Genomic DNA, 68,188 nt, shown 5'->3' on the forward strand with positions numbered 1-68,188 from the left:
ATGACTTAAGAAAGTGAAAAAAATCATTTTTATTACACTTTAAAATGGTAAGAATTTCTGAAAGGCTTACTAATTGATTGGGACACATTGGGACCGACTTAAGTTCATTGTAATAAAAATATGACTTTGGCTCAGGATAAAAAAATACGTCCTACGTGTTAATAATATTTTTGGAATAATATAAAAGGGTATATATTATTACTTAATTACTTTGTACATCGAATTTTTCTCGAAAACGAGCTCAGTGGATTATACTCGTAAATTATTATTGCATGTCGGTCACGTAAAAGGGTTGATTAGGCCGGGTTTTTTGAAAACTTATTTTATTTATTATTTCCAATAGAATTTTACAGAAAAATATGTATGATAATGGTCAGTTTATGAAGTATTTATTTTCTGGGGCCCGTCGATATGTGTGTACTTCTATTACGTACAGAAATTATAATTTATCATTTTTATTAGATACACGTAGCCGTTACTTACAATATATGATTATTTAATTGTATTAGAATAGTATACGAAATCATTATTTTATTCAAGAAAGTATTTTCATACAAGCGAGATATTATAAATTTTTCACAGTCAAATCTCTTCCGATGAGTGTCTCGCTTACTCATATGAACTTATTTATTGAAGAGGTCTCTCCCTCTGGCTCTTGGCGCCTCACGCCCTCGTTTTTAAATACGATTTCAAAACATCGCGTCAAAACAAAATACTTTTATATAATGCAAAAAGCTTATGGTTATAAATTTACTTCGATTTACAACATTTAGATAATAATGATAACGTATACATTGTTTACTTAGAATTACTTATTTAACCTAACACTCTATACCGTTAGTACTCACATTTTACTTATATAATGACCGTTTGGTCAATCAGATTAAACTATTGGACTCATAACATATGTCTTTTAGCTTCGTTGTGAGGTAGACGTTCGCATTTCGATGTAGGAATTGACTTCAAAGATATGACCAAAATAGTTGTGACGTCATAAAAACGTTAAGAAAATGCTGGCAGCAGGCCAGTATTTTATGGCCTTGTCAGTAGGTTATTAACAACACCCCCTCAACGATACGCCACTGCGCACTTCGTTGATGAATTTTTTTTTCTAGCTCAGTCGGTGAGGGGTTATTAATAATAACGCTGTTTCCTTTTGAAAAAGTCGGTAATGACTTGGTTTTATTTTCTTGTATGTAGCGTCTAGTAAATAATATTTTTTTACAGGCCAAATGTAGGTGAAGGCGGCAGACAGGAATACGTGACGACCGATGACTGCGAACGCGAGAGATGTTTCCCACCCGTAGGTAAACGGGATGTGAAACTCTCCCCGGGGAGTACTTCGGCGTTCAAGAAGCGAAGAGATGCGCGGCGAAAACTGGTGAGACTGGTCCAGAGTGTTTGAAGAGAGGCTGCTAGTAGAGATGAGACTTGTTCCCGAGGGAGGATCCGGTAGACTGATAAAAATCTCTCGGATGCGCCCTCTTTTATAGCAGCCTCCCTTATTCTAATTGGTCCAAAGAGTTTGAGAAGGGGTGACCAAAGATTTTACTATGTCCGTTAATTTCGTACTACGTAATATCTCTTGTTTATTTAATAGGAATTTACTGGAGTGTCAGAAGGACCAAGTATCAAGAGATAATATATTCTGTGCACGTGGATGGTTATATTGACGTTATAAAATATCGTCTATCTAATTCTACGGATTTTATATGAATTTATTTAGAGCATTTAAATAGCTATCTCCGGCATAAACTCGCGGTTTTAGTCTTATGCCAGGAGAAAACACATGATTTGATTAGCGTTTAAATTACATGCATTTACAACTATTTACTAGGTACCTATTGACATAATAATAGGCCCTGTAATTATTATCCATCGACCTACACATAAACATTTGTGATTTTATGACGTAGAACCTGTCTGTTGCCTTGACCTTTAACAATCATACATTTATTATAATAACAGTTTAATCTTAAAACTACGTCTTATATAGTAATACGAAATAATATTTTACTATTTCCGAAAAATAGCAAAATACTACTTCTTCATAGAGGTAATTCGCAATTCAATGTCTAAGAGTATATCGATCGGCGATATTTCCCCCGCATTGCCTTATTTTTAGCCGCTGTCTTTACACCGCACAGCTGCATAAAGGCCGTGATTTTAATTTATTTTATTAGAAATCGGCGAAGCTCCCGTCTGTTGCTATCAAGAATTTACTCTTTCTTAAATATGCGAATTTCCTCATGCTTTATATTACAGACGATAAATACCCTAATTAGGAACACAATAATGAAATAATATTTCCGAAAAGTTGAATTCTAGAGACTTTAAGGCGTTATTTTCTGAGTTAATCTGTGCGCCGGATACTTTTTAGCCGGTAACATTTTCGTATACACGCACAGAGGCACACCCATACCAACGCGTTGGTAGGTGTTGCTGCGTTATAATTTTAAGTGTTGCCACTCGTAATATTCTCACACCGACGCGCACACACACCCACGCGCCGGCTGGTGTTGCCATGTTATGAATTTAGGTGTTGCCACTCGCGGATAATTGATTCTATAATTATTAGTTTGCTATTAATGAGTTTACGGATCGAAATACTATTCGATTAGTGTGTTCCACATGACATATTAATTAATTTACATACACTTTTAATACTAATCACTCGCTACCGCGTTCTTCTTCTTTATATCAGCAGTTATTCTTCTTCTTTCATACTATTACATAATATATTCTATATTTTACACTCTTATAATAATCTCTCGCTACTGCATTCGTCTCTTTATATTTAACAATCATTCTTCCCCTTTTATACTAATATACAGTTACATAATACATTTATATCTAACACTTTATAATAACATAGTCACAGGTTTTTATTGTACAGAACAAGGCAATTTTACATCCATCATTCTTTCACACTGCATTACCCTGCTCGTAGCAATCGATGCCCTGTTCGATACGTTTACATACCGAACGGGTAGCGTAAAAACCTGTGAACAGATAAACAATTTATATGTGATTCGACAAGGAAGCGTTTTTAGGCGTTTTACTAAGCTGTATAGTTAGAGATCAGGTTTACATGTCGGCTTATTACTAATCAATTTATTGTGCGAAGGCACCTACCTACAGGTAGGTGGTGACATTATGTTAGGTACTAGAACTTTGGAATTTGGACTTTGGAATTCTAAAAAAAGTTCTAAAACATTGGAACTTGAACTTTGGAATTCTAGAAAAGTTCTAGAACTTTGAAACTTGGTTAGGTTAGGTTAGGTTAGGTTAGGTTAGGTTAGGTTTTTTTTTTTTTTTATATGGGAGTTGCATTTATTATTGACCTTGCTTATTATGTACAAGGTTTGTAGATCTTCAATTGGAGTTTTCTTTATTTATTAGTCTATAGTGTTAACTATATAGTGTTGGGATCAGGAGGGATATACTACTGTGGGTCTTAACAGGAACTTCTCCGCATTTGCTCTTGTGAAGAGGAAACCACAGAAAACTCTTCAGGAGAAGACGGACTGTTGACAGAAATCACCAGGCCTTCCGTTTCACTTGAAGAGTGTTCGGCATTTTGTGTCCTGGCTTCGTTTATTTTGCCAATATCCTGCACTATTTTAATCATGTATGATACTACCTTTCGTGATAGTTCCTTGTGAACTATCACGGATCCGATGTCGCATAGGTCCTCATCTAGACTCCTGCATCGCGCCTCCAGCTGCTGTCTTTGGAAGCTGAAAATGGGGCAATGCATAAAAAGATGAGGGACATCTTGAGGGGTCATATCATCACACGGGCAGCTGTCGATCTCGGAGAGCTTAAATCGATGCAGGTAGCTCATGAACCCACCGTGACCCGTGAGGAATTGTGTGAGTTCAAAGCCAACTTCCTGCATTCTCCTGAAATCAAAGGCATGGAAAATTGTTGGGAAAAACATTTTAGTAATATTTCCTGTCGTTTCTTTCAAATATCGATCATTCCAGAGTTGAAGATTCCTGCTTTTTATTTTCCTTTTGGCAAATTTGAGCGGAAACTTGGCAAAATCTGGGGCCATCTTTTTAAGAGTAGCCTCTTGAGCCTTTTCGTCCGCTTTTTCATTTCCTAGGATTCCGCAGTGACTCCTTATCCAGCCGATGTGCACGTTCTGTTTTCTGCATCGTAGTTCCTGGATATCAGTTTTAATGTCCATGACAATAGGATTGACCGAATTTCGGTCCGTTATTGCATGGACGCCTGATTTGCAGTCTGTCAAGATCGTTATTTGTTTCCATCTGTTTGGTGATTTCTTCAGAACGTAGCTCAAAGCTTCTCGGATCGCCAGGAGTTCCGCCTGAAACACTGAGCAGATGTCGTCGAGTTTGATCTTTCTCGACGGCAACTCTCTCACGCCATCGTAAAGTACAAATGCTGCACCCACTTTGCCGTTCAAGAGACTGCCATCAGTGAAGATTCTCAGCTCATTCTGCGTTGCCTTAGGCAGAGTCTGATCATAGTATCCATGGTCAATCCGGTTGCGTTCCGAGGGATGAGGGAGTGAGAAAAAGTCTCCGGTTCCCTGGTAGACTCTGTCTTGCGGCAAGTCCTGCAGGGTGAGAGTCTTCTTTACCTCATATGATTCTGCAAGCTGCTTGATCCTCAGGTCAAGTGGCATGAAGCCGCTCAAGACCTGAGCAGAAACTAGAGAGATCGTTCTGTATCCTTTGCAAGATCTGATGGCAATTTGTCTTTGAATGGAGTTCAGTTTCTTACAGTTGACTTTTTTCTTTACCGCGTCCGCCCACACGCTGGAAGCGTACGTTATCAGAGGCTCGACAGCACCTAGATATATTTGCTGCATAACCCCCGGCGACGCACCCCATGTGGGTTTGGCGGCTCTGATCAATTTGTTCGTGATGCTTGCGGCCTTTTTACAAATGTTGTCGACGTGTTAGGACCAGTTAAGGTGGCGATCTATGGTGAGACCGAGAACCTTAAAGTGATCCACGTATTTTAATTGAACTCCGTTCATGTAAATGTTTGGTTGTCGGTCCTTTTTTCTGGTAATGAACATCGCGTTGGTTTTGTCTTCTGCAAAGTGTAGTTTGGCTTTTGAGCCCCATGATGTGATGAATTTCAACGCCTTGTCAGTCATATTTTCAAGCTCTGTCGTATTGTTGGCTGTAGCAATCAATAGCAGGTCATCCGCAAATGCTCTCAGTTCAGCTCCAGGGCCCAAGTTCTCCTGAAGTACATCATCTAAGATGTAATTCCAAAAGCTCGGTCCGCAAGATGATCCCTGAACGCATCCTTTGGTCGTAACCTTCTGGAGCGTGGCATCAAAATGTGACAGTATGACTTTCCTTTGTTGATGATAGCTCTTCACTAGCGTAAACAAGTTCCGAGGGCACTTCTTGCTTCTCAGCTGGCACATTAGAAATGGCCACCAAGCATAATCAAAGGCTCCTCTGATGTCGAGCGAGATTGCTATGATCATCTTTTTGTCTTGCAGCGCAGTCTTGATTTCGTTGACTGAAGCGTTCAGAGCGTCTTCTGTTGATTTCTGGGGCGTAAAACCATATTGCTTGTGACTCAACTTACCTGTTCGATGAAAATGCCAGTTTATCCGATTTATCATCAGCTTTTCCAGTACTTTTCCAAATACTGAAATGAGGCCGATCGGTCTGTAGGACTGGATGTCTTGAAGGTCGTCTTTTCCCGGCTTGGGAATGACAACAACCCTCGCTATTTTCCATTGAGCTGGATAGTGGCTCACACTGAGACATGCGTTATACATACCCAATACTAATGACCTATCCACGTTGAAGAAATGAAGGCAAATGTCGGCGGTGAAGTGATCTTCTCCGGGTGCCTTATGCGGACTTATGTTTGATACTATATCCTCGATCTCTTCTTCAGTGAATATCGGGTCGTTTGGGGTGTAGGGTAGAATTTCCGCCATACGTCTGATGTTAATCTGTTCGTTGGTTTCATTTTGTATGGTGTCGTCCGGGAAAAACTTCTCCAATAGGCGCTGAGCGGATTCTTTAGCCGAAGCTAAATACTCGTCGCCATCTTTAAGCGTCGCTGGTGGAGTAGTCTTTCTTCGGTTTACCAGAACTCTGTGAATTGCAGACCAAGCGGTTTCTCTTGTCTGTGATGCGCAGTAATTTTTCCAAGACTCGATTTTGGTTTTCGCAATTGCATCTTTATAAGTTTGTTTCGCTTCAAAATATTCCGGAAGCGTTATGGTCTCTCTTCGGAGTCTTCCTGAATTCTGAAGTCTGTGCTTACATTTGATTGCTTCTTTCTTGAGCTTATCGAGTTCAGCGTTCCACCAAGGACAGGGCTGTCTTTTGAAAGGTTTCCTGATTGGTATACTTGCTTTGCACGATTCTCCCAAGATGTCCATCAATGTGTTTATTTTCTTTTCCAACACAAGCGAGTTGCTCACTTCAGAAAAATAGTTTTCAGAAGCGTTAATATCCGTCAGTTTATTTTTAATATCTTTCGAAAACTTTTCCCAGTTCGCTTTTTTTGTATTATAAAGGGCAGTTTTCGGATCTGTGGGATTCCAAATTTTTGTGGAAATTTCGAAAGAAATAGGATTATGGTCGCTGAGTTGGTTATCATTTGATTCTACTCTCCACCTGTGAACGGTGTCCAGAAAACTTGAAGAGCAGAATGTCATGTCTATAACGCTTGTGATGTGACGGTTGTCACGATAGGTTTCGAAGGTGGGTCGATTTCCTTCATTGAGAATGTTCAGATTGAGTTCTGAAAGGAAATCTGCGACTTATTCGCCCCTTCTATCGGTCTTCGCGCTCCCCCACCACACATTTTTTGCGTTTAGGTCACTCCCTATGAGGATTGGAACATCTCCAAGCAGTGTGAGTTTTCCCAATGTTGGGGCAATGTCAGCGTTTGGCTCCACGTACATAGATCCAATAAAAAGAGGTCCAGCTTCTGTGGTAATTCTTACAAGTGTGGTATTTGAGTCACTGAATTTGCTCAGCATTATGCCATTTATCGTGGATTTGCAGATAATTATTGCCGCTTTGCAGACCCGCTCCTTGGAAGTCACTGATTGATAAACAGTGACCCCCGGAGCATTAATTCTGCCGGTATTGCCAGTGTAAGGTTCCTGTAGCAGCAATATATCCGCGCCCCTCTTATTGGCTAGTGCTTCTTCTTGTGCCGCTTTGCAGCGGCCCAAATTCCACTGAATTACTTTTGTGGTGCCTGTAGTATTTAATTGGGTCCCGGTGGTATTTGGAACGATGGAGTTAGCCATAATTGACTCTTTCCATGGTTCGCATCATCATTTTAATCCGATAAGGACAATTCTTGTCGTTGGCTCTGTGTTTTGGCACCTCGGTCTTACCTTTGGCCATTTTAATGCAGTTCCAGCAGTGGTGTTCGTCTTCCTGATCCTTCTTCGTGCAAGACATGGATTTGTGCTCGCCAGCGCAGTGTAAACAACGATCTTTGCTCTCCATGCACCTGGCTAATGAATGTCCAAATCCCATGCACTTGTAACATTGCATAATGGGGCAGCTGTCCTCTACCTGCACTCGCTGGTATCCGATGCTTATCCTTCCCTGGCTGATCATGGCTTCTCGGACGTCGCTGTTGACGGTTAAGACGGCATTTCGTAGGCGGTCGCTGTTTCTGTTCCGGAAAGTCCTCTGTAGTTTAATGGCTTCTTTGTCCTGGCCGACGGCTTCAAAAATTGAATCATTCTGCTGGAGAATATATTCTACGATCTCATTATCTTTGGTTTCTTTTTCAATTCCTTTGAGAACGACGGTTGGCGCTAGCCGTTTGCCTTCCTTAGCGACCAAGTTTCCTTTGGTCAGCCTTGGAAGAGCGGCTCTGATTCTGTCGGCGTCGTTGGAGGTCGGGCATTTGATGATTACTTTGTTGTCCTTGGCGGCTATGAGTCCGCTGACTCCAACTTTCAGTTCAGAGGGCCTCAAATCTTGCCTTAAGGCTGCTTTAATATCGGAGGTAGTTTTGGTTTTATCAGCTGCACTGACGATTACAGCATGGGAAGAACCCGACGCTGCCACCAAAGCATAGCTGAATGAGGTAGGTCCGGCTGTTGAGGGAGGGTTGATCATAGCGCTCTTTTGGATTAGCGCTATTTTCTCCTTCAGGAACGTCGTTTCCTGTGATTGGTATTTTTTTGTTAACTCGGCGGCCAGGTCGATGATATCCGTGAATATGGACATCAATCCTTCTCTGGTCTCTTTCGTGATATTCCCCTTTAAGGGGTCTACCATGCGCAGGCCTTTAGTTGATAAATTAATAACCTGTAAAGAAAGAGAGTCTACAGTGTTAGTTTTTAACGACGCGGATTCAGGCTGGGAAACAAGCTGTGTCGGGGTAACGTCCTGGATCGGTTGTGTCGTCTGGGTGTGAGCGGTCTTCTTAGCAGCCATCTCAGGAGATGCCGAAGTGAAATCCTTCTCCACCGCCTTCCTTGTCTGCCTGGTAGTGATCTTTGTTGTAGACTTGGCTGGTTTTGTTGTTCCAGTTGAGGTGGGAATAGTGACGGGCTTGGATGGTGGCTTGGGTTGGACGTCTAAAGTTCCGGTCTTCTTCTCCGTTCCCACGATCGCTGCGCGCAAAGTTCTCCCAGACTCAGTCAGGTTCGGGCTCGATCGTGATCTCTCTGAGGGCCTGGCATCGTCGCCAGACGGCGTCGACGGCGGCGATCTCAGCACATTGGGCATGTCTAAGGAAGGGGAATTGATGGAAGTTCAACTCCCCTTCGTGAAAGTGAACGTCGTCAACGAACTTCGGTCAACCGAGTGCGTGAGACTGTTGAACTGAGTCTGTCTGACTCCGGATGATCCGCACCAGTCTTAAACTGTAGCGGACAACCAGACTCAGAAGAAAGGTCGTGCGCAGCGGAGCCGGTATGCACCAACGCCGAATCACCGAACAAGGGACTGGTTACCCTTCGGACGGGACCCAACTGCTAGTGCTGTCACTCCCTTTTGCAGCCCACTAAGCCGTGTCAGCGACCAGTTGACCGCACTCGGGGTAAGACCTCTCCAGTCGCGCGGGTGATATGGATTGACACCCGAGTCGCTGCCCTGGGTAAGGAATACTCAGAGAGCGGAAGGGATAGAATATGAATCGTCTCCAAATCAAAGGGACGACGATTAAGGATAACGTGCACTCAATGACAAGCTTCGAGACTCAATGCGAATCAATCCGACCCGAGAAACAGGATCGATATCCTGCCGAAGTTGAATAATGCTCTACGGTCTACACAGTCGTAGCCTGAGATATCAACGCTCGGTCAAGCGTCAAGCTCGAAGGAGATCTCAACGCGCGGGAGGAATCCGAAAGCAACCCGAAGGAAGTTATCCAAGAGTTTTCCGGATTTCACTGGATTTTTCAGAGCTTTTCCGACATTGTAGGTGCTTGGACTTCGGAAAGAATTTTTCCGGAATTTTCCGCCTACTCAATCTGCTGGGACCAATCCGAGAGGAGGAGATTGAGAATCCGGCAAGAGACTTCAACGCACGGACAAGTTTTCGAAAGAAAACTTAATCTTGAAGGCCAAAGGATTTTCCGGGAGTTTTCCGGATTTCACTGGATTTTTTCCGAGCTTTTCCGACATTGTAGGTGTTCGAACTTTGAAACGAGTTTTCAGGAGTTTTCCAGCACACAATCGCCGGGAGCACGTCCGTTCACTGTCAATGTTAAACTAAGATTAAAAGTAGGTATTTATAAAAAAAAAAAATTGGTATGTAAATAAGTCGATAGGTAATAGTAAAAAACAGATTAAACAAATTGTCACAAAAATATTTACACTTTAAAATGTACACATAACCTCACTTTCGGCAATGCCGAACACGTGGTTAACACACAAAACTTAATATCCTAGGAATCCCTCAGGATATTTTAGAGATAACACTCACACATATATATTACACTTGTATTTTCACTTAACAGTAAATTAAATTGTAAAAACAACGTATTTTTCGAGATATGGATTTTTTAATGAAGAGAAGGCAAACATGCGTGGGTTCCCTGCAAGATAAAAAAAAAGCAACTAGGTTAGGTTAGGTTAGGTTAGGTTAGGTTAGGTTAGTGTCACCACCTACCTGTAGGTAGGTGTCTTCGCCTAATAAATTGATTAGTAATAAGCCGACATGTAAACCTGATCTCTAACTATACGGCTTAGTAAAACGCCTAAAACGCTTCCTTGGCTAATCATATATAATTGTTTTATTTGTTCACAGGTTTACGTCACCGTTCGGTATGTAAATATATCGGACGGGACACAATTTGAAACGGACAAGGTAATACCGAATGACAGATGATGTATGTTAATTGCCTTGTTCCATAAGATAAAACCTGTGATTATGTAATATAAAATGTTAGATATAAGTTTATTATGTAATTGTATATTAGTATAAATGGGCCAGAATGATTGAGCTGTTGCCCGGAATAATGTTGTATCCAACAAAACTGTCAATGTTGAGTTATTGATGGAATAATGTTGGGTATGTTATTATGCATCTTTTAAGGTAAGTATTATAGTCGGGAAACAATATTTAAGCTTGTGGCAGCATTTTAAAGTTATTGGTTTATGGAAGAACGTTGTCTATGCAGTTGTCAAAATGGCGTCGCCGTCCGTCAATATCACGGAGCGTGGCTTAATTCATGTAAATAAAGGAAGAAAACGGACATCCAATGTTTTAAACTGGAGAGATAATAAAGCCAAGAAGTTGAAGGATGCAGGAAAAGAATATTTATCCAGAAAAAATATTATTAAACCTGCAATTGAGCCACCGAAACAGGTTTGTGGAATAATGTTGTATACGATTTGACAGTTCTATTGATGTCACGAATAAAATTACTATGTTCGACATATTATTCCTCGTCGAACGTTAATCGATTGTATTCAAATGATTTATCCATATTGTTATTTGATAATAATGCTTGCATTATATTACTCTTTATATTGTTACTTAATATAATACCTTTTCAAATTTTTTAATCGTTTCTTTCTATTTTTCGCAGGGTCGCGTTTGTGCCGAAAAATGTTTGAATCGCGGATGTGTTCTCGATTTTAACATTAAGACAGAAATACAATCAGCATTCAGGTTGCTAAATCATAATGGACAGAGTCATTATCTCGTCTCATGTATCGAGAAATTGAATGTCGGACGCCGTATTCAGAGAGCAGACGAAGATAGTGCTAATTATGATAATCACTCACCGATTGACTTATGCTTTGTGACCGTGAATTTGCTTTAATAGAGCAAAGGAAACGGGTTTCGAAGGTAATGGTGCCGGATCAGTGGAATCAGGTTATTAAAGAAAGCCGTCCAAACAACCCATTTCATATACAGAATATGGATCGCATTGACTTTAAAAATTTCACAGATGTTGAAAATGCAATGCAGAGACCAACAAAAATGAAGATCACTGGTGCCATTTGGCTTCAGCTCTCTGCTGATGATCCCACGACAATCAGAGCTCGAACCTCCCACAATGAACTGGAATCATGGACATCATACAGTCTTCTACCACCTCTTCGTGGAGGACGGGGAAGATTGGCTAACGTACGGAGAAATTTCATGCAGTAAGGGAGCTTGGAACTCACTCCAATGTACTCCAATCCGCTGCCAATCAAGGCTGCTAAGCTCAAAGACCTCAATGATATGTGTGAATTCATGCTAGATGAGCACGCTGCTTTCTATAAGGCACTATTGAGTGAAGTAGAATAAATAAAAAGCATTTTGTGGAATAATGTTGTATGTGAAGTTTTCATATACAACATTATTCCATTAATTCACTATATTTTTTTGTAATAAATTCAAATTTAATTGTCTTTCTTCACACTTTATATTTTAAAACTCTTAATAATTGTTTGTTTATTGTATTTCAAATATAAAATGTAAAAAAACATAACTGATTTAGTTTTTTCCATTTTTCTCAAAACAAGAATATTGTTGGATACAACGTTATTCCGGGCAACGGCTCGATTGTCAAAATAAAGAGACGAATGCAGTAGCGAGAGGTTATAATAAGATGTATAAAATGTTATGTGGAACACACTAATCGAATGATATTTCCATCTATAAACTCGTTAATAATAAACTAATAATTATAGAATCAATGTATAACATGGCAACACCAGCCAACGCGCGGGTATGTGTGAGCGTCGGTGTAAGTATGTAAGAATGCTGCAAATGGCCATACTTAATTTATAACATGGCAACACCAGCCAACGCGTTGGTGTGTGTGTGCGTCGGTGTGTGTACGCAAAAATGTCTCGCGCACGAAAAGAAAAACTTATAACTTCACTAGAGTCCTTTAAATTTAATTTTTATGAAATATTATTCGATTTTTGTGTTCATAATTAGTATAGTTATCGTCTGTAATATAAAGCATGAGGAAATTCGCATATTTAAGAACGAATAAATTCTTGATTGCAACCAGCGCGGGCTTCGCCAATTTCTGATCAAATAAATTAAAATCATGTCCTTATATAGCTGCGCGGGAAAGAGACAGCGATATAAATCGGGCAAGGTGGGGGCATATCGCCGATCGATATACCCTGGGACATTGAAACCGAATTTCCTTTGCGAGAAGTAGTATTTTGCTATTTGTTGGAAATAGTAAAATATTATTTCATATTACTATATAAGACGTAGTTTTAAGAATAAATTGTTATTATTATAAATGTAAATTTGTAAAAGGTAAAGGCAACAGACAGGTTTACGTCGTAAAATCACAAATATTTATGTGAGGGTTGATGGAGGATAATTACAGGGCCTATTATTATGTCAATAGGTACCTAGTAAGTAGTTGTAAATGCATGTAATTTAAACGCTAATCAAATCGTGTGTTTACTCATGGCATAAGACTAAAACCGCGAGTTTATGCCGGAGATAGCTATTTAAATGCTCTAAATAAATTAATATAAAATCCATAGAATTAGATAGACGATATTTTATAACGTCAATATATCCATCCACGTGCACAGAATATATTATCTCTTGATACTTGGTCCTTATGACAATCCAGTAAATTCCTATTAAATAAACAAGAGATATTACGCAGTACGAATTAACGGACACATTAGAATCTTTGGTCACCCCTTTTATCTCTTTGGACCAATTAGAATAAGGGAGGCTGCTATAAAAGAGGGCGCATCCGAGAGACTTTTATGTCTACCGGATCATCTCTCGGGAACAACATCTTCTCTACTAGCAGCCTCTCTTCAAACACTCTGGACCAGTCTCACCAGTTTCGCCGCTCATCTCTTCGCTTCTTGAATGCCGAAGTACTCCCCGGTGAGAGTTTCGCATCCCGTTTACTTACGGGTGGGAAATATCTCTCGCGTTCGCTGTAATCGGTCGTCACGTTTACTTGTCTGCCGCCTTCACCTACATTGGCTTGTAAAAATATTATCTACTGGACGATACATAGTGAAAATAAACCGAGTCATTACCGACTTTTTTAAAAGGAAACATCGTTATTATTAATAACCCCTCACCGACTGAGCTAGGAAAATTCATCAACGAAGTGCGCAGTGGCGTATCGTTGAGGGGGTGTTGTTTATAGGTTAGGTTAGGTTAGGTTAGGTTAGGTTAGGTTAGGTTAGGTTAGGTTAGGTTAGGTTAGGTTAGGTTAGGTTAGGTTAGGTTAGGTTAGGTTAGGTTAGGTTAGGTTAGGTTAGGTTAGGTTAGGTTAGGTTAGGTTAGGTTAGGTTAGGTTAGGTTAGGTTAGGTTAGGTTAGGTTAGGTTAGGTTAGGTTAGGTTAGGTTAGGTTAGGTTAGGTTAGGTTAGGTTAGGTTAGGTTAGGTTAGGTTAGGTTAGGTTAGGTTAGGTTAGGTTAGGTTAGGTTAGGTTAGGTTAGGTTAGGTTAGGTTAGGTTAGGTTAGGTTAGGTTAGGTTAGGTTAGGTTAGGTTAGGTTAGGTTAGGTTAGGTTAGGTTAGGTTAGGTTAGGTTAGGTTAGGTTAGGTTAGGTTAGGTTAGGTTAGGTTAGGTTAGGTTAGGTTAGGTTAGGTTAGGTTAGGTTAGGTTAGGTTAGGTTAGGTTAGGTTAGGTTAGGTTAGGTTAGGTTAGGTTAGGTTAGGTTAGGTTAGGTTAGGTTAGGTTAGGTTAGGTTAGGTTAGGTTAGGTTAGGTTAGGTTAGGTTAGGTTAGGTTAGGTTAGGTTAGGTTGGGCTGTAGGTACGTGATAATTGTTATGTTACATTGGTTGGTTACATTATATCTTATCCCGTTGTATTATATTGTTTTAAAGACATGTTATAAATTATATTATCTTGTAAAACTTGTAAGAAGTTATAATTAATATATATGAAATTATAATTAACTTGTTAGAAATTATAATTTACTTGTTAGAAATTATAATTAACTAGTTAGAAAATTTATATAACTTGTTAGAAGTTTTATCTTTAGAAATTATTATAAATATATTATAAATTATATATAACTTGTTAGAAATATTAATTAATACATTAGAGTTTATAATTAACTTCTTAGAAATTTTAATTTACTTGTTTGAAGTTATAATTAATATATTATAAATTATAATTAACTTGTTAGATATAATAATAAATATATTTGAATTTATGTCAACTATTTTTACATATAAACATGTGAGAAATTTTGTTAAATTTACAAGAGATTTTATTAAACTTGTTAGAATTTATACCTACTATATAAACATATAGACATCATAGAAATTACATTAATCTTCATAGAAATTATATTTATTTATTGGAAATTTCATTAAAATTGTTTGTAATTATATTATATTTATTGGATTTTTCATTAAACTTGTAGAAACTCAAAGAAATTACTCATAGAAATTATAATAAATATACTTAAAATTTATCAACATATAAACATCTCAGATATTACATTAAAATTATTGGAACTTTCATTAAGCTTGTAGAAATTCAAAGATATTACTCACAGAAATTTATCAACTACATTTACATATAAACATGTGTTAGAAATTGTATTAACTATGTCGGAAATTATATAATGACATATGTTATATTGTCATAATAATCATGTCATAAATTATAATATCATTTAATATGTTATGAAAATCAGTCAAAAACCTTGAGTCAATCATATAGAATATATACAAGTTGAAATGTTTAATTTCCAACACTTGATGATATTATTTCTAATTAATATAGTAATTAATATGAATTTAAATGTGTTATTATTTATTTTATCTAAATAAAATAACAACATTTATCATTAACATGTTAGAGTATCCCTGTCGGCAGTAAGGGTTACTCGATCCATTTTTTTTATCTATATCGCAATACTTGCAACGATGTCGAACTGTCATTTTGACGTTTCGACGCTATGAAATGTATAAAACATTAATTAATGCTCTCGTAAACCTTTAGAATGCCATTTGAGTGATCATTTAATGTACAATGGTATCAAGCGATATATAATTATATCACATAAGGTAAAACAAAATGAAATCGAGGAACATTATGCGGTTACGATGATTTTCACCTGTCAAAAATTGTACGCGATGTCTCGCGGAGTTAATAATTATCGAAGTTGCCGATGGATAGTTATGAGATAGCATGATCACGAGGCGGCTCTATCCTAATAATGTATATCTATCTTATAAACAAGGTTATTAATCTTAAGTTAGGTATGCGTGTGAATGAATGAATGACAGTCGATGTTTTCGGAGCACACCGAGGCTTAGTATGGATAGTAATGTACCATATGGGAACACAATAGCATATAATATGTGGTAATTGTTGATTTTGTAGTGCATCGATCGAATGTCAAACGCAATAGCTAGATTAGGTATAGCATCCATCCACACGTAATACATAGGTACAATAGCAATTAATGTCGACACAATCTGACGTCTACGAACATTGAAATGAACAAGTAGGCAGGTGCTAGAGGGCGGGTAATGTATAAATTATCATATTATACGCAATAAGGTCTACCTATATTATATTCTCATACGATAATTTCATTGTTGAATCGATTGTCAAATGCAATTTTATAGTTAGGTTATGATGTGTCAAATTAGTGCTGCCATCTGTGAGTACTCATTGGAATTAATTTAAGAAAAAAGAACAAACTGTTTCAAGTATTTCTCAAGAGATGTCGTCGTATCGTAAGTATTGCGGAAACGGAAAACGGTCAATACGGTCTTAACGGTCTTATCGGTCATGTATTTTTATGTAATCTCAAAATTCAGCGTATCATTTAATATGATATGAAAATCAGTCAAAAACCTTGAGGCAATCATATAGAATATATACATGTTGAAATGTTTAATTTCCAACACTTGATAGTAATATTTCTAATTAATATAATAATTAATGTGAATTTAAATGTGTTGTTATTTTATTTTATCTAAATAATATAACAACATTTATCATTAACATGTTAGAGTATCCCTGTAGGCAGTCAGGGTTACTCGATCCATTTTTTTTATGTAAATACTCGCTACCTCACGATATGTCACTTTGACGTTTCAACGCTATGATATTCATCTAACTTTAATGCTCTCGTAAACCTTTAGAATGCTATTTGAGTGATCATTTAATGTTCAATGGTATCAAGCGATATCTAATTATATCACATAAGGTAAAACAAAATGAAATCGAGGAACATTATGCGCTTATGATTTTCACCTGTCAAAAATTGTACGCGATATCTCGCGGAGTTAATGTGATTGACGAAAGCGAGTATCTATTGAAATTGCCGATGGACAGTTATGAGATAGCACGATCACGAAGCGGCTTTAACCTAATAATGTATATCTATCTTATAAACAAGGTTAATATAATCATAAGTTAGGTATGCGTGCGAATGACAGTCGATGTTTTCGGAGAGCATCGAGGAGGCTCAGTATGGATAATGCATCATATAGGAACACAATAGCATATATTATGTGTGTGGTCTTCCGATCATTACGTATGTCTTTTTATACAGTGATTGTTGATTTAATAGTGCATCAATCGAATGTCAAATGCAAAAGCTAGATTAGGAATAGCATCTACACATAATGCACACAATAGCAATCGAGACGGGTGGTGAATGCAATAATAAGGTGTCTACCTATATTATATTCTCTCATACGATAATAATTATTGTTGAATCGATTGTCAAATGCAATTTTATAGTTAGGTTATGATGTGTCAAATGAGTTCGATCAGAGACCCGAGAGAGATGTCCCGCCATCTGTGCGCGCTTACTTGAATTAATTTAAGACACGTGAACAAGCCGTTTCAAGTATTTCTCAAGAGATGTCGTCAGTATTGCGGATACGGAAATACTTAACAGTCAATATAAAACTAATCGGTTATGTATTCTCAAAATTCAGCCTGCCATTAATTATTGTTTAATAGTTAATAATAATAATATAATTAAACTTTAATAATTGTATCTAAATATGCTTTGATAAATTTATTTATTTATTTATTTATTTACAGGGCAATAATAATTTATTATGTATAGGTCAACATCGATCGCAAATGTCAGTTTGACATATTCATTTACGCGAGGCAGATTAGAATGAATAATTTTATTATTTAAAGCAAGCATCTATCGATATGGGGGACGTAACCAAATATAAGGATATTATAATTATAAGATAGGTAGGTAGGTAGGTATGAAGATGAGAGTCGAAGTATTCGACCGACACGACAATGACAATCGTCGACATAATCTGACGTCTACGAACATTGAAATGAATAAGCAGGTACTATAAGATGGGTAACGTATAATAAATATCATCTATGCAATTCTCTCATATAGGTACATATAGGTACAATAATTTATTGTTGAATCGTAATGCATGAGATAATGCATCATAATGATATTTTAGGTTAGTATGCAAATGACAGCTGTGATGTCCGATGTAAATTGAAATGAATAAGTATTTAAAGCAATCGTATGACAATCATACAGTAATAATTTTATTGTCGATCGGATTGTCAAATAATGCAATCGACGACGGATACAATGTCAATGTGTCAAGTCATCTCGTTTAGCGACACACAGATGTCGCCGTCGCTCACAATTTGAATAAGCACGGCGAGCGCTGACCATAAATATAGAGAGAAGGGGCGCGGTCACACCTCTAGTGTCTATGCTTTCGGGGAGGTATCTCAAAATAGCCAGCGAATGACGAGGCGAAGTGGCGATGCGCGCGTCGCATATATATTCGAAAACTCGGCGCCTCCAGGAAGATCGGCGATATGTTATTGTTGAAATTTGAAAAATAAATGCCGCGAGCACCGTTCGCGATTGTGTCATTTTGCCCACACGATAGCATATCTCGCTTTAATTAACCTCTTCTTTTACGGTCTCTTTTTGACCGACCTTGACTCGCGTTGTATTCGTTTGATAAATATCGAAATACGGCGGACGCGTAAGCTGACGTGTCAAAATTTTGTATGGCCGATCGATCGCCGGTTAAGTCAAGAGTCACATGTTAAAGGTCGATCCGTCACCGAGTTCATGCGCCCGCGGGCATATAACGCCCCACAGAAGGGTTTCACACGATATTCTGGAAGTTAGGGCGAAAACTGGAAAAGTTGGAAACATTCTCGCGTATGCGAGGCCGTATCCCACCATTCATACCGCTGGTCCCCGGGTCCATCGGTGAGGAGGGCGGGCGGTAAAAAAAACCTCCGCAGAGATCGGACGTCTGCTCGGCCTATTATTTTTCATGTATTTTTGATTTTTCATAGGTTCATCGACTGAATGCGGTATGACGTTATTGCGTCTTCGTACATGTCTTATTATACTGGGAGGTTGCGTTTTCAAGGCTGTTCTGATGTAATGTCTTGATATTTTGTCTGTCGACAATGAACAATATAGGTAGGTAGGTAGGTAGGTATTTCGTATCCATCAAACACCTCGAAACATTGCTGTATTTATGCATCACTCCAGCGGTCATGGGCATGATTACCCGCATATAATATAATATTAATATTAATATTAATCTTAATCTAGATCTATCATAATGACATCGGAATATATATCTAGGAAGATAATATGGTGACATCATAGCTATATTTATGCATTATTCCCGCCGCCTTAGGTATAATTACCTGTAAATTATATTATTAATCTATCGAACGGGCGGGCGGGTATAATTAATAGTCATGAGGGAAACGGAGCATTAGGCGGTATCCTTCATCAGGCAGGCGCCAGCCAGACGGATCAGGCCGTCGGTCGTCTGGTGATAATTAAATTTATTATGGCATATTTTGCGAAGTAACCGTTCAATCCGCCAGGTGACAGCGGCGGCGGTGGCGCGAACGGAGGCTAAATTCAAATTTTCCTAGATGATTTTCGCAAAAACGCCGAGAATATTGATTTTTCCGGCTCGATATTGACATTACGGCTTCAGTATGACCGTTCGCCGTGTAATCTATCATTTTAAATGCGCTCGATTCGCTTCGATCCGAAGTTTATTTCATTTCTCTCATTCTCCCGTCCGAGAGCGCTATGACTCGGTATAGCGCAAAGGCGAGAGGAACAAGACACTTTTGCAATCCAATTTAACTATCTTATTAGAGGACGGAAAACGTTTAAACTCTGGATTATGTCAATGCGTATCGTCATAAGCGTTCACGCACCACGGTCGCACGCATCGTCGGCCGCAGTCGACGACAATTAATATTATAAGATCCTAGAATAGCCGATTACTGCAGATCCGACTTAAGTTTAGTAAACGGGCCGTTAAAAATCGGAAATCGCTGTCAGGGTTCCGCATATTATGACGCGGTGAATTATCAAATTGTACGAGATACATTTTGCATTAATCTTGTCAAAATCTTTCGTCAATTCAGAAGACCGGTCACCGAAGACACGGCCGCCGGCATCACAATTTAGAAATTGGTTTTTCTTCTAATCGGGAGATCTAATACTCAATTATGAACGATTATTTATCACGAACTCGAGTATATATATTTATATATTATACGATTCATCAATATTTAGGTAGGTAGGTAGGTAATCTGTAACGGGGGATACACGATCATTCTTCTTTTTCGAGACGCATATTTCACCCGACAGATGGCAGCGCGCAGCGACGCGCCCACGTGACTTCTCGCGCGAAGCGTGATGCGATTCGAATTCAAGGCTACGGATTATATTTTATATGTCTATTTATCCCGCTTCATATTGACATTGCCGCATAAATATATTCATCGGGCGTGTCACTTATCATTTTAAATGCACCCATTTCACGTGGTTTCGAGATTTATCAAAGTTATCGGGAAAGTCGGTCAACGCTCAGCTACGTTATACAAAGTCATAGCGACTCTGTAATCGGCATAACTCTGCAAACTTTTAAACTGACCCGTCAAAAGACGAGCGGCGTTCAAACTTCGGAATATGCAAGTGATTATCGTCCGAAACGGGTCTGCGTCGCGACCGCACACTCTTCGGGCCCCCTCGGACCGCGAGAATCATTTTCAAATCGGCTTATGAAAAAGTGTACTGCGGACGTGACTTTAGGAGGCTTCATAATGTCCGTCGTACGGGAAATCGAGAGATTCGATACCCGCTCGATTATTATGAGTGTTAAATATTATCGCGGACGTTATTTACGCCGTGTCGTTCGCGCATTCGGCCGTCGGATGAAGTATTACCCGGTTTTGTTATTTTCAATATGTGACGTTTAAAAATCGACGGTGCGACGCAAAATTCTAAAATCACCACGATAAATAATCACATGGATAATAGAATTTTATAAAATAGTTTTAAGATTTTTAACTGTCGATAAAGTTTTCCCGAATTTTTCCCCACTTTTTACGAATGACGTTTAAAAATCACAGGTGACTCGTAAAATTTCGAAATCACCGCGATAAATATTCGTGTATATTATAGAATTTTAAAAAACGGTTTTCAGATTTTTATCTGTCGTTGAAATTTTCCCCACTTTTTTTGCGAATGACGTTCGAAAGGTCGACGGTGTCAGATAAAATTCTGCAAACACGACGATAAATAAGCTCATAAATTATAGATATTTATCAGGCGGTTTGCAGATTTTTAGCTCATCATGAAATTATCGATAAACAATCGTCGGCATAGACAATTCTCTTCTCCGGTCTGCTGTCTATGGGCCGGCCGCGTTCGTCTCCTCATTTGACAGCCGGCAACAAATGACGACTTCGCCGTCGGACAATTAGTAATTACTAGATAATGCGCCGCTAAATCGATCCGTAAGCCTAGTATATTGAATGACTACGGTTATATAACGCAATTGTGCACGGTCAAACGAGCGAAGCGTTCGCTCTTTGCCGCATGTGTTTTACCATCTTTCCGAAAAGGGCACGGCGCAACGGCCGTCTGTGACCGCGTACCTACCTACCTACAATTATGCACATTTAAAATGATAAGAGACTCGCTCATTCGATATACAATATATAGGCCGCGACGATCGACCGTTCTTGAATAATTACGTATAGGGTTTACCGTAATACCGTCATGCGAAAACTCGTATTTCGGAATGACAGTTAAGTAGTAATCACCCTTCCGATGAAATAGGCAGCATGAATTACAGCATCGCTATCTTCGTACGCGGCAAATTGCGGCGTTTCAAAGCGCACCTACACGCATTATCCCGGAGTCTTCTGCTACAGTTATTGTTATATTTATGAATTGTGTGCGTTTATTTTGCAGATATCATATCGCATCACGTCGGAAATAATTATTTTGTCTGTCGACAACGGGCAGTATTTCAAAGAGAGAGAGTGATCGATTATGGATATCGGGTCTCGACAACAGCAATATAAATAATACAATACACACATTAGGCGGGTATCGTACGGTCGTCGATCAGGTGTATTTATCTAATATTAAGTGTGATATGTGTATTTATTTGTGTATGTATGCAAGTGTCATGCGTATATGTATGTATGTATGTATGTATGTATGCATGCATGCATGTATGTATGGTGACATCAGTTCACGTTGTCGGGTGAGGTGAGGTGAGGTGAGGTGAGGTCACCTCACGTCATGTAATATCACGTGAGGTCAATTGAAGTTATTCAAAGGTGACCTGATGTCACGCGAGGTACGTTGAATGTGACCTAATGTCACGTGAGCACATGTGAGGTCTAGTTCTTGAGATTTAACTTTGGAATTCTCTCAATGTTCTATAAATGTGTACTATATTTATAAATGTACTATGTATGTATGTATGTATTTATGTATATATATATGTATGTATGTATCTATGTATGTATGTGGGTATGTATGTATGTATGTATGTATGTATGTATGTATGTGGGTATGTATCTATGTATGTATGTATCTATGTATGTATGTATGTATGTATGTGGGTATGTATCTATGTATGTATGTATGTATGTATGTATGTATGTATGTATGTATGTATGTATGTAAAAGTTCTAAGACTTAGAATTTCTAGAAATTTGGAGCTAGGTAGGTTAGGTTAGGTTAGGTTAGGTTATGTACTATAGATTTGGAGGAAAAAAGTTCTATATTTGTACTAAATAAGTTCTATAAAAGTTCTAAGACTTAGAATTTCTAGAAATTTGGAGCTAGGTAGGTTAGGTTAGGTTAGGTTAGGTTATGTACTATAGAATTGGAGGAAAAAAGTTCTATAAATGTTCTAAATAAGTTCTATAAAAGTTCTGAGACTTAGAAGTTCTAGGATTTTGGAGCAAGTTAGGTTAGGTTAGGTTAGGTTAGGTTATGTACTATAGAATTGGAGGAAAAAAGTTCTATAAATGTTCTAAATAAGTTCTATAAAAGTTCTGAGACTTAGAAGTTCTAGGATTTTGGAGCAAGTTAGGTTAGGTTAGGTTAGGTTATGTACTATAGAATTGGAGGAAAAAAGTTCTATATTTGTACTAAATAAGTTCTATAAAAGTTCTAAGACTTAGAATTTCTAGAAATTTGGAGCTAGGTTAGGTTAGGTTAGGTTAGGTTATGTTCTATAGAATTGGAGGAAAAAAGTTCTATATTTGTACTAAATAAGTTCTATAAAAGTTCTGAGACTTAGAAGTTCTAGGATTTTGGAGCAAGTTAGGTTAGGTTAGGTTAGGTTAGGTTATGTACTATAGAATTGGAGGAAAAAAGTTCTATATTTGTACTAAATAAGTTCTATAAAAGTTCTAAGACTTAGAATTTCTAGAAATTTGGAGCTAGGTTAGGTTAGGTTAGGTTAGGTTAGGTTATGTTCTATAGAATTGGAGGAAAAAAGTTCTATATTTGTACTAAATAAGTTCTATAAAAGTTCTGAGACTTAGAAGTTCTAGGATTTTGGAGCAAGTTAGGTTAGGTTAGGTTAGGTTAGGTTATGTACTATAGAATTGGAGGAAAAAAGTTCTATAAATGTTCTAAATAAGTTCTATAAAAGTTCTGAGACTTAGAAGTTCTAGGATTTTGGAGCAAGTTAGGTTAGGTTAGGTTATGTACTATAGAATTGGAGGAAAAAAGTTCTATATTTGTACTAAATAAGTTCTATAAAAGTTCTAAGACTTAGAATTTCTAGGATTTTGGAGCAAGTTAGGTTAGGTTAGGTTAGGTTAGGTTATGTACTATAGAATTGGAGGAAAAAAGTTCTATATTTGTACTAAATAAGTTCTATAAAAGTTCTAAGACTTAGAAGTTCTAGGATTTTGGAGCAAGTTAGGTTAGGTTAGGTTAGGTTAGGTTATGTACTATAGATTTGGAGGAAAAAAGTTCTATATTTGTACTAAATAAGTTCTATAAAAGTTCTAAGACTTAGAATTTCTAGAAATTTGGAGCTAGGTAGGTTAGGTTAGGTTAGGTTAGGTTATGTACTATAGAATTGGAGGAAAAAAGTTCTATAAATGTTCTAAATAAGTTCTATAAAAGTTCTGAGACTTAGAAGTTCTAGGATTTTGGAGCAAGTTAGGTTAGGTTAGGTTAGGTTAGGTTATGTACTATAGAATTGGAGGAAAAAAGTTCTATAAATGTTCTAAATAAGTTCTATAAAAGTTCTGAGACTTAGAAGTTCTAGGATTTTGGAGCAAGTTAGGTTAGGTTAGGTTAGGTTATGTACTATAGAATTGGAGGAAAAAAGTTCTATATTTGTACTAAATAAGTTCTATAAAAGTTCTAAGACTTAGAATTTCTAGAAATTTGGAGCTAGGTTAGGTTAGGTTAGGTTAGGTTATGTTCTATAGAATTGGAGGAAAAAAGTTCTATATTTGTACTAAATAAGTTCTATAAAAGTTCTGAGACTTAGAAGTTCTAGGATTTTGGAGCAAGTTAGGTTAGGTTAGGTTAGGTTAGGTTATGTACTATAGAATTGGAGGAAAAAAGTTCTATATTTGTACTAAATAAGTTCTATAAAAGTTCTAAGACTTAGAATTTCTAGAAATTTGGAGCTAGGTTAGGTTAGGTTAGGTTAGGTTAGGTTATGTTCTATAGAATTGGAGGAAAAAAGTTCTATATTTGTACTAAATAAGTTCTATAAAAGTTCTGAGACTTAGAAGTTCTAGGATTTTGGAGCAAGTTAGGTTAGGTTAGGTTAGGTTAGGTTATGTACTATAGAATTGGAGGAAAAAAGTTCTATAAATGTTCTAAATAAGTTCTATAAAAGTTCTGAGACTTAGAAGTTCTAGGATTTTGGAGCAAGTTAGGTTAGGTTAGGTTATGTACTATAGAATTGGAGGAAAAAAGTTCTATATTTGTACTAAATAAGTTCTATAAAAGTTCTAAGACTTAGAATTTCTAGGATTTTGGAGCAAGTTAGGTTAGGTTAGGTTAGGTTAGGTTATGTACTATAGAATTGGAGGAAAAAAGTTCTATATTTGTACTAAATAAGTTCTATAAAAGTTCTAAGACTTAGAAGTTCTAGGATTTTGGAGCAAGTTAGGTTAGGTTAGGTTAGGTTAGGTTATGTACTATAGATTTGGAGGAAAAAAGTTCTATATTTGTACTAAATAAGTTCTATAAAAGTTCTAAGACTTAGAATTTCTAGAAATTTGGAGCAAGTTAGGTTAGGTTAGGTTAGGTTAGGTTATGTACTATAGAATTGGAGGAAAAAAGTTCTATATTTGTACTAAATAAGTTCTATAAAAGTTCTAAGACTTAGAAGTTCTAGGATTTTGGAGCAAGTTAGGTTAGGTTAGGTTAGGTTAGGTTATGTACTATAGAATTGGAGGAAAAAAGTTCTATAAATGTTCTAAATAAGTTCTATAAAAGTTCTGAGACTTAGAAGTTCTAGGATTTTGGAGCAAGTTAGGTTAGGTTAGGTTAGGTTAGGTTATGTACTATAGAATTGGAGGAAAAAAGTTCTATATTTGTACTAAATAAGTTCTATAAAAGTTCTAAGACTTAGAAGTTCTAGGATTTTGGAGCAAGTTAGGTTAGGTTAGGTTAGGTTAGGTTATGTACTATAGAATTGGAGGAAAAAAGTTCTATATTTGTACTAAATAAGTTCTATAAAAGTTCTAAGACTTAGAATTTCTAGAAATTTGGAGCTAGGTTAGGTTAGGTTAGGTTAGGTTATGTTCTATAGAATTGGAGGAAAAAAGTTCTATATTTGTACTAAATAAGTTCTATAAAAGTTCTGAGACTTAGAAGTTCTAGGATTTTGGAGCAAGTTAGGTTAGGTTAGGTTAGGTTAGGTTATGTACTATAGAATTGGAGGAAAAAAGTTCTATATTTGTACTAAATAAGTTCTATAAAAGTTCTAAGACTTAGAATTTCTAGAAATTTGGAGCAAGTTAGGTTAGGTTAGGTTAGGTTAGGTTATGTACTATAGAATTGGAGGAAAAAAGTTCTATAAATGTTCTAAATAAGTTCTATAAAAGTTCTGAGACTTAGAAGTTCTAGGATTTTGGAGCAAGTTAGGTTAGGTTAGGTTAGGTTAGGTTATGTACTATAGAATTGGAGGAAAAAAGTTCTATATTTGTACTAAATAAGTTCTATAAAAGTTCTAAGACTTAGAATTTCTAGAAATTTGGAGCAAGTTAGGTTAGGTTAGGTTAGGTTAGGTTAGGTTATGTACTATAGAATTGGAGGAAAAAAGTTCTATAAATGTTCTAAATAAGTTCTATAAAAGTTCTGAGACTTAGAAGTTCTAGGATTTTGGAGCAAGTTAGGTTAGGTTAGGTTAGGTTAGGTTATGTACTATAGAATTGGAGGAAAAAAGTTCTATATTTGTACTAAATAAGTTCTATAAAAGTTCTAAGACTTAGAATTTCTAGGATTTTGGAGCAAGTTAGGTTAGGTTAGGTTAGGTTAGGTTATGTACTATAGAATTGGAGGAAAAAAGTTCTATATTTGTACTAAATAAGTTCTATAAAAGTTCTAAGACTTAGAATTTCTAGAAATTTGGAGCTAGGTTAGGTTAGGTTAGGTTAGGTTAGGTTATGTTCTATAGAATTGGAGGAAAAAAGTTCTATATTTGTACTAAATAAGTTCTATAAAAGTTCTGAGACTTAGAAGTTCTAGGATTTTGGAGCAAGTTAGGTTAGGTTAGGTTAGGTTAGGTTATGTACTATAGAATTGGAGGAAAAAAGTTCTATATTTGTACTAAATAAGTTCTATAAAAGTTCTAAGACTTAGAATTTCTAGAAATTTGGAGCTAGGTTAGGTTAGGTTAGGTTAGGTTAGGTTATGTTCTATAGAATTGGAGGAAAAAAGTTCTATATTTGTACTAAATAAGTTCTATAAAAGTTCTGAGACTTAGAAGTTCTAGGATTTTGGAGCAAGTTAGGTTAGGTTAGGTTAGGTTAGGTTATGTACTATAGAATTGGAGGAAAAAAGTTCTATAAATGTTCTAAATAAGTTCTATAAAAGTTCTGAGACTTAGAAGTTCTAGGATTTTGGAGCAAGTTAGGTTAGGTTAGGTTATGTACTATAGAATTGGAGGAAAAAAGTTCTATATTTGTACTAAATAAGTTCTATAAAAGTTCTAAGACTTAGAATTTCTAGAAATTTGGAGCTAGGTTAGGTTAGGTTAGGTTAGGTTATGTACTATAGAATTGGAGGAAAAAAGTTCTATATTTGTACTAAATAAGTTCTATAAAAGTTCTAAGACTTAGAATTTCTAGGATTTTGGAGCAAGTTAGGTTAGGTTAGGTTAGGTTAGGTTATGTACTATAGAATTGGAGGAAAAAAGTTCTATATTTGTACTAAATAAGTTCTATAAAAGTTCTAAGACTTAGAATTTCTAGGATTTTGGAGCAAGTTAGGTTAGGTTAGGTTAGGTTAGGTTATGTACTATAGAATTGGAGGAAAAAAGTTCTATATTTGTACTAAATAAGTTCTATAAAAGTTCTAAGACTTAGAAGTTCTAGGATTTTGGAGCAAGTTAGGTTAGGTTAGGTTAGGTTAGGTTATGTACTATAGATTTGGAGGAAAAAAGTTCTATATTTGTACTAAATAAGTTCTATAAAAGTTCTAAGACTTAGAATTTCTAGAAATTTGGAGCAAGTTAGGTTAGGTTAGGTTAGGTTAGGTTATGTACTATAGAATTGGAGGAAAAAAGTTCTATATTTGTACTAAATAAGTTCTATAAAAGTTCTAAGACTTAGAAGTTCTAGGATTTTGGAGCAAGTTAGGTTAGGTTAGGTTAGGTTAGGTTATGTACTATAGAATTGGAGGAAAAAAGTTCTATAAATGTTCTAAATAAGTTCTATAAAAGTTCTGAGACTTAGAAGTTCTAGGATTTTTGAGCAAGTTAGGTTAGGTTAGGTTAGGTTAGGTTATGTACTATAGAATTGGAGGAAAAAAGTTCTATATTTGTACTAAATAAGTTCTATAAAAGTTCTAAGACTTAGAAGTTCTAGGATTTTGGAGCAAGTTAGGTTAGGTTAGGTTAGGTTAGGTTATGTACTATAGAATTGGAGGAAAAAAGTTCTATAAATGTTCTAAATAAGTTCTATAAAAGTTCTGAGACTTAGAAGTTCTAGGATTTTGGAGCAAGTTAGGTTAGGTTAGGTTAGGTTAGGTTATGTACTATAGAATTGGAGGAAAAAAGTTCTATATTTGTACTAAATAAGTTCTATAAAAGTTCTAAGACTTAGAATTTCTAGAAATTTGGAGCTAGGTTAGGTTAGGTTAGGTTAGGTTAGGTTATGTTCTATAGAATTGGAGGAAAAAAGTTCTATATTTGTACTAAATAAGTTCTATAAAAGTTCTGAGACTTAGAAGTTCTAGGATTTTGGAGCAAGTTAGGTTAGGTTAGGTTAGGTTAGGTTATGTACTATAGAATTGGAGGAAAAAAGTTCTATAAATGTTCTAAATAAGTTCTATAAAAGTTCTGAGACTTAGAAGTTCTAGGATTTTGGAGCAAGTTAGGTTAGGTTAGGTTATGTACTATAGAATTGGAGGAAAAAAGTTCTATATTTGTACTAAATAAGTTCTATAAAAGTTCTAAGACTTAGAATTTCTAGAAATTTGGAGCTAGGTTAGGTTAGGTTAGGTTAGGTTATGTACTATAGAATTGGAGGAAAAAAGTTCTATATTTGTACTAAATAAGTTCTATAAAAGTTCTAAGACTTAGAATTTCTAGGATTTTGGAGCAAGTTAGGTTAGGTTAGGTTAGGTTAGGTTATGTACTATAGAATTGGAGGAAAAAAGTTCTATATTTGTACTAAATAAGTTCTATAAAAGTTCTAAGACTTAGAAGTTCTAGGATTTTGGAGCAAGTTAGGTTAGGTTAGGTTAGGTTAGGTTATGTACTATAGAATTGGAGGAAAAAAGTTCTATATTTGTACTAAATAAGTTCTATAAAAGTTCTAAGACTTAGAAGTTCTAGGATTTTGGAGCAAGTTAGGTTAGGTTAGGTTAGGTTAGGTTATGTACTATAGATTTGGAGGAAAAAAGTTCTATATTTGTACTAAATAAGTTCTATAAAAGTTCTAAGACTTAGAATTTCTAGAAATTTGGAGCAAGTTAGGTTAGGTTAGGTTAGGTTAGGTTATGTACTATAGAATTGGAGGAAAAAAGTTCTATATTTGTACTAAATAAGTTCTATAAAAGTTCTAAGACTTAGAAGTTCTAGGATTTTGGAGCAAGTTAGGTTAGGTTAGGTTAGGTTAGGTTATGTACTATAGAATTGGAGGAAAAAAGTTCTATAAATGTTCTAAATAAGTTCTATAAAAGTTCTGAGACTTAGAAGTTCTAGGATTTTGGAGCAAGTTAGGTTAGGTTAGGTTAGGTTAGGTTATGTACTATAGAATTGGAGGAAAAAAGTTCTATATTTGTACTAAATAAGTTCTATAAAAGTTCTAAGACTTAGAAGTTCTAGGATTTTGGAGCAAGTTAGGTTAGGTTAGGTTAGGTTAGGTTATGTACTATAGAATTGGAGGAAAAAAGTTCTATATTTGTACTAAATAAGTTCTATAAAAGTTCTAAGACTTAGAATTTCTAGAAATTTGGAGCTAGGTTAGGTTAGGTTAGGTTAGGTTATGTTCTATAGAATTGGAGGAAAAAAGTTCTATATTTGTACTAAATAAGTTCTATAAAAGTTCTGAGACTTAGAAGTTCTAGGATTTTGGAGCAAGTTAGGTTAGGTTAGGTTAGGTTAGGTTATGTACTATAGAATTGGAGGAAAAAAGTTCTATATTTGTACTAAATAAGTTCTATAAAAGTTCTAAGACTTAGAATTTCTAGAAATTTGGAGCAAGTTAGGTTAGGTTAGGTTAGGTTAGGTTATGTACTATAGAATTGGAGGAAAAAAGTTCTATAAATGTTCTAAATAAGTTCTATAAAAGTTCTGAGACTTAGAAGTTCTAGGATTTTGGAGCAAGTTAGGTTAGGTTAGGTTAGGTTAGGTTATGTACTATAGAATTGGAGGAAAAAAGTTCTATATTTGTACTAAATAAGTTCTATAAAAGTTCTAAGACTTAGAATTTCTAGGATTTTGGAGCAAGTTAGGTTAGGTTAGGTTAGGTTAGGTTATGTACTATAGAATTGGAGGAAAAAAGTTCTATATTTGTACTAAATAAGTTCTATAAAAGTTCTAAGACTTAGAATTTCTAGAAATTTGGAGCTAGGTTAGGTTAGGTTAGGTTAGGTTAGGTTATGTTCTATAGAATTGGAGGAAAAAAGTTCTATATTTGTACTAAATAAGTTCTATAAAAGTTCTGAGACTTAGAAGTTCTAGGATTTTGGAGCAAGTTAGGTTAGGTTAGGTTAGGTTAGGTTATGTACTATAGAATTGGAGGAAAAAAGTTCTATATTTGTACTAAATAAGTTCTATAAAAGTTCTAAGACTTAGAATTTCTAGAAATTTGGAGCTAGGTTAGGTTAGGTTAGGTTAGGTTAGGTTAGGTTATGTTCTATAGAATTGGAGGAAAAAAGTTCTATATTTGTACTAAATAAGTTCTATAAAAGTTCTGAGACTTAGAAGTTCTAGGATTTTGGAGCAAGTTAGGTTAGGTTAGGTTAGGTTAGGTTATGTACTATAGAATTGGAGGAAAAAAGTTCTATAAATGTTCTAAATAAGTTCTATAAAAGTTCTGAGACTTAGAAGTTCTAGGATTTTGGAGCAAGTTAGGTTAGGTTAGGTTATGTACTATAGAATTGGAGGAAAAAAGTTCTATATTTGTACTAAATAAGTTCTATAAAAGTTCTAAGACTTAGAATTTCTAGAAATTTGGAGCTAGGTTAGGTTAGGTTAGGTTAGGTTATGTACTATAGAATTGGAGGAAAAAAGTTCTATATTTGTACTAAATAAGTTCTATAAAAGTTCTAAGACTTAGAATTTCTAGGATTTTGGAGCAAGTTAGGTTAGGTTAGGTTAGGTTAGGTTATGTACTATAGAATTGGAGGAAAAAAGTTCTATATTTGTACTAAATAAGTTCTATAAAAGTTCTAAGACTTAGAATTTCTAGGATTTTGGAGCAAGTTAGGTTAGGTTAGGTTAGGTTAGGTTATGTACTATAGAATTGGAGGAAAAAAGTTCTATATTTGTACTAAATTAGTTCTATAAAAGTTCTAAGACTTAGAAGTTCTAGGATTTTGGAGCAAGTTAGGTTAGGTTAGGTTAGGTTAGGTTATGTACTATAGATTTGGAGGAAAAAAGTTCTATATTTGTACTAAATAAGTTCTATAAAAGTTCTAAGACTTAGAATTTCTAGAAATTTGGAGCAAGTTAGGTTAGGTTAGGTTAGGTTAGGTTATGTACTATAGAATTGGAGGAAAAAAGTTCTATATTTGTACTAAATAAGTTCTATAAAAGTTCTAAGACTTAGAAGTTCTAGGATTTTGGAGCAAGTTAGGTTAGGTTAGGTTAGGTTAGGTTATGTACTATAGAATTGGAGGAAAAAAGTTCTATATTTGTACTAAATAAGTTCTATAAAAGTTCTAAGACTTAGAATTTCTAGGATTTTGGAGCAAGTTAGGTTAGGTTAGGTTAGGTTAGGTTATGTACTATAGAATTGGAGGAAAAAAGTTCTATATTTGTACTAAATAAGTTCTATAAAAGTTCTAAGACTTAGAATTTCTAGAAATTTGGAGCTAGGTTAGGTTAGGTTAGGTTAGGTTAGGTTATGTTCTATAGAATTGGAGGAAAAAAGTTCTATATTTGTACTAAATAAGTTCTATAAAAGTTCTGAGACTTAGAAGTTCTAGGATTTTGGAGCAAGTTAGGTTAGGTTAGGTTAGGTTAGGTTATGTACTATAGAATTGGAGGAAAAAAGTTCTATATTTGTACTAAATAAGTTCTATAAAAGTTCTAAGACTTAGAATTTCTAGAAATTTGGAGCTAGGTTAGGTTAGGTTAGGTTAGGTTAGGTTATGTTCTATAGAATTGGAGGAAAAAAGTTCTATATTTGTACTAAATAAGTTCTATAAAAGTTCTGAGACTTAGAAGTTCTAGGATTTTGGAGCAAGTTAGGTTAGGTTAGGTTAGGTTAGGTTATGTACTATAGAATTGGAGGAAAAAAGTTCTATAAATGTTCTAAATAAGTTCTATAAAAGTTCTGAGACTTAGAAGTTCTAGGATTTTGGAGCAAGTTAGGTTAGGTTAGGTTATGTACTATAGAATTGGAGGAAAAAAGTTCTATATTTGTACTAAATAAGTTCTATAAAAGTTCTAAGACTTAGAATTTCTAGAAATTTGGAGCTAGGTTAGGTTAGGTTAGGTTAGGTTATGTACTATAGAATTGGAGGAAAAAAGTTCTATATTTGTACTAAATAAGTTCTATAAAAGTTCTAAGACTTAGAATTTCTAGGATTTTGGAGCAAGTTAGGTTAGGTTAGGTTAGGTTAGGTTATGTACTATAGAATTGGAGGAAAAAAGTTCTATATTTGTACTAAATAAGTTCTATAAAAGTTCTAAGACTTAGAATTTCTAGGATTTTGGAGCAAGTTAGGTTAGGTTAGGTTAGGTTAGGTTATGTACTATAGAATTGGAGGAAAAAAGTTCTATATTTGTACTAAATTAGTTCTATAAAAGTTCTAAGACTTAGAAGTTCTAGGATTTTGGAGCAAGTTAGGTTAGGTTAGGTTAGGTTAGGTTATGTACTATAGATTTGGAGGAAAAAAGTTCTATATTTGTACTAAATAAGTTCTATAAAAGTTCTAAGACTTAGAATTTCTAGAAATTTGGAGCAAGTTAGGTTAGGTTAGGTTAGGTTAGGTTATGTACTATAGAATTGGAGGAAAAAAGTTCTATATTTGTACTAAATAAGTTCTATAAAAGTTCTAAGACTTAGAAGTTCTAGGATTTTGGAGCAAGTTAGGTTAGGTTAGGTTAGGTTAGGTTATGTACTATAGAATTGGAGGAAAAAAGTTCTATAAATGTTCTAAATAAGTTCTATAAAAGTTCTGAGACTTAGAAGTTCTAGGATTTTTGAGCAAGTTAGGTTAGGTTAGGTTAGGTTAGGTTATGTACTATAGAATTGGAGGAAAAAAGTTCTATATTTGTACTAAATAAGTTCTATAAAAGTTCTAAGACTTAGAAGTTCTAGGATTTTGGAGCAAGTTAGGTTAGGTTAGGTTAGGTTAGGTTATGTACTATAGAATTGGAGGAAAAAAGTTCTATAAATGTTCTAAATAAGTTCTATAAAAGTTCTGAGACTTAGAAGTTCTAGGATTTTGGAGCAAGTTAGGTTAGGTTAGGTTAGGTTAGGTTATGTACTATAGAATTGGAGGAAAAAAGTTCTATATTTGTACTAAATAAGTTCTATAAAAGTTCTAAGACTTAGAATTTCTAGAAATTTGGAGCTAGGTTAGGTTAGGTTAGGTTAGGTTAGGTTATGTTCTATAGAATTGGAGGAAAAAAGTTCTATATTTGTACTAAATAAGTTCTATAAAAGTTCTGAGACTTAGAAGTTCTAGGATTTTGGAGCAAGTTAGGTTAGGTTAGGTTAGGTTAGGTTATGTACTATAGAATTGGAGGAAAAAAGTTCTATAAATGTTCTAAATAAGTTCTATAAAAGTTCTGAGACTTAGAAGTTCTAGGATTTTGGAGCAAGTTAGGTTAGGTTAGGTTATGTACTATAGAATTGGAGGAAAAAAGTTCTATATTTGTACTAAATAAGTTCTATAAAAGTTCTAAGACTTAGAATTTCTAGAAATTTGGAGCTAGGTTAGGTTAGGTTAGGTTAGGTTATGTACTATAGAATTGGAGGAAAAAAGTTCTATATTTGTACTAAATAAGTTCTATAAAAGTTCTAAGACTTAGAATTTCTAGGATTTTGGAGCAAGTTAGGTTAGGTTAGGTTAGGTTAGGTTATGTACTATAGAATTGGAGGAAAAAAGTTCTATATTTGTACTAAATAAGTTCTATAAAAGTTCTAAGACTTAGAATTTCTAGAAATTTGGAGCTAGGTTAGGTTAGGTTAGGTTAGGTTAGGTTAGGTTAGGTTAGGTTAGGTTAGGTTAGGTTAGGTTAGGTTAGGTTAGGTTAGGTTAGGTTAGGTTAGGTTAGGTTAGGTTAGGTTAGGTTAGGTTAGGTTAGGTTAGGTTAGGTTAGGTTAGGTTAGGTTAGGTTAGGTTAGGTTAGGTTAGGTTAGGTTAGGTTAGGTTAGGTTAGGTTAGGTTAGGTTAGGTTAGGTTAGGTTAGGTTAGGTTAGGTTAGGTTAGGTTAGGTTAGGTTAGGTTAGGTTAGGTTAGGTTAGGTTAGGTTAGGTTAGGTTAGGTTAGGTTAGGTTAGGTTAGGTTAGGTTAGGTTAGGTTAGGTTAGGTTAGGTTAGGTTAGGTTAGGTTAGGTTAGGTTAGGTTAGGTTAGGTTAGGTTAGGTTAGGTTAGGTTAGGTTAGGTTAGGTTAGGTTAGGTTAGGTTAGGTTAGGTTAGGTTAGGTTAGGTTAGGTTAGGTTAGGTTAGGTTAGGTTAGGTTAGGTTAGGTTAGGTTAGGTTAGGTTAGGTTAGGTTAGGTTAGGTTAGGTTAGGTTAGGTTAGGTTAGGTTAGGTTAGGTTAGGTTAGGTTAGGTTAGGTTAGGTTAGGTTAGGTTAGGTTAGGTTAGGTTAGGTTAGGTTAGGTTAGGTTAGGTTAGGTTAGGTTAGGTTAGGTTAGGTTAGGTTAGGTTAGGTTAGGTTAGGTTAGGTTAGGTTAGGTTAGGTTAGGTTAGGTTAGGTTAGGTTAGGTTAGGTTAGGTTAGGTTAGGTTAGGTTAGGTTAGGTTAGGTTAGGTTGGGCTGTAGGTACGTGATAATTGTTATGTTACATTGGTTGGTTACATTATATCTTATCCCGTTGTATTATATTGTTTTAAAGACATGTTATAAATTATATTATCTTGTAAAACTTGTAAGAAGTTATAATTAATATATATGAAATTATAATTAACTTGTTAGAAATTATAATTTACTTGTTAGAAATTATAATTAACTAGTTAGAAAATTTATATAACTTGTTAGAAGTTTTATCTTTAGAAATTATTATAAATATATTATAAATTATATATAACTTGTTAGAAATATTAATTAATACATTAGAGTTTATAATTAACTTCTTAGAAATTTTAATTTACTTGTTTGAAGTTATAATTAATATATTATAAATTATAATTAACTTGTTAGATATAATAATAAATATATTTGAATTTATGTCAACTATTTTTACATATAAACATGTGAGAAATTTTGTTAAATTTACAAGAGATTTTATTAAACTTGTTAGAATTTATACCTACTATATAAACATATAGACATCATAGAAATTACATTAATCTTCATAGAAATTATATTTATTTATTGGAAATTTCATTAAAATTGTTTGTAATTATATTATATTTATTGGATTTTTCATTAAACTTGTAGAAACTCAAAGAAATTACTCATAGAAATTATAATAAATATACTTAAAATTTATCAACATATAAACATCTCAGATATTACATTAAAATTATTGGAACTTTCATTAAGCTTGTAGAAATTCAAAGATATTACTCACAGAAATTTATCAACTACATTTACATATAAACATGTGTTAGAAATTGTATTAACTATGTCGGAAATTATATAATGACATATGTTATATTGTCATAATAATCATGTCATAAATTATAATATCATTTAATATGTTATGAAAATCAGTCAAAAACCTTGAGTCAATCATATAGAATATATACAAGTTGAAATGTTTAATTTCCAACACTTGATGATATTATTTCTAATTAATATAGTAATTAATATGAATTTAAATGTGTTATTATTTATTTTATCTAAATAAAATAACAACATTTATCATTAACATGTTAGAGTATCCCTGTCGGCAGTAAGGGTTACTCGATCCATTTTTTTTATCTATATCGCAATACTTGCAACGATGTCGAACTGTCATTTTGACGTTTCGACGCTATGAAATGTATAAAACATTAATTAATGCTCTCGTAAACCTTTAGAATGCCATTTGAGTGATCATTTAATGTACAATGGTATCAAGCGATATATAATTATATCACATAAGGTAAAACAAAATGAAATCGAGGAACATTATGCGGTTACGATGATTTTCACCTGTCAAAAATTGTACGCGATGTCTCGCGGAGTTAATAATTATCGAAGTTGCCGATGGATAGTTATGAGATAGCATGATCACGAGGCGGCTCTATCCTAATAATGTATATCTATCTTATAAACAAGGTTATTAATCTTAAGTTAGGTATGCGTGTGAATGAATGAATGACAGTCGATGTTTTCGGAGCACACCGAGGCTTAGTATGGATAGTAATGTACCATATGGGAACACAATAGCATATAATATGTGGTAATTGTTGATTTTGTAGTGCATCGATCGAATGTCAAACGCAATAGCTAGATTAGGTATAGCATCCATCCACACGTAATACATAGGTACAATAGCAATTAATGTCGACACAATCTGACGTCTACGAACATTGAAATGAACAAGTAGGCAGGTGCTAGAGGGCGGGTAATGTATAAATTATCATATTATACGCAATAAGGTCTACCTATATTATATTCTCATACGATAATTTCATTGTTGAATCGATTGTCAAATGCAATTTTATAGTTAGGTTATGATGTGTCAAATTAGTGCTGCCATCTGTGAGTACTCATTGGAATTAATTTAAGAAAAAAGAACAAACTGTTTCAAGTATTTCTCAAGAGATGTCGTCGTATCGTAAGTATTGCGGAAACGGAAAACGGTCAATACGGTCTTAACGGTCTTATCGGTCATGTATTTTTATGTAATCTCAAAATTCAGCGTATCATTTAATATGATATGAAAATCAGTCAAAAACCTTGAGGCAATCATATAGAATATATACATGTTGAAATGTTTAATTTCCAACACTTGATAGTAATATTTCTAATTAATATAATAATTAATGTGAATTTAAATGTGTTGTTATTTTATTTTATCTAAATAATATAACAACATTTATCATTAACATGTTAGAGTATCCCTGTAGGCAGTCAGGGTTACTCGATCCATTTTTTTTATGTAAATACTCGCTACCTCACGATATGTCACTTTGACGTTTCAACGCTATGATATTCATCTAACTTTAATGCTCTCGTAAACCTTTAGAATGCTATTTGAGTGATCATTTAATGTTCAATGGTATCAAGCGATATCTAATTATATCACATAAGGTAAAACAAAATGAAATCGAGGAACATTATGCGCTTATGATTTTCACCTGTCAAAAATTGTACGCGATATCTCGCGGAGTTAATGTGATTGACGAAAGCGAGTATCTATTGAAATTGCCGATGGACAGTTATGAGATAGCACGATCACGAAGCGGCTTTAACCTAATAATGTATATCTATCTTATAAACAAGGTTAATATAATCATAAGTTAGGTATGCGTGCGAATGACAGTCGATGTTTTCGGAGAGCATCGAGGAGGCTCAGTATGGATAATGCATCATATAGGAACACAATAGCATATATTATGTGTGTGGTCTTCCGATCATTACGTATGTCTTTTTATACAGTGATTGTTGATTTAATAGTGCATCAATCGAATGTCAAATGCAAAAGCTAGATTAGGAATAGCATCTACACATAATGCACACAATAGCAATCGAGACGGGTGGTGAATGCAATAATAAGGTGTCTACCTATATTATATTCTCTCATACGATAATAATTATTGTTGAATCGATTGTCAAATGCAATTTTATAGTTAGGTTATGATGTGTCAAATGAGTTCGATCAGAGACCCGAGAGAGATGTCCCGCCATCTGTGCGCGCTTACTTGAATTAATTTAAGACACGTGAACAAGCCGTTTCAAGTATTTCTCAAGAGATGTCGTCAGTATTGCGGATACGGAAATACTTAACAGTCAATATAAAACTAATCGGTTATGTATTCTCAAAATTCAGCCTGCCATTAATTATTGTTTAATAGTTAATAATAATAATATAATTAAACTTTAATAATTGTATCTAAATATGCTTTGATAAATTTATTTATTTATTTATTTATTTACAGGGCAATAATAATTTATTATGTATAGGTCAACATCGATCGCAAATGTCAGTTTGACATATTCATTTACGCGAGGCAGATTAGAATGAATAATTTTATTATTTAAAGCAAGCATCTATCGATATGGGGGACGTAACCAAATATAAGGATATTATAATTATAAGATAGGTAGGTAGGTAGGTATGAAGATGAGAGTCGAAGTATTCGACCGACACGACAATGACAATCGTCGACATAATCTGACGTCTACGAACATTGAAATGAATAAGCAGGTACTATAAGATGGGTAACGTATAATAAATATCATCTATGCAATTCTCTCATATAGGTACATATAGGTACAATAATTTATTGTTGAATCGTAATGCATGAGATAATGCATCATAATGATATTTTAGGTTAGTATGCAAATGACAGCTGTGATGTCCGATGTAAATTGAAATGAATAAGTATTTAAAGCAATCGTATGACAATCATACAGTAATAATTTTATTGTCGATCGGATTGTCAAATAATGCAATCGACGACGGATACAATGTCAATGTGTCAAGTCATCTCGTTTAGCGACACACAGATGTCGCCGTCGCTCACAATTTGAATAAGCACGGCGAGCGCTGACCATAAATATAGAGAGAAGGGGCGCGGTCACACCTCTAGTGTCTATGCTTTCGGGGAGGTATCTCAAAATAGCCAGCGAATGACGAGGCGAAGTGGCGATGCGCGCGTCGCATATATATTCGAAAACTCGGCGCCTCCAGGAAGATCGGCGATATGTTATTGTTGAAATTTGAAAAATAAATGCCGCGAGCACCGTTCGCGATTGTGTCATTTTGCCCACACGATAGCATATCTCGCTTTAATTAACCTCTTCTTTTACGGTCTCTTTTTGACCGACCTTGACTCGCGTTGTATTCGTTTGATAAATATCGAAATACGGCGGACGCGTAAGCTGACGTGTCAAAATTTTGTATGGCCGATCGATCGCCGGTTAAGTCAAGAGTCACATGTTAAAGGTCGATCCGTCACCGAGTTCATGCGCCCGCGGGCATATAACGCCCCACAGAAGGGTTTCACACGATATTCTGGAAGTTAGGGCGAAAACTGGAAAAGTTGGAAACATTCTCGCGTATGCGAGGCCGTATCCCACCATTCATACCGCTGGTCCCCGGGTCCATCGGTGAGGAGGGCGGGCGGTAAAAAAAACCTCCGCAGAGATCGGACGTCTGCTCGGCCTATTATTTTTCATGTATTTTTGATTTTTCATAGGTTCATCGACTGAATGCGGTATGACGTTATTGCGTCTTCGTACATGTCTTATTATACTGGGAGGTTGCGTTTTCAAGGCTGTTCTGATGTAATGTCTTGATATTTTGTCTGTCGACAATGAACAATATAGGTAGGTAGGTAGGTAGGTATTTCGTATCCATCAAACACCTCGAAACATTGCTGTATTTATGCATCACTCCAGCGGTCATGGGCATGATTACCCGCATATAATATAATATTAATATTAATATTAATCTTAATCTAGATCTATCATAATGACATCGGAATATATATCTAGGAAGATAATATGGTGACATCATAGCTATATTTATGCATTATTCCCGCCGCCTTAGGTATAATTACCTGTAAATTATATTATTAATCTATCGAACGGGCGGGCGGGTATAATTAATAGTCATGAGGGAAACGGAGCATTAGGCGGTATCCTTCATCAGGCAGGCGCCAGCCAGACGGATCAGGCCGTCGGTCGTCTGGTGATAATTAAATTTATTATGGCATATTTTGCGAAGTAACCGTTCAATCCGCCAGGTGACAGCGGCGGCGGTGGCGCGAACGGAGGCTAAATTCAAATTTTCCTAGATGATTTTCGCAAAAACGCCGAGAATATTGATTTTTCCGGCTCGATATTGACATTACGGCTTCAGTATGACCGTTCGCCGTGTAATCTATCATTTTAAATGCGCTCGATTCGCTTCGATCCGAAGTTTATTTCATTTCTCTCATTCTCCCGTCCGAGAGCGCTATGACTCGGTATAGCGCAAAGGCGAGAGGAACAAGACACTTTTGCAATCCAATTTAACTATCTTATTAGAGGACGGAAAACGTTTAAACTCTGGATTATGTCAATGCGTATCGTCATAAGCGTTCACGCACCACGGTCGCACGCATCGTCGGCCGCAGTCGACGACAATTAATATTATAAGATCCTAGAATAGCCGATTACTGCAGATCCGACTTAAGTTTAGTAAACGGGCCGTTAAAAATCGGAAATCGCTGTCAGGGTTCCGCATATTATGACGCGGTGAATTATCAAATTGTACGAGATACATTTTGCATTAATCTTGTCAAAATCTTTCGTCAATTCAGAAGACCGGTCACCGAAGACACGGCCGCCGGCATCACAATTTAGAAATTGGTTTTTCTTCTAATCGGGAGATCTAATACTCAATTATGAACGATTATTTATCACGAACTCGAGTATATATATTTATATATTATACGATTCATCAATATTTAGGTAGGTAGGTAGGTAATCTGTAACGGGGGATACACGATCATTCTTCTTTTTCGAGACGCATATTTCACCCGACAGATGGCAGCGCGCAGCGACGCGCCCACGTGACTTCTCGCGCGAAGCGTGATGCGATTCGAATTCAAGGCTACGGATTATATTTTATATGTCTATTTATCCCGCTTCATATTGACATTGCCGCATAAATATATTCATCGGGCGTGTCACTTATCATTTTAAATGCACCCATTTCACGTGGTTTCGAGATTTATCAAAGTTATCGGGAAAGTCGGTCAACGCTCAGCTACGTTATACAAAGTCATAGCGACTCTGTAATCGGCATAACTCTGCAAACTTTTAAACTGACCCGTCAAAAGACGAGCGGCGTTCAAACTTCGGAATATGCAAGTGATTATCGTCCGAAACGGGTCTGCGTCGCGACCGCACACTCTTCGGGCCCCCTCGGACCGCGAGAATCATTTTCAAATCGGCTTATGAAAAAGTGTACTGCGGACGTGACTTTAGGAGGCTTCATAATGTCCGTCGTACGGGAAATCGAGAGATTCGATACCCGCTCGATTATTATGAGTGTTAAATATTATCGCGGACGTTATTTACGCCGTGTCGTTCGCGCATTCGGCCGTCGGATGAAGTATTACCCGGTTTTGTTATTTTCAATATGTGACGTTTAAAAATCGACGGTGCGACGCAAAATTCTAAAATCACCACGATAAATAATCACATGGATAATAGAATTTTATAAAATAGTTTTAAGATTTTTAACTGTCGATAAAGTTTTCCCGAATTTTTCCCCACTTTTTACGAATGACGTTTAAAAATCACAGGTGACTCGTAAAATTTCGAAATCACCGCGATAAATATTCGTGTATATTATAGAATTTTAAAAAACGGTTTTCAGATTTTTATCTGTCGTTGAAATTTTCCCCACTTTTTTTGCGAATGACGTTCGAAAGGTCGACGGTGTCAGATAAAATTCTGCAAACACGACGATAAATAAGCTCATAAATTATAGATATTTATCAGGCGGTTTGCAGATTTTTAGCTCATCATGAAATTATCGATAAACAATCGTCGGCATAGACAATTCTCTTCTCCGGTCTGCTGTCTATGGGCCGGCCGCGTTCGTCTCCTCATTTGACAGCCGGCAACAAATGACGACTTCGCCGTCGGACAATTAGTAATTACTAGATAATGCGCCGCTAAATCGATCCGTAAGCCTAGTATATTGAATGACTACGGTTATATAACGCAATTGTGCACGGTCAAACGAGCGAAGCGTTCGCTCTTTGCCGCATGTGTTTTACCATCTTTCCGAAAAGGGCACGGCGCAACGGCCGTCTGTGACCGCGTACCTACCTACCTACAATTATGCACATTTAAAATGATAAGAGACTCGCTCATTCGATATACAATATATAGGCCGCGACGATCGACCGTTCTTGAATAATTACGTATAGGGTTTACCGTAATACCGTCATGCGAAAACTCGTATTTCGGAATGACAGTTAAGTAGTAATCACCCTTCCGATGAAATAGGCAGCATGAATTACAGCATCGCTATCTTCGTACGCGGCAAATTGCGGCGTTTCAAAGCGCACCTACACGCATTATCCCGGAGTCTTCTGCTACAGTTATTGTTATATTTATGAATTGTGTGCGTTTATTTTGCAGATATCATATCGCATCACGTCGGAAATAATTATTTTGTCTGTCGACAACGGGCAGTATTTCAAAGAGAGAGAGTGATCGATTATGGATATCGGGTCTCGACAACAGCAATATAAATAATACAATACACACATTAGGCGGGTATCGTACGGTCGTCGATCAGGTGTATTTATCTAATATTAAGTGTGATATGTGTATTTATTTGTGTATGTATGCAAGTGTCATGCGTATATGTATGTATGTATGTATGTATGTATGCATGCATGCATGTATGTATGGTGACATCAGTTCACGTTGTCGGGTGAGGTGAGGTGAGGTGAGGTGAGGTCACCTCACGTCATGTAATATCACGTGAGGTCAATTGAAGTTATTCAAAGGTGACCTGATGTCACGCGAGGTACGTTGAATGTGACCTAATGTCACGTGAGCACATGTGAGGTCTAGTTCTTGAGATTTAACTTTGGAATTCTCTCAATGTTCTATAAATGTGTACTATATTTATAAATGTACTATGTATGTATGTATGTATTTATGTATATATATATGTATGTATGTATCTATGTATGTATGTGGGTATGTATGTATGTATGTATGTATGTATGTATGTATGTGGGTATGTATCTATGTATGTATGTATCTATGTATGTATGTATGTATGTATGTGGGTATGTATCTATGTATGTATGTATGTATGTATGTATGTATGTATGTATGTATGTATGTATGTAAAAGTTCTAAGACTTAGAATTTCTAGAAATTTGGAGCTAGGTAGGTTAGGTTAGGTTAGGTTAGGTTATGTACTATAGATTTGGAGGAAAAAAGTTCTATATTTGTACTAAATAAGTTCTATAAAAGTTCTAAGACTTAGAATTTCTAGAAATTTGGAGCTAGGTAGGTTAGGTTAGGTTAGGTTAGGTTATGTACTATAGAATTGGAGGAAAAAAGTTCTATAAATGTTCTAAATAAGTTCTATAAAAGTTCTGAGACTTAGAAGTTCTAGGATTTTGGAGCAAGTTAGGTTAGGTTAGGTTAGGTTAGGTTATGTACTATAGAATTGGAGGAAAAAAGTTCTATAAATGTTCTAAATAAGTTCTATAAAAGTTCTGAGACTTAGAAGTTCTAGGATTTTGGAGCAAGTTAGGTTAGGTTAGGTTAGGTTATGTACTATAGAATTGGAGGAAAAAAGTTCTATATTTGTACTAAATAAGTTCTATAAAAGTTCTAAGACTTAGAATTTCTAGAAATTTGGAGCTAGGTTAGGTTAGGTTAGGTTAGGTTATGTTCTATAGAATTGGAGGAAAAAAGTTCTATATTTGTACTAAATAAGTTCTATAAAAGTTCTGAGACTTAGAAGTTCTAGGATTTTGGAGCAAGTTAGGTTAGGTTAGGTTAGGTTAGGTTATGTACTATAGAATTGGAGGAAAAAAGTTCTATATTTGTACTAAATAAGTTCTATAAAAGTTCTAAGACTTAGAATTTCTAGAAATTTGGAGCTAGGTTAGGTTAGGTTAGGTTAGGTTAGGTTATGTTCTATAGAATTGGAGGAAAAAAGTTCTATATTTGTACTAAATAAGTTCTATAAAAGTTCTGAGACTTAGAAGTTCTAGGATTTTGGAGCAAGTTAGGTTAGGTTAGGTTAGGTTAGGTTATGTACTATAGAATTGGAGGAAAAAAGTTCTATAAATGTTCTAAATAAGTTCTATAAAAGTTCTGAGACTTAGAAGTTCTAGGATTTTGGAGCAAGTTAGGTTAGGTTAGGTTATGTACTATAGAATTGGAGGAAAAAAGTTCTATATTTGTACTAAATAAGTTCTATAAAAGTTCTAAGACTTAGAATTTCTAGGATTTTGGAGCAAGTTAGGTTAGGTTAGGTTAGGTTAGGTTATGTACTATAGAATTGGAGGAAAAAAGTTCTATATTTGTACTAAATAAGTTCTATAAAAGTTCTAAGACTTAGAAGTTCTAGGATTTTGGAGCAAGTTAGGTTAGGTTAGGTTAGGTTAGGTTATGTACTATAGATTTGGAGGAAAAAAGTTCTATATTTGTACTAAATAAGTTCTATAAAAGTTCTAAGACTTAGAATTTCTAGAAATTTGGAGCTAGGTAGGTTAGGTTAGGTTAGGTTAGGTTATGTACTATAGAATTGGAGGAAAAAAGTTCTATAAATGTTCTAAATAAGTTCTATAAAAGTTCTGAGACTTAGAAGTTCTAGGATTTTGGAGCAAGTTAGGTTAGGTTAGGTTAGGTTAGGTTATGTACTATAGAATTGGAGGAAAAAAGTTCTATAAATGTTCTAAATAAGTTCTATAAAAGTTCTGAGACTTAGAAGTTCTAGGATTTTGGAGCAAGTTAGGTTAGGTTAGGTTAGGTTATGTACTATAGAATTGGAGGAAAAAAGTTCTATATTTGTACTAAATAAGTTCTATAAAAGTTCTAAGACTTAGAATTTCTAGAAATTTGGAGCTAGGTTAGGTTAGGTTAGGTTAGGTTATGTTCTATAGAATTGGAGGAAAAAAGTTCTATATTTGTACTAAATAAGTTCTATAAAAGTTCTGAGACTTAGAAGTTCTAGGATTTTGGAGCAAGTTAGGTTAGGTTAGGTTAGGTTAGGTTATGTACTATAGAATTGGAGGAAAAAAGTTCTATATTTGTACTAAATAAGTTCTATAAAAGTTCTAAGACTTAGAATTTCTAGAAATTTGGAGCTAGGTTAGGTTAGGTTAGGTTAGGTTAGGTTATGTTCTATAGAATTGGAGGAAAAAAGTTCTATATTTGTACTAAATAAGTTCTATAAAAGTTCTGAGACTTAGAAGTTCTAGGATTTTGGAGCAAGTTAGGTTAGGTTAGGTTAGGTTAGGTTATGTACTATAGAATTGGAGGAAAAAAGTTCTATAAATGTTCTAAATAAGTTCTATAAAAGTTCTGAGACTTAGAAGTTCTAGGATTTTGGAGCAAGTTAGGTTAGGTTAGGTTATGTACTATAGAATTGGAGGAAAAAAGTTCTATATTTGTACTAAATAAGTTCTATAAAAGTTCTAAGACTTAGAATTTCTAGGATTTTGGAGCAAGTTAGGTTAGGTTAGGTTAGGTTAGGTTATGTACTATAGAATTGGAGGAAAAAAGTTCTATATTTGTACTAAATAAGTTCTATAAAAGTTCTAAGACTTAGAAGTTCTAGGATTTTGGAGCAAGTTAGGTTAGGTTAGGTTAGGTTAGGTTATGTACTATAGATTTGGAGGAAAAAAGTTCTATATTTGTACTAAATAAGTTCTATAAAAGTTCTAAGACTTAGAATTTCTAGAAATTTGGAGCAAGTTAGGTTAGGTTAGGTTAGGTTAGGTTATGTACTATAGAATTGGAGGAAAAAAGTTCTATATTTGTACTAAATAAGTTCTATAAAAGTTCTAAGACTTAGAAGTTCTAGGATTTTGGAGCAAGTTAGGTTAGGTTAGGTTAGGTTAGGTTATGTACTATAGAATTGGAGGAAAAAAGTTCTATAAATGTTCTAAATAAGTTCTATAAAAGTTCTGAGACTTAGAAGTTCTAGGATTTTGGAGCAAGTTAGGTTAGGTTAGGTTAGGTTAGGTTATGTACTATAGAATTGGAGGAAAAAAGTTCTATATTTGTACTAAATAAGTTCTATAAAAGTTCTAAGACTTAGAAGTTCTAGGATTTTGGAGCAAGTTAGGTTAGGTTAGGTTAGGTTAGGTTATGTACTATAGAATTGGAGGAAAAAAGTTCTATATTTGTACTAAATAAGTTCTATAAAAGTTCTAAGACTTAGAATTTCTAGAAATTTGGAGCTAGGTTAGGTTAGGTTAGGTTAGGTTATGTTCTATAGAATTGGAGGAAAAAAGTTCTATATTTGTACTAAATAAGTTCTATAAAAGTTCTGAGACTTAGAAGTTCTAGGATTTTGGAGCAAGTTAGGTTAGGTTAGGTTAGGTTAGGTTATGTACTATAGAATTGGAGGAAAAAAGTTCTATATTTGTACTAAATAAGTTCTATAAAAGTTCTAAGACTTAGAATTTCTAGAAATTTGGAGCAAGTTAGGTTAGGTTAGGTTAGGTTAGGTTATGTACTATAGAATTGGAGGAAAAAAGTTCTATAAATGTTCTAAATAAGTTCTATAAAAGTTCTGAGACTTAGAAGTTCTAGGATTTTGGAGCAAGTTAGGTTAGGTTAGGTTAGGTTAGGTTATGTACTATAGAATTGGAGGAAAAAAGTTCTATATTTGTACTAAATAAGTTCTATAAAAGTTCTAAGACTTAGAATTTCTAGAAATTTGGAGCAAGTTAGGTTAGGTTAGGTTAGGTTAGGTTAGGTTATGTACTATAGAATTGGAGGAAAAAAGTTCTATAAATGTTCTAAATAAGTTCTATAAAAGTTCTGAGACTTAGAAGTTCTAGGATTTTGGAGCAAGTTAGGTTAGGTTAGGTTAGGTTAGGTTATGTACTATAGAATTGGAGGAAAAAAGTTCTATATTTGTACTAAATAAGTTCTATAAAAGTTCTAAGACTTAGAATTTCTAGGATTTTGGAGCAAGTTAGGTTAGGTTAGGTTAGGTTAGGTTATGTACTATAGAATTGGAGGAAAAAAGTTCTATATTTGTACTAAATAAGTTCTATAAAAGTTCTAAGACTTAGAATTTCTAGAAATTTGGAGCTAGGTTAGGTTAGGTTAGGTTAGGTTAGGTTATGTTCTATAGAATTGGAGGAAAAAAGTTCTATATTTGTACTAAATAAGTTCTATAAAAGTTCTGAGACTTAGAAGTTCTAGGATTTTGGAGCAAGTTAGGTTAGGTTAGGTTAGGTTAGGTTATGTACTATAGAATTGGAGGAAAAAAGTTCTATATTTGTACTAAATAAGTTCTATAAAAGTTCTAAGACTTAGAATTTCTAGAAATTTGGAGCTAGGTTAGGTTAGGTTAGGTTAGGTTAGGTTATGTTCTATAGAATTGGAGGAAAAAAGTTCTATATTTGTACTAAATAAGTTCTATAAAAGTTCTGAGACTTAGAAGTTCTAGGATTTTGGAGCAAGTTAGGTTAGGTTAGGTTAGGTTAGGTTATGTACTATAGAATTGGAGGAAAAAAGTTCTATAAATGTTCTAAATAAGTTCTATAAAAGTTCTGAGACTTAGAAGTTCTAGGATTTTGGAGCAAGTTAGGTTAGGTTAGGTTATGTACTATAGAATTGGAGGAAAAAAGTTCTATATTTGTACTAAATAAGTTCTATAAAAGTTCTAAGACTTAGAATTTCTAGAAATTTGGAGCTAGGTTAGGTTAGGTTAGGTTAGGTTATGTACTATAGAATTGGAGGAAAAAAGTTCTATATTTGTACTAAATAAGTTCTATAAAAGTTCTAAGACTTAGAATTTCTAGGATTTTGGAGCAAGTTAGGTTAGGTTAGGTTAGGTTAGGTTATGTACTATAGAATTGGAGGAAAAAAGTTCTATATTTGTACTAAATAAGTTCTATAAAAGTTCTAAGACTTAGAATTTCTAGGATTTTGGAGCAAGTTAGGTTAGGTTAGGTTAGGTTAGGTTATGTACTATAGAATTGGAGGAAAAAAGTTCTATATTTGTACTAAATAAGTTCTATAAAAGTTCTAAGACTTAGAAGTTCTAGGATTTTGGAGCAAGTTAGGTTAGGTTAGGTTAGGTTAGGTTATGTACTATAGATTTGGAGGAAAAAAGTTCTATATTTGTACTAAATAAGTTCTATAAAAGTTCTAAGACTTAGAATTTCTAGAAATTTGGAGCAAGTTAGGTTAGGTTAGGTTAGGTTAGGTTATGTACTATAGAATTGGAGGAAAAAAGTTCTATATTTGTACTAAATAAGTTCTATAAAAGTTCTAAGACTTAGAAGTTCTAGGATTTTGGAGCAAGTTAGGTTAGGTTAGGTTAGGTTAGGTTATGTACTATAGAATTGGAGGAAAAAAGTTCTATAAATGTTCTAAATAAGTTCTATAAAAGTTCTGAGACTTAGAAGTTCTAGGATTTTTGAGCAAGTTAGGTTAGGTTAGGTTAGGTTAGGTTATGTACTATAGAATTGGAGGAAAAAAGTTCTATATTTGTACTAAATAAGTTCTATAAAAGTTCTAAGACTTAGAAGTTCTAGGATTTTGGAGCAAGTTAGGTTAGGTTAGGTTAGGTTAGGTTATGTACTATAGAATTGGAGGAAAAAAGTTCTATAAATGTTCTAAATAAGTTCTATAAAAGTTCTGAGACTTAGAAGTTCTAGGATTTTGGAGCAAGTTAGGTTAGGTTAGGTTAGGTTAGGTTATGTACTATAGAATTGGAGGAAAAAAGTTCTATATTTGTACTAAATAAGTTCTATAAAAGTTCTAAGACTTAGAATTTCTAGAAATTTGGAGCTAGGTTAGGTTAGGTTAGGTTAGGTTAGGTTATGTTCTATAGAATTGGAGGAAAAAAGTTCTATATTTGTACTAAATAAGTTCTATAAAAGTTCTGAGACTTAGAAGTTCTAGGATTTTGGAGCAAGTTAGGTTAGGTTAGGTTAGGTTAGGTTATGTACTATAGAATTGGAGGAAAAAAGTTCTATAAATGTTCTAAATAAGTTCTATAAAAGTTCTGAGACTTAGAAGTTCTAGGATTTTGGAGCAAGTTAGGTTAGGTTAGGTTATGTACTATAGAATTGGAGGAAAAAAGTTCTATATTTGTACTAAATAAGTTCTATAAAAGTTCTAAGACTTAGAATTTCTAGAAATTTGGAGCTAGGTTAGGTTAGGTTAGGTTAGGTTATGTACTATAGAATTGGAGGAAAAAAGTTCTATATTTGTACTAAATAAGTTCTATAAAAGTTCTAAGACTTAGAATTTCTAGGATTTTGGAGCAAGTTAGGTTAGGTTAGGTTAGGTTAGGTTATGTACTATAGAATTGGAGGAAAAAAGTTCTATATTTGTACTAAATAAGTTCTATAAAAGTTCTAAGACTTAGAAGTTCTAGGATTTTGGAGCAAGTTAGGTTAGGTTAGGTTAGGTTAGGTTATGTACTATAGAATTGGAGGAAAAAAGTTCTATATTTGTACTAAATAAGTTCTATAAAAGTTCTAAGACTTAGAAGTTCTAGGATTTTGGAGCAAGTTAGGTTAGGTTAGGTTAGGTTAGGTTATGTACTATAGATTTGGAGGAAAAAAGTTCTATATTTGTACTAAATAAGTTCTATAAAAGTTCTAAGACTTAGAATTTCTAGAAATTTGGAGCAAGTTAGGTTAGGTTAGGTTAGGTTAGGTTATGTACTATAGAATTGGAGGAAAAAAGTTCTATATTTGTACTAAATAAGTTCTATAAAAGTTCTAAGACTTAGAAGTTCTAGGATTTTGGAGCAAGTTAGGTTAGGTTAGGTTAGGTTAGGTTATGTACTATAGAATTGGAGGAAAAAAGTTCTATAAATGTTCTAAATAAGTTCTATAAAAGTTCTGAGACTTAGAAGTTCTAGGATTTTGGAGCAAGTTAGGTTAGGTTAGGTTAGGTTAGGTTATGTACTATAGAATTGGAGGAAAAAAGTTCTATATTTGTACTAAATAAGTTCTATAAAAGTTCTAAGACTTAGAAGTTCTAGGATTTTGGAGCAAGTTAGGTTAGGTTAGGTTAGGTTAGGTTATGTACTATAGAATTGGAGGAAAAAAGTTCTATATTTGTACTAAATAAGTTCTATAAAAGTTCTAAGACTTAGAATTTCTAGAAATTTGGAGCTAGGTTAGGTTAGGTTAGGTTAGGTTATGTTCTATAGAATTGGAGGAAAAAAGTTCTATATTTGTACTAAATAAGTTCTATAAAAGTTCTGAGACTTAGAAGTTCTAGGATTTTGGAGCAAGTTAGGTTAGGTTAGGTTAGGTTAGGTTATGTACTATAGAATTGGAGGAAAAAAGTTCTATATTTGTACTAAATAAGTTCTATAAAAGTTCTAAGACTTAGAATTTCTAGAAATTTGGAGCAAGTTAGGTTAGGTTAGGTTAGGTTAGGTTATGTACTATAGAATTGGAGGAAAAAAGTTCTATAAATGTTCTAAATAAGTTCTATAAAAGTTCTGAGACTTAGAAGTTCTAGGATTTTGGAGCAAGTTAGGTTAGGTTAGGTTAGGTTAGGTTATGTACTATAGAATTGGAGGAAAAAAGTTCTATATTTGTACTAAATAAGTTCTATAAAAGTTCTAAGACTTAGAATTTCTAGGATTTTGGAGCAAGTTAGGTTAGGTTAGGTTAGGTTAGGTTATGTACTATAGAATTGGAGGAAAAAAGTTCTATATTTGTACTAAATAAGTTCTATAAAAGTTCTAAGACTTAGAATTTCTAGAAATTTGGAGCTAGGTTAGGTTAGGTTAGGTTAGGTTAGGTTATGTTCTATAGAATTGGAGGAAAAAAGTTCTATATTTGTACTAAATAAGTTCTATAAAAGTTCTGAGACTTAGAAGTTCTAGGATTTTGGAGCAAGTTAGGTTAGGTTAGGTTAGGTTAGGTTATGTACTATAGAATTGGAGGAAAAAAGTTCTATATTTGTACTAAATAAGTTCTATAAAAGTTCTAAGACTTAGAATTTCTAGAAATTTGGAGCTAGGTTAGGTTAGGTTAGGTTAGGTTAGGTTAGGTTATGTTCTATAGAATTGGAGGAAAAAAGTTCTATATTTGTACTAAATAAGTTCTATAAAAGTTCTGAGACTTAGAAGTTCTAGGATTTTGGAGCAAGTTAGGTTAGGTTAGGTTAGGTTAGGTTATGTACTATAGAATTGGAGGAAAAAAGTTCTATAAATGTTCTAAATAAGTTCTATAAAAGTTCTGAGACTTAGAAGTTCTAGGATTTTGGAGCAAGTTAGGTTAGGTTAGGTTATGTACTATAGAATTGGAGGAAAAAAGTTCTATATTTGTACTAAATAAGTTCTATAAAAGTTCTAAGACTTAGAATTTCTAGAAATTTGGAGCTAGGTTAGGTTAGGTTAGGTTAGGTTATGTACTATAGAATTGGAGGAAAAAAGTTCTATATTTGTACTAAATAAGTTCTATAAAAGTTCTAAGACTTAGAATTTCTAGGATTTTGGAGCAAGTTAGGTTAGGTTAGGTTAGGTTAGGTTATGTACTATAGAATTGGAGGAAAAAAGTTCTATATTTGTACTAAATAAGTTCTATAAAAGTTCTAAGACTTAGAATTTCTAGGATTTTGGAGCAAGTTAGGTTAGGTTAGGTTAGGTTAGGTTATGTACTATAGAATTGGAGGAAAAAAGTTCTATATTTGTACTAAATTAGTTCTATAAAAGTTCTAAGACTTAGAAGTTCTAGGATTTTGGAGCAAGTTAGGTTAGGTTAGGTTAGGTTAGGTTATGTACTATAGATTTGGAGGAAAAAAGTTCTATATTTGTACTAAATAAGTTCTATAAAAGTTCTAAGACTTAGAATTTCTAGAAATTTGGAGCAAGTTAGGTTAGGTTAGGTTAGGTTAGGTTATGTACTATAGAATTGGAGGAAAAAAGTTCTATATTTGTACTAAATAAGTTCTATAAAAGTTCTAAGACTTAGAAGTTCTAGGATTTTGGAGCAAGTTAGGTTAGGTTAGGTTAGGTTAGGTTATGTACTATAGAATTGGAGGAAAAAAGTTCTATAAATGTTCTAAATAAGTTCTATAAAAGTTCTGAGACTTAGAAGTTCTAGGATTTTTGAGCAAGTTAGGTTAGGTTAGGTTAGGTTAGGTTATGTACTATAGAATTGGAGGAAAAAAGTTCTATATTTGTACTAAATAAGTTCTATAAAAGTTCTAAGACTTAGAAGTTCTAGGATTTTGGAGCAAGTTAGGTTAGGTTAGGTTAGGTTAGGTTATGTACTATAGAATTGGAGGAAAAAAGTTCTATAAATGTTCTAAATAAGTTCTATAAAAGTTCTGAGACTTAGAAGTTCTAGGATTTTGGAGCAAGTTAGGTTAGGTTAGGTTAGGTTAGGTTATGTACTATAGAATTGGAGGAAAAAAGTTCTATATTTGTACTAAATAAGTTCTATAAAAGTTCTAAGACTTAGAATTTCTAGAAATTTGGAGCTAGGTTAGGTTAGGTTAGGTTAGGTTAGGTTATGTTCTATAGAATTGGAGGAAAAAAGTTCTATATTTGTACTAAATAAGTTCTATAAAAGTTCTGAGACTTAGAAGTTCTAGGATTTTGGAGCAAGTTAGGTTAGGTTAGGTTAGGTTAGGTTATGTACTATAGAATTGGAGGAAAAAAGTTCTATAAATGTTCTAAATAAGTTCTATAAAAGTTCTGAGACTTAGAAGTTCTAGGATTTTGGAGCAAGTTAGGTTAGGTTAGGTTATGTACTATAGAATTGGAGGAAAAAAGTTCTATATTTGTACTAAATAAGTTCTATAAAAGTTCTAAGACTTAGAATTTCTAGAAATTTGGAGCTAGGTTAGGTTAGGTTAGGTTAGGTTATGTACTATAGAATTGGAGGAAAAAAGTTCTATATTTGTACTAAATAAGTTCTATAAAAGTTCTAAGACTTAGAATTTCTAGGATTTTGGAGCAAGTTAGGTTAGGTTAGGTTAGGTTAGGTTATGTACTATAGAATTGGAGGAAAAAAGTTCTATATTTGTACTAAATAAGTTCTATAAAAGTTCTAAGACTTAGAATTTCTAGAAATTTGGAGCTAGGTTAGGTTAGGTTAGGTTAGGTTAGGTTAGGTTAGGTTAGGTTAGGTTAGGTTAGGTTAGGTTAGGTTAGGTTAGGTTAGGTTAGGTTAGGTTAGGTTAGGTTAGGTTAGGTTAGGTTAGGTTAGGTTAGGTTAGGTTAGGTTAGGTTAGGTTAGGTTAGGTTAGGTTAGGTTAGGTTAGGTTAGGTTAGGTTAGGTTAGGTTAGGTTAGGTTAGGTTAGGTTAGGTTAGGTTAGGTTAGGTTAGGTTAGGTTAGGTTAGGTTAGGTTAGGTTAGGTTAGGTTAGGTTAGGTTAGGTTAGGTTAGGTTAGGTTAGGTTAGGTTAGGTTAGGTTAGGTTAGGTTAGGTTAGGTTAGGTTAGGTTAGGTTAGGTTAGGTTAGGTTAGGTTAGGTTAGGTTAGGTTAGGTTAGGTTAGGTTAGGTTAGGTTAGGTTAGGTTAGGTTAGGTTAGGTTAGGTTAGGTTAGGTTAGGTTAGGTTAGGTTAGGTTAGGTTAGGTTAGGTTAGGTTAGGTTAGGTTAGGTTAGGTTAGGTTAGGTTAGGTTAGGTTAGGTTAGGTTAGGTTAGGTTAGGTTAGGTTAGGTTAGGTTAGGTTAGGTTAGGTTAGGTTAGGTTAGGTTAGGTTAGGTTAGGTTAGGTTAGGTTAGGTTAGGTTAGGTTAGGTTAGGTTAGGTTAGGTTAGGTTAGGTTAGGTTAGGTTAGGTTAGGTTAGGTTAGGTTAGGTTAGGTTAGGTTAGGTTAGGTTAGGTTAGGTTAGGTTAGGTTAGGTTAGGTTAGGTTAGGTTAGGTTAGGTTAGGTTAGGTTAGGTTAGGTTAGGTTAGGTTAGGTTAGGTTAGGTTAGGTTAGGTTAGGTTAGGTTAGGTTAGGTTAGGTTAGGTTAGGTTAGGTTAGGTTAGGTTAGGTTAGGTTAGGTTAGGTTAGGTTAGGTTAGGTTAGGTTAGGTTAGGTTAGGTTAGGTTAGGTTAGGTTAGGTTAGGTTAGGTTAGGTTAGGTTAGGTTAGGTTAGGTTAGGTTAGGTTAGGTTAGGTTAGGTTAGGTTAGGTTAGGTTAGGTTAGGTTAGGTTAGGTTAGGTTAGGTTAGGTTAGGTTAGGTTAGGTTAGGTTAGGTTAGGTTAGGTTAGGTTAGGTTAGGTTAGGTTAGGTTAGGTTAGGTTGGGCTGTAGGTACGTGATAATTGTTATGTTACATTGGTTGGTTACATTATATCTTATCCCGTTGTATTATATTGTTTTAAAGACATGTTATAAATTATATTATCTTGTAAAACTTGTAAGAAGTTATAATTAATATATATGAAATTATAATTAACTTGTTAGAAATTATAATTTACTTGTTAGAAATTATAATTAACTAGTTAGAAAATTTATATAACTTGTTAGAAGTTTTATCTTTAGAAATTATTATAAATATATTATAAATTATATATAACTTGTTAGAAATATTAATTAATACATTAGAGTTTATAATTAACTTCTTAGAAATTTTAATTTACTTGTTTGAAGTTATAATTAATATATTATAAATTATAATTAACTTGTTAGATATAATAATAAATATATTTGAATTTATGTCAACTATTTTTACATATAAACATGTGAGAAATTTTGTTAAATTTACAAGAGATTTTATTAAACTTGTTAGAATTTATACCTACTATATAAACATATAGACATCATAGAAATTACATTAATCTTCATAGAAATTATATTTATTTGTAATTATATTATATTTATTGGATTTTTCATTAAACTTGTAGAAACTCAAAGAAATTACTCATAGAAATTATAATAAATATACTTAAAATTTATCAACATATAAACATCTCAGATATTACATTAAAATTATTGGAACTTTCATTAAGCTTGTAGAAATTCAAAGATATTACTCACAGAAATTTATCAACTACATTTACATATAAACATGTGTTAGAAATTGTATTAACTATGTCGGAAATTATATAATGACATATGTTATATTGTCATAATAATCATGTCATAAATTATAATATCATTTAATATGTTATGAAAATCAGTCAAAAACCTTGAGTCAATCATATAGAATATATACAAGTTGAAATGTTTAATTTCCAACACTTGATGATATTATTTCTAATTAATATAGTAATTAATATGAATTTAAATGTGTTATTATTTATTTTATCTAAATAAAATAACAACATTTATCATTAACATGTTAGAGTATCCCTGTCGGCAGTAAGGGTTACTCGATCCATTTTTTTTATCTATATCGCAATACTTGCAACGATGTCGAACTGTCATTTTGACGTTTCGACGCTATGAAATGTATAAAACATTAATTAATGCTCTCGTAAACCTTTAGAATGCCATTTGAGTGATCATTTAATGTACAATGGTATCAAGCGATATATAATTATATCACATAAGGTAAAACAAAATGAAATCGAGGAACATTATGCGGTTACGATGATTTTCACCTGTCAAAAATTGTACGCGATGTCTCGCGGAGTTAATAATTATCGAAGTTGCCGATGGATAGTTATGAGATAGCATGATCACGAGGCGGCTCTATCCTAATAATGTATATCTATCTTATAAACAAGGTTATTAATCTTAAGTTAGGTATGCGTGTGAATGAATGAATGACAGTCGATGTTTTCGGAGCACACCGAGGCTTAGTATGGATAGTAATGTACCATATGGGAACACAATAGCATATAATATGTGGTAATTGTTGATTTTGTAGTGCATCGATCGAATGTCAAACGCAATAGCTAGATTAGGTATAGCATCCATCCACACGTAATACATAGGTACAATAGCAATTAATGTCGACACAATCTGACGTCTACGAACATTGAAATGAACAAGTAGGCAGGTGCTAGAGGGCGGGTAATGTATAAATTATCATATTATACGCAATAAGGTCTACCTATATTATATTCTCATACGATAATTTCATTGTTGAATCGATTGTCAAATGCAATTTTATAGTTAGGTTATGATGTGTCAAATTAGTGCTGCCATCTGTGAGTACTCATTGGAATTAATTTAAGAAAAAAGAACAAACTGTTTCAAGTATTTCTCAAGAGATGTCGTCGTATCGTAAGTATTGCGGAAACGGAAAACGGTCAATACGGTCTTAACGGTCTTATCGGTCATGTATTTTTATGTAATCTCAAAATTCAGCGTATCATTTAATATGATATGAAAATCAGTCAAAAACCTTGAGGCAATCATATAGAATATATACATGTTGAAATGTTTAATTTCCAACACTTGATAGTAATATTTCTAATTAATATAATAATTAATGTGAATTTAAATGTGTTGTTATTTTATTTTATCTAAATAATATAACAACATTTATCATTAACATGTTAGAGTATCCCTGTAGGCAGTCAGGGTTACTCGATCCATTTTTTTTATGTAAATACTCGCTACCTCACGATATGTCACTTTGACGTTTCAACGCTATGATATTCATCTAACTTTAATGCTCTCGTAAACCTTTAGAATGCTATTTGAGTGATCATTTAATGTTCAATGGTATCAAGCGATATCTAATTATATCACATAAGGTAAAACAAAATGAAATCGAGGAACATTATGCGCTTATGATTTTCACCTGTCAAAAATTGTACGCGATATCTCGCGGAGTTAATGTGATTGACGAAAGCGAGTATCTATTGAAATTGCCGATGGACAGTTATGAGATAGCACGATCACGAAGCGGCTTTAACCTAATAATGTATATCTATCTTATAAACAAGGTTAATATAATCATAAGTTAGGTATGCGTGCGAATGACAGTCGATGTTTTCGGAGAGCATCGAGGAGGCTCAGTATGGATAATGCATCATATAGGAACACAATAGCATATATTATGTGTGTGGTCTTCCGATCATTACGTATGTCTTTTTATACAGTGATTGTTGATTTAATAGTGCATCAATCGAATGTCAAATGCAAAAGCTAGATTAGGAATAGCATCTACACATAATGCACACAATAGCAATCGAGACGGGTGGTGAATGCAATAATAAGGTGTCTACCTATATTATATTCTCTCATACGATAATAATTATTGTTGAATCGATTGTCAAATGCAATTTTATAGTTAGGTTATGATGTGTCAAATGAGTTCGATCAGAGACCCGAGAGAGATGTCCCGCCATCTGTGCGCGCTTACTTGAATTAATTTAAGACACGTGAACAAGCCGTTTCAAGTATTTCTCAAGAGATGTCGTCAGTATTGCGGATACGGAAATACTTAACAGTCAATATAAAACTAATCGGTTATGTATTCTCAAAATTCAGCCTGCCATTAATTATTGTTTAATAGTTAATAATAATAATATAATTAAACTTTAATAATTGTATCTAAATATGCTTTGATAAATTTATTTATTTATTTATTTATTTACAGGGCAATAATAATTTATTATGTATAGGTCAACATCGATCGCAAATGTCAGTTTGACATATTCATTTACGCGAGGCAGATTAGAATGAATAATTTTATTATTTAAAGCAAGCATCTATCGATATGGGGGACGTAACCAAATATAAGGATATTATAATTATAAGATAGGTAGGTAGGTAGGTATGAAGATGAGAGTCGAAGTATTCGACCGACACGACAATGACAATCGTCGACATAATCTGACGTCTACGAACATTGAAATGAATAAGCAGGTACTATAAGATGGGTAACGTATAATAAATATCATCTATGCAATTCTCTCATATAGGTACATATAGGTACAATAATTTATTGTTGAATCGTAATGCATGAGATAATGCATCATAATGATATTTTAGGTTAGTATGCAAATGACAGCTGTGATGTCCGATGTAAATTGAAATGAATAAGTATTTAAAGCAATCGTATGACAATCATACAGTAATAATTTTATTGTCGATCGGATTGTCAAATAATGCAATCGACGACGGATACAATGTCAATGTGTCAAGTCATCTCGTTTAGCGACACACAGATGTCGCCGTCGCTCACAATTTGAATAAGCACGGCGAGCGCTGACCATAAATATAGAGAGAAGGGGCGCGGTCACACCTCTAGTGTCTATGCTTTCGGGGAGGTATCTCAAAATAGCCAGCGAATGACGAGGCGAAGTGGCGATGCGCGCGTCGCATATATATTCGAAAACTCGGCGCCTCCAGGAAGATCGGCGATATGTTATTGTTGAAATTTGAAAAATAAATGCCGCGAGCACCGTTCGCGATTGTGTCATTTTGCCCACACGATAGCATATCTCGCTTTAATTAACCTCTTCTTTTACGGTCTCTTTTTGACCGACCTTGACTCGCGTTGTATTCGTTTGATAAATATCGAAATACGGCGGACGCGTAAGCTGACGTGTCAAAATTTTGTATGGCCGATCGATCGCCGGTTAAGTCAAGAGTCACATGTTAAAGGTCGATCCGTCACCGAGTTCATGCGCCCGCGGGCATATAACGCCCCACAGAAGGGTTTCACACGATATTCTGGAAGTTAGGGCGAAAACTGGAAAAGTTGGAAACATTCTCGCGTATGCGAGGCCGTATCCCACCATTCATACCGCTGGTCCCCGGGTCCATCGGTGAGGAGGGCGGGCGGTAAAAAAAACCTCCGCAGAGATCGGACGTCTGCTCGGCCTATTATTTTTCATGTATTTTTGATTTTTCATAGGTTCATCGACTGAATGCGGTATGACGTTATTGCGTCTTCGTACATGTCTTATTATACTGGGAGGTTGCGTTTTCAAGGCTGTTCTGATGTAATGTCTTGATATTTTGTCTGTCGACAATGAACAATATAGGTAGGTAGGTAGGTAGGTATTTCGTATCCATCAAACACCTCGAAACATTGCTGTATTTATGCATCACTCCAGCGGTCATGGGCATGATTACCCGCATATAATATAATATTAATATTAATATTAATCTTAATCTAGATCTATCATAATGACATCGGAATATATATCTAGGAAGATAATATGGTGACATCATAGCTATATTTATGCATTATTCCCGCCGCCTTAGGTATAATTACCTGTAAATTATATTATTAATCTATCGAACGGGCGGGCGGGTATAATTAATAGTCATGAGGGAAACGGAGCATTAGGCGGTATCCTTCATCAGGCAGGCGCCAGCCAGACGGATCAGGCCGTCGGTCGTCTGGTGATAATTAAATTTATTATGGCATATTTTGCGAAGTAACCGTTCAATCCGCCAGGTGACAGCGGCGGCGGTGGCGCGAACGGAGGCTAAATTCAAATTTTCCTAGATGATTTTCGCAAAAACGCCGAGAATATTGATTTTTCCGGCTCGATATTGACATTACGGCTTCAGTATGACCGTTCGCCGTGTAATCTATCATTTTAAATGCGCTCGATTCGCTTCGATCCGAAGTTTATTTCATTTCTCTCATTCTCCCGTCCGAGAGCGCTATGACTCGGTATAGCGCAAAGGCGAGAGGAACAAGACACTTTTGCAATCCAATTTAACTATCTTATTAGAGGACGGAAAACGTTTAAACTCTGGATTATGTCAATGCGTATCGTCATAAGCGTTCACGCACCACGGTCGCACGCATCGTCGGCCGCAGTCGACGACAATTAATATTATAAGATCCTAGAATAGCCGATTACTGCAGATCCGACTTAAGTTTAGTAAACGGGCCGTTAAAAATCGGAAATCGCTGTCAGGGTTCCGCATATTATGACGCGGTGAATTATCAAATTGTACGAGATACATTTTGCATTAATCTTGTCAAAATCTTTCGTCAATTCAGAAGACCGGTCACCGAAGACACGGCCGCCGGCATCACAATTTAGAAATTGGTTTTTCTTCTAATCGGGAGATCTAATACTCAATTATGAACGATTATTTATCACGAACTCGAGTATATATATTTATATATTATACGATTCATCAATATTTAGGTAGGTAGGTAGGTAATCTGTAACGGGGGATACACGATCATTCTTCTTTTTCGAGACGCATATTTCACCCGACAGATGGCAGCGCGCAGCGACGCGCCCACGTGACTTCTCGCGCGAAGCGTGATGCGATTCGAATTCAAGGCTACGGATTATATTTTATATGTCTATTTATCCCGCTTCATATTGACATTGCCGCATAAATATATTCATCGGGCGTGTCACTTATCATTTTAAATGCACCCATTTCACGTGGTTTCGAGATTTATCAAAGTTATCGGGAAAGTCGGTCAACGCTCAGCTACGTTATACAAAGTCATAGCGACTCTGTAATCGGCATAACTCTGCAAACTTTTAAACTGACCCGTCAAAAGACGAGCGGCGTTCAAACTTCGGAATATGCAAGTGATTATCGTCCGAAACGGGTCTGCGTCGCGACCGCACACTCTTCGGGCCCCCTCGGACCGCGAGAATCATTTTCAAATCGGCTTATGAAAAAGTGTACTGCGGACGTGACTTTAGGAGGCTTCATAATGTCCGTCGTACGGGAAATCGAGAGATTCGATACCCGCTCGATTATTATGAGTGTTAAATATTATCGCGGACGTTATTTACGCCGTGTCGTTCGCGCATTCGGCCGTCGGATGAAGTATTACCCGGTTTTGTTATTTTCAATATGTGACGTTTAAAAATCGACGGTGCGACGCAAAATTCTAAAATCACCACGATAAATAATCACATGGATAATAGAATTTTATAAAATAGTTTTAAGATTTTTAACTGTCGATAAAGTTTTCCCGAATTTTTCCCCACTTTTTACGAATGACGTTTAAAAATCACAGGTGACTCGTAAAATTTCGAAATCACCGCGATAAATATTCGTGTATATTATAGAATTTTAAAAAACGGTTTTCAGATTTTTATCTGTCGTTGAAATTTTCCCCACTTTTTTTGCGAATGACGTTCGAAAGGTCGACGGTGTCAGATAAAATTCTGCAAACACGACGATAAATAAGCTCATAAATTATAGATATTTATCAGGCGGTTTGCAGATTTTTAGCTCATCATGAAATTATCGATAAACAATCGTCGGCATAGACAATTCTCTTCTCCGGTCTGCTGTCTATGGGCCGGCCGCGTTCGTCTCCTCATTTGACAGCCGGCAACAAATGACGACTTCGCCGTCGGACAATTAGTAATTACTAGATAATGCGCCGCTAAATCGATCCGTAAGCCTAGTATATTGAATGACTACGGTTATATAACGCAATTGTGCACGGTCAAACGAGCGAAGCGTTCGCTCTTTGCCGCATGTGTTTTACCATCTTTCCGAAAAGGGCACGGCGCAACGGCCGTCTGTGACCGCGTACCTACCTACCTACAATTATGCACATTTAAAATGATAAGAGACTCGCTCATTCGATATACAATATATAGGCCGCGACGATCGACCGTTCTTGAATAATTACGTATAGGGTTTACCGTAATACCGTCATGCGAAAACTCGTATTTCGGAATGACAGTTAAGTAGTAATCACCCTTCCGATGAAATAGGCAGCATGAATTACAGCATCGCTATCTTCGTACGCGGCAAATTGCGGCGTTTCAAAGCGCACCTACACGCATTATCCCGGAGTCTTCTGCTACAGTTATTGTTATATTTATGAATTGTGTGCGTTTATTTTGCAGATATCATATCGCATCACGTCGGAAATAATTATTTTGTCTGTCGACAACGGGCAGTATTTCAAAGAGAGAGAGTGATCGATTATGGATATCGGGTCTCGACAACAGCAATATAAATAATACAATACACACATTAGGCGGGTATCGTACGGTCGTCGATCAGGTGTATTTATCTAATATTAAGTGTGATATGTGTATTTATTTGTGTATGTATGCAAGTGTCATGCGTATATGTATGTATGTATGTATGTATGTATGCATGCATGCATGTATGTATGGTGACATCAGTTCACGTTGTCGGGTGAGGTGAGGTGAGGTGAGGTGAGGTCACCTCACGTCATGTAATATCACGTGAGGTCAATTGAAGTTATTCAAAGGTGACCTGATGTCACGCGAGGTACGTTGAATGTGACCTAATGTCACGTGAGCACATGTGAGGTCTAGTTCTTGAGATTTAACTTTGGAATTCTCTCAATGTTCTATAAATGTGTACTATATTTATAAATGTACTATGTATGTATGTATGTATTTATGTATATATATATGTATGTATGTATCTATGTATGTATGTGGGTATGTATGTATGTATGTATGTATGTATGTATGTATGTGGGTATGTATCTATGTATGTATGTATCTATGTATGTATGTATGTATGTATGTGGGTATGTATCTATGTATGTATGTATGTATGTATGTATGTATGTATGTATGTATGTATGTATGTAAAAGTTCTAAGACTTAGAATTTCTAGAAATTTGGAGCTAGGTAGGTTAGGTTAGGTTAGGTTAGGTTATGTACTATAGATTTGGAGGAAAAAAGTTCTATATTTGTACTAAATAAGTTCTATAAAAGTTCTAAGACTTAGAATTTCTAGAAATTTGGAGCTAGGTAGGTTAGGTTAGGTTAGGTTAGGTTATGTACTATAGAATTGGAGGAAAAAAGTTCTATAAATGTTCTAAATAAGTTCTATAAAAGTTCTGAGACTTAGAAGTTCTAGGATTTTGGAGCAAGTTAGGTTAGGTTAGGTTAGGTTAGGTTATGTACTATAGAATTGGAGGAAAAAAGTTCTATAAATGTTCTAAATAAGTTCTATAAAAGTTCTGAGACTTAGAAGTTCTAGGATTTTGGAGCAAGTTAGGTTAGGTTAGGTTAGGTTATGTACTATAGAATTGGAGGAAAAAAGTTCTATATTTGTACTAAATAAGTTCTATAAAAGTTCTAAGACTTAGAATTTCTAGAAATTTGGAGCTAGGTTAGGTTAGGTTAGGTTAGGTTATGTTCTATAGAATTGGAGGAAAAAAGTTCTATATTTGTACTAAATAAGTTCTATAAAAGTTCTGAGACTTAGAAGTTCTAGGATTTTGGAGCAAGTTAGGTTAGGTTAGGTTAGGTTAGGTTATGTACTATAGAATTGGAGGAAAAAAGTTCTATATTTGTACTAAATAAGTTCTATAAAAGTTCTAAGACTTAGAATTTCTAGAAATTTGGAGCTAGGTTAGGTTAGGTTAGGTTAGGTTAGGTTATGTTCTATAGAATTGGAGGAAAAAAGTTCTATATTTGTACTAAATAAGTTCTATAAAAGTTCTGAGACTTAGAAGTTCTAGGATTTTGGAGCAAGTTAGGTTAGGTTAGGTTAGGTTAGGTTATGTACTATAGAATTGGAGGAAAAAAGTTCTATAAATGTTCTAAATAAGTTCTATAAAAGTTCTGAGACTTAGAAGTTCTAGGATTTTGGAGCAAGTTAGGTTAGGTTAGGTTATGTACTATAGAATTGGAGGAAAAAAGTTCTATATTTGTACTAAATAAGTTCTATAAAAGTTCTAAGACTTAGAATTTCTAGGATTTTGGAGCAAGTTAGGTTAGGTTAGGTTAGGTTAGGTTATGTACTATAGAATTGGAGGAAAAAAGTTCTATATTTGTACTAAATAAGTTCTATAAAAGTTCTAAGACTTAGAAGTTCTAGGATTTTGGAGCAAGTTAGGTTAGGTTAGGTTAGGTTAGGTTATGTACTATAGATTTGGAGGAAAAAAGTTCTATATTTGTACTAAATAAGTTCTATAAAAGTTCTAAGACTTAGAATTTCTAGAAATTTGGAGCTAGGTAGGTTAGGTTAGGTTAGGTTAGGTTATGTACTATAGAATTGGAGGAAAAAAGTTCTATAAATGTTCTAAATAAGTTCTATAAAAGTTCTGAGACTTAGAAGTTCTAGGATTTTGGAGCAAGTTAGGTTAGGTTAGGTTAGGTTAGGTTATGTACTATAGAATTGGAGGAAAAAAGTTCTATAAATGTTCTAAATAAGTTCTATAAAAGTTCTGAGACTTAGAAGTTCTAGGATTTTGGAGCAAGTTAGGTTAGGTTAGGTTAGGTTATGTACTATAGAATTGGAGGAAAAAAGTTCTATATTTGTACTAAATAAGTTCTATAAAAGTTCTAAGACTTAGAATTTCTAGAAATTTGGAGCTAGGTTAGGTTAGGTTAGGTTAGGTTATGTTCTATAGAATTGGAGGAAAAAAGTTCTATATTTGTACTAAATAAGTTCTATAAAAGTTCTGAGACTTAGAAGTTCTAGGATTTTGGAGCAAGTTAGGTTAGGTTAGGTTAGGTTAGGTTATGTACTATAGAATTGGAGGAAAAAAGTTCTATATTTGTACTAAATAAGTTCTATAAAAGTTCTAAGACTTAGAATTTCTAGAAATTTGGAGCTAGGTTAGGTTAGGTTAGGTTAGGTTAGGTTATGTTCTATAGAATTGGAGGAAAAAAGTTCTATATTTGTACTAAATAAGTTCTATAAAAGTTCTGAGACTTAGAAGTTCTAGGATTTTGGAGCAAGTTAGGTTAGGTTAGGTTAGGTTAGGTTATGTACTATAGAATTGGAGGAAAAAAGTTCTATAAATGTTCTAAATAAGTTCTATAAAAGTTCTGAGACTTAGAAGTTCTAGGATTTTGGAGCAAGTTAGGTTAGGTTAGGTTATGTACTATAGAATTGGAGGAAAAAAGTTCTATATTTGTACTAAATAAGTTCTATAAAAGTTCTAAGACTTAGAATTTCTAGGATTTTGGAGCAAGTTAGGTTAGGTTAGGTTAGGTTAGGTTATGTACTATAGAATTGGAGGAAAAAAGTTCTATATTTGTACTAAATAAGTTCTATAAAAGTTCTAAGACTTAGAAGTTCTAGGATTTTGGAGCAAGTTAGGTTAGGTTAGGTTAGGTTAGGTTATGTACTATAGATTTGGAGGAAAAAAGTTCTATATTTGTACTAAATAAGTTCTATAAAAGTTCTAAGACTTAGAATTTCTAGAAATTTGGAGCAAGTTAGGTTAGGTTAGGTTAGGTTAGGTTATGTACTATAGAATTGGAGGAAAAAAGTTCTATATTTGTACTAAATAAGTTCTATAAAAGTTCTAAGACTTAGAAGTTCTAGGATTTTGGAGCAAGTTAGGTTAGGTTAGGTTAGGTTAGGTTATGTACTATAGAATTGGAGGAAAAAAGTTCTATAAATGTTCTAAATAAGTTCTATAAAAGTTCTGAGACTTAGAAGTTCTAGGATTTTGGAGCAAGTTAGGTTAGGTTAGGTTAGGTTAGGTTATGTACTATAGAATTGGAGGAAAAAAGTTCTATATTTGTACTAAATAAGTTCTATAAAAGTTCTAAGACTTAGAAGTTCTAGGATTTTGGAGCAAGTTAGGTTAGGTTAGGTTAGGTTAGGTTATGTACTATAGAATTGGAGGAAAAAAGTTCTATATTTGTACTAAATAAGTTCTATAAAAGTTCTAAGACTTAGAATTTCTAGAAATTTGGAGCTAGGTTAGGTTAGGTTAGGTTAGGTTATGTTCTATAGAATTGGAGGAAAAAAGTTCTATATTTGTACTAAATAAGTTCTATAAAAGTTCTGAGACTTAGAAGTTCTAGGATTTTGGAGCAAGTTAGGTTAGGTTAGGTTAGGTTAGGTTATGTACTATAGAATTGGAGGAAAAAAGTTCTATATTTGTACTAAATAAGTTCTATAAAAGTTCTAAGACTTAGAATTTCTAGAAATTTGGAGCAAGTTAGGTTAGGTTAGGTTAGGTTAGGTTATGTACTATAGAATTGGAGGAAAAAAGTTCTATAAATGTTCTAAATAAGTTCTATAAAAGTTCTGAGACTTAGAAGTTCTAGGATTTTGGAGCAAGTTAGGTTAGGTTAGGTTAGGTTAGGTTATGTACTATAGAATTGGAGGAAAAAAGTTCTATATTTGTACTAAATAAGTTCTATAAAAGTTCTAAGACTTAGAATTTCTAGAAATTTGGAGCAAGTTAGGTTAGGTTAGGTTAGGTTAGGTTAGGTTATGTACTATAGAATTGGAGGAAAAAAGTTCTATAAATGTTCTAAATAAGTTCTATAAAAGTTCTGAGACTTAGAAGTTCTAGGATTTTGGAGCAAGTTAGGTTAGGTTAGGTTAGGTTAGGTTATGTACTATAGAATTGGAGGAAAAAAGTTCTATATTTGTACTAAATAAGTTCTATAAAAGTTCTAAGACTTAGAATTTCTAGGATTTTGGAGCAAGTTAGGTTAGGTTAGGTTAGGTTAGGTTATGTACTATAGAATTGGAGGAAAAAAGTTCTATATTTGTACTAAATAAGTTCTATAAAAGTTCTAAGACTTAGAATTTCTAGAAATTTGGAGCTAGGTTAGGTTAGGTTAGGTTAGGTTAGGTTATGTTCTATAGAATTGGAGGAAAAAAGTTCTATATTTGTACTAAATAAGTTCTATAAAAGTTCTGAGACTTAGAAGTTCTAGGATTTTGGAGCAAGTTAGGTTAGGTTAGGTTAGGTTAGGTTATGTACTATAGAATTGGAGGAAAAAAGTTCTATATTTGTACTAAATAAGTTCTATAAAAGTTCTAAGACTTAGAATTTCTAGAAATTTGGAGCTAGGTTAGGTTAGGTTAGGTTAGGTTAGGTTATGTTCTATAGAATTGGAGGAAAAAAGTTCTATATTTGTACTAAATAAGTTCTATAAAAGTTCTGAGACTTAGAAGTTCTAGGATTTTGGAGCAAGTTAGGTTAGGTTAGGTTAGGTTAGGTTATGTACTATAGAATTGGAGGAAAAAAGTTCTATAAATGTTCTAAATAAGTTCTATAAAAGTTCTGAGACTTAGAAGTTCTAGGATTTTGGAGCAAGTTAGGTTAGGTTAGGTTATGTACTATAGAATTGGAGGAAAAAAGTTCTATATTTGTACTAAATAAGTTCTATAAAAGTTCTAAGACTTAGAATTTCTAGAAATTTGGAGCTAGGTTAGGTTAGGTTAGGTTAGGTTATGTACTATAGAATTGGAGGAAAAAAGTTCTATATTTGTACTAAATAAGTTCTATAAAAGTTCTAAGACTTAGAATTTCTAGGATTTTGGAGCAAGTTAGGTTAGGTTAGGTTAGGTTAGGTTATGTACTATAGAATTGGAGGAAAAAAGTTCTATATTTGTACTAAATAAGTTCTATAAAAGTTCTAAGACTTAGAATTTCTAGGATTTTGGAGCAAGTTAGGTTAGGTTAGGTTAGGTTAGGTTATGTACTATAGAATTGGAGGAAAAAAGTTCTATATTTGTACTAAATAAGTTCTATAAAAGTTCTAAGACTTAGAAGTTCTAGGATTTTGGAGCAAGTTAGGTTAGGTTAGGTTAGGTTAGGTTATGTACTATAGATTTGGAGGAAAAAAGTTCTATATTTGTACTAAATAAGTTCTATAAAAGTTCTAAGACTTAGAATTTCTAGAAATTTGGAGCAAGTTAGGTTAGGTTAGGTTAGGTTAGGTTATGTACTATAGAATTGGAGGAAAAAAGTTCTATATTTGTACTAAATAAGTTCTATAAAAGTTCTAAGACTTAGAAGTTCTAGGATTTTGGAGCAAGTTAGGTTAGGTTAGGTTAGGTTAGGTTATGTACTATAGAATTGGAGGAAAAAAGTTCTATAAATGTTCTAAATAAGTTCTATAAAAGTTCTGAGACTTAGAAGTTCTAGGATTTTTGAGCAAGTTAGGTTAGGTTAGGTTAGGTTAGGTTATGTACTATAGAATTGGAGGAAAAAAGTTCTATATTTGTACTAAATAAGTTCTATAAAAGTTCTAAGACTTAGAAGTTCTAGGATTTTGGAGCAAGTTAGGTTAGGTTAGGTTAGGTTAGGTTATGTACTATAGAATTGGAGGAAAAAAGTTCTATAAATGTTCTAAATAAGTTCTATAAAAGTTCTGAGACTTAGAAGTTCTAGGATTTTGGAGCAAGTTAGGTTAGGTTAGGTTAGGTTAGGTTATGTACTATAGAATTGGAGGAAAAAAGTTCTATATTTGTACTAAATAAGTTCTATAAAAGTTCTAAGACTTAGAATTTCTAGAAATTTGGAGCTAGGTTAGGTTAGGTTAGGTTAGGTTAGGTTATGTTCTATAGAATTGGAGGAAAAAAGTTCTATATTTGTACTAAATAAGTTCTATAAAAGTTCTGAGACTTAGAAGTTCTAGGATTTTGGAGCAAGTTAGGTTAGGTTAGGTTAGGTTAGGTTATGTACTATAGAATTGGAGGAAAAAAGTTCTATAAATGTTCTAAATAAGTTCTATAAAAGTTCTGAGACTTAGAAGTTCTAGGATTTTGGAGCAAGTTAGGTTAGGTTAGGTTATGTACTATAGAATTGGAGGAAAAAAGTTCTATATTTGTACTAAATAAGTTCTATAAAAGTTCTAAGACTTAGAATTTCTAGAAATTTGGAGCTAGGTTAGGTTAGGTTAGGTTAGGTTATGTACTATAGAATTGGAGGAAAAAAGTTCTATATTTGTACTAAATAAGTTCTATAAAAGTTCTAAGACTTAGAATTTCTAGGATTTTGGAGCAAGTTAGGTTAGGT

General features: G+C 34.4%; 1 protein-coding gene and 2 long non-coding RNA genes across 3 annotated transcripts; 2 read left to right on the top strand and 1 right to left on the bottom strand.

Moving 5' to 3' along the window:
* Window positions 1-3,457: 3,457 nt before the first annotated feature.
* LOC147068629 (uncharacterized) lies at window positions 3,458-4,843 on the bottom strand. The gene has a single exon (XM_085953010.1). The coding sequence runs from the start codon at window positions 4,841-4,843 to the stop codon at window positions 3,458-3,460; it is 1,386 nt and encodes a 461-aa protein (XP_085809136.1).
* Window positions 4,844-25,457: 20,614 nt separating this feature from the next.
* Window positions 25,458-26,752, top strand: LOC147068630 (uncharacterized). The gene is made up of 3 exons (XR_015071361.1): window positions 25,458-25,596; window positions 25,720-26,458; window positions 26,588-26,752. It is a non-coding gene; the product is annotated as an uncharacterized LOC147068630 (long non-coding RNA).
* A 6,431-nt stretch (window positions 26,753-33,183) lies between these two features.
* On the top strand, window positions 33,184-43,843 carry LOC147068631 (uncharacterized). The gene is made up of 4 exons (XR_015071360.1): window positions 33,184-33,308; window positions 33,427-33,777; window positions 42,840-43,317; window positions 43,446-43,843. It is a non-coding gene; the product is annotated as an uncharacterized LOC147068631 (long non-coding RNA).
* Window positions 43,844-68,188: the final 24,345 nt, after the last annotated feature.

This window comes from Rhyacophila brunnea, unplaced genomic scaffold, assembly GCF_057557595.1.
Source record: "Rhyacophila brunnea isolate RB1 unplaced genomic scaffold, BYU_Rbru_1.0 scaffold_3, whole genome shotgun sequence".
NCBI classification, from domain to species: Eukaryota; Metazoa; Arthropoda; class Insecta; order Trichoptera; family Rhyacophilidae; genus Rhyacophila; species Rhyacophila brunnea.

Bases quoted from the DNA above. Each gene is read 5' to 3' on its own strand.
- LOC147068629 (XM_085953010.1), bottom strand. From the start codon at position 4,843: ATGCAGCAAATATATCTAGGTGCTGTCGAGCCTCTGATAACGTACGCT.